General features: G+C 57.9%; 1 protein-coding gene across 2 annotated transcripts; it reads right to left on the bottom strand.

Annotated features, from left to right (window-relative positions):
• Nucleotides 1-1,326: 1,326 nt before the first annotated feature.
• On the bottom strand, nt 1,327-41,320 carry FAM131A (family with sequence similarity 131 member A). 2 transcript variants are annotated; one of them, XM_075938080.2, is made up of 6 exons: nt 41,125-41,320; nt 30,513-30,652; nt 10,048-10,141; nt 9,580-9,762; nt 6,175-6,303; nt 1,327-1,991 (listed from the first exon to the last, which is right to left on the bottom strand). In XM_075938080.2, exons 1-6 carry the CDS (start codon nt 41,153-41,155, stop codon nt 1,474-1,476), a joined length of 1,095 nt encoding a protein of 364 aa, XP_075794195.1. In that variant the 5' UTR covers nt 41,156-41,320; the 3' UTR covers nt 1,327-1,473. The 2 variants fall into 2 exon arrangements, with proteins under 2 accessions (XP_075794195.1, XP_075794199.1); XM_075938084.2 differs by lacking the exons at nt 30,513-30,652; nt 41,125-41,320 and adding an exon at nt 19,321-19,424.
• Between the last annotated feature and the right edge of the window lie 9,261 nt (nt 41,321-50,581).

Here is a 50,581-nt window from a genome sequence, read left to right as displayed (position 1 = left end):
CAGCACATGCAATGGGGCCCCCCAGGCAGGAGAGCATGGGACAGCCTGCAGGGCGGGGCTGAGATCCCCTCCTGGCCCAGCCCCACCGGGCCCCTGCATTTCCACCGGGCTGCACCCCCACAACATGAGAGGGAAAGCTGCAGCCGGGAGCCCCCCCTTTGCCAAAGGGGAGGGGGCTCCTATCTCAGCTTGTGGGACCTGAGGGTTGGTTCCCACTGGCCTGGCGCGGCATGCACACGTGTGCCCAGGTCTGCACAGGCAGGCCTGCAGGGTTGGATCTGGGTGGGGGTGCGGATGAGGTTCGCAGCTCTGCGGGGGGGAGGTGAGGTTCCGCCTGAAATCCCATGAGGTTTCAGCCACGTCTGAACCAGAAAACACCCCATTTGGATCCGGCCCCCAGCTGAATGGGGGTGGAGGGGTTGTGCGCTTGCACACACGAGGGAGGTCTGTGAGCGTCCGTGCGTCTGCGTGTGCAGTGCACGACCATGCCCGTGTCGGCACGTGCACAAAGCATCCAGCACTCCAGCAAGGAGAACGTGGGCCCGCCCCTCTGCCCAGCCCCACACGGCGGCGCTCTGAGATGGGTAACGCACTGGAGCCCTTAAAGCCAAGATGTCCCACCGGTTACGTTAATGCCAGATGGGGGTGGCACCCGCCCCGCCCCGCACCATGCCACCCGGAGTGCCCCCAAGGCTGCTGGCGAGGGCTGCACAGAGACAACATACAAAAATATAGAAAAAATCTGCTCTCATGCTGCCCCCACTTGGATCAGGCCCCCTCGCCTCCCCACGCCGCCTCTGGGGGAAGTTGCAGCAGAAACGGCGATTCCTGTCCGACTCCGGCCGGCCCGACAAACCTGCTCTGCCCTGGCCCGGCTCCCGATACAAAACCCAGGACCAGAAAAGCAAAGGGCTGGTTTGTGCCGACGGCTGGAACAGCAGCATCCCAAGAGGCGTGCAGAACAACCCAGCACAGTCCACGCCGGGGCCGGGGCGCAGGGTTTCATCATCACTGGGAACACACACGTGTTGCTTTCACAGCACTAGCCATGCCACCCGGACAGCAAAAGGCTCCGCAGGGGTTCGGAGGCAGGGTGCAGAACGTGCTCAGAACCGTCCCAGCGGGCGTCAGGTTCAGCCGGCTCTGCATCCGGTGGGGGAGGGTTGTTAGCCCCAAAACAGTCTCATGCAAAAAAACAGACGAGGGGAGAGAGAGAGAGAGAGAGAGAGAGAGAGACGCAGCAAGCAAATCCACCTGGCCGCCAGGCCGGGGGCCTCGGGCGTCAGAGATCTCCGCCAGTGGGGGTGCTGGGTTTTCCTTCCACCATCCTCCCCTGCCCAGCTAAGGCTCACGCCATCCCCAGACAGGACTCGCCCTCCAGGAGAACAGGTGGTTCTGGGAATGGGGCCCAAGGGGGGTGTCACAGAGTGGGACAGAGATGGCAGGTGAAGCATGCCACAGACCAAGACCAGTTCACTGCTCTTCAGCCTCCTCCTCCTCCTCCTCCTCCTCCTCATCCAGCGACACCACCCCCGAGGAGGCCACGTCGGAGACTTTCCGCCGGACCTCGCAGCTGTCCTCGGGCAGCTTGCACGCCGTGTGGTAGTCCTTGCTGGCCAGGCTGTCGTCCTCCGTGGGCGAGAGGCAGGACTCCGTGTAGGACATGGAGTACATGGAGTCCTGGCACTCCAGCTGGCCCAGGCTCCGGAAGGCACTTTCTCCAGTCTGAGGGGGCAGCTTGGAGAGGAGCAACTCGCCCTCGCCGGCCATGGAGCCCAGCAGCTTGGCGGCCAGGTCGCCGGGCGAGCCCAGCTCCTTGAGCAGCAGGCTGTCCTCCAGGCTGCACAAGCTGGAGCACAAGGTCTCCGGGGAGATGGTCTGGGAGGAGTCGCTCTCGGGCTCGCAGGAGCCCTGCCGGCTGCCCAGCTGACCCAGGCGGCTGTGGAGGAGATCCTTCAGGAAGGAGCCGGGCGGCGGCTGGCCGGCAGCATCTGCAACACACAACGGGAGAGCCGGCTTCAGGCCCATGGCTTCCAGCTCCCGGCCTGGCCTCCCTCTCTCCCCAGAGCCCCACGGGCACGGGGGGGGCAGTCTCCTGGCAGCCGGCTAGGCAGGGCCAGACCTCCGGCATGCGCCCACAGGGGTAGAATCCCTGCTGCTGGCCTGAAGTGGGTCTTTCTCCGGGGGGTGGGGAGGAGGGGGAGAGCTGTTGGCAGCTTCCCGGCACCTTGGTGGCTTCCCTTGGCCCTTTTTCTCCTTCTCCCCACATGGCCCCCAAGGAGGGATGCTTCTGTCCCTGGCCCTCCAGTCACCGCTCCTACAACCTTTAGAGATGCCCTGCCCTGCTCCACCCCACGGCCTGTCTCACCTCACCCGCTTCCTGCGGCCCCAAGACAAACAGCTGAGAGGCGGGGCCAGCTGCAGTCCAGGGCTGGGGGAGGGAGGGGGCTGTTGCCAGGACAGGAGCAGCTCATCCCCCCCCCCCTCCCAGGACACTGCCTGGGGCTGCTGGCAGCTGTGTGCACCCAGCCATGCGGCTGTCCCCCTGGGCACACGAAGGGTGGAGGGCCAGGAAGCGACAGCCGGGCTGAGCCACGCCAGGGCCTTGGGCGAGCCCGCAATGGGCTGGAATAACGTTGTGCCCCGCCCCCGGGAAAGCGGGGAATGGAGGAAATGCGACAGAAACAAACACATCCCGGATCCCTGAGCGTGGGCTGGAGGCAGGGCTGGGCCCGAGCACCCTAGGCCAGGCCTTTCCGCCCCAAGCGATGCCATGCCCCCCCGACTGCCCTTCTCTTGTCCCTGTGGCCTCTGTCCGGCTCCCTCCCAGGTCCCCCCACCCCTCCGGATTGTCCCTGCACCCCACTCTGGGCAGCTCGCTGGCCCCTTGAGGGCAGGCCTTGCCCGGAAGCAAGGGGGCAGGTCGCAGCAGTGGGTCCGATGCGTGTCCAGGGGGCTGTTGCCAGGTCACCCCCGCAGCAGCTCTTTCAGGCTGGGGCGCAGCCAGCGGCAGGGAAGGAAGCGAAGCTGCAATGTTCATTTCCACCCACGCAGCTGGGACTAGGACGAGCTCTGGGCCTGCAGCCCAGGACGGGCAAAGAGCCCATCAGGGAAGGGGGCCTGTGGGCTGTGGGATCTCTGAGCTGAATGGTCGGTCGTCTATACAAACCCACCCTCCACGGCCCACACAGCCCCCACAGTCGCTCCCAGCAGCTGATGGAAGTCACACCGGGGGTTGCGTGTACAGGCTGCCTGCCTGTATCAGAACATAAGAACAGCCATATTGGATCAGACCAAAGGTCCATCTAGCCCAGGATCCTGTCTGCTGACAATGGCCAAAGCCAGGTGCCCCAGAGGGAGTGAACAGAACTGGTAATCACCAAGTGCTCCATCCCGTCCTCCATTGCTAGCATCTGGCAATCAGACTAGGGACACGACTCCTGCCCTTCCTAGCTAGTAGCCATTAATGAATCTGTCCTCCATGAATTTATCTCATTCTTTTTTTAACTCTGTTATACAGTCTTGGCCTTCACAATATCCTCTGGCAAGGAGTTCCCCAGGTTAACTGTGTGCTGTGAGAGAACTTCCTTCTATTTCTTTTAAACCTGCTGCCTATTACCTTCATTGGTGGTCCCTAGTTCTTGTGTTACAAGGAATAAATAACACTTCCCTATTCACTGTTTTCACACCAGTCATGATTTTATAGAGCTCAATCATATCCCTCCCTTAGTCGTCTCTTTTCCAAGCTGAAAAGTCCCCGTTTTACTAATCTCTCCTCATATGGAAGCTGTTCCATGCCCCTAATCGTTCTTGTTGCCTTTTTCTGAACCTTTTCCAATGCCAGTGTACTTTTTTGAGAAGGGGTGACCACATCTGCATGCAGTATTTAAGATGTGGGCGTACCATGGATTTATACAGAGGCAATAAGACATTCTCTGTCTTATTCGCTATTCCTTTTCTTCACGATTCCCAACATTCTGTTTGCTGTTGTGACTGCCGCTGCGCACTGAGTGGATGTTTTCAGAGACGTAGCCACAAGGACCCTGAGATTGCTCTCGCGAGTGGTAACAGCCAACTGAGACCCATCATGTTACATGGGAAGTTGGAATTATGATTTCCAATGTGCATTACTTGGCATTGATCATCACTGAATTTCATCTGCCAGTCACCACGCTCAGAGCGATCCCTTTGTAACTCTTTGCTGTCGGCTTCGCACTTAACGATCTTGAATAGTTTTGTACCATCTGCAAACGTGGCCACCTCACTGTTGGCCCATTTATCCAGCTCATGTGTGAATATATTAACCCGGTACGGACCGCTGGGGGACACCAGTAGTTTGCAGGCAGCAGCTCAGGCCTGGCCCGTTGGGGGCTCCACATCAGGACTGAATAGCATCCGCAAAGCTTCAGGGAGGAGCAAGCCCAAGGCTCTGGGGGTTGGGGCTGAGAGGCAGAGCCGCACATAGAGTGGTCCCTTTCTGTGCTGTACCTCACATCCGCTAGCGCTCTCGGGGCCCACGCCCAAGCCATGCTCCCCCCTCCCTGCCCCGCCCTCCCTGCTCCTGAAAATCCAAGCAAGGACTTTGTAAAACACCTTCCCAACGGTCTGATCCTGACACGGGACATTTGCACGGAGTCTGGACCCGAGGGCTGCAGCAGGAGTCCGTGGTCACGCCTCCCCCAAAGCCGCCTTCTGCCAAGGCTCAGAGCCCCTGGGCAAACGGACTCCCCGCCGAGGTCCCTCCCAGGGACGCTGCACATTAGAATTCCCAGGTCGGGGGGCATGTTACGGAGCGGGGGGGTGGCGCCGCAGGATCAGTGCCCACAGTGCCCCCTGCCACACCCACAACGCAATCAGGGCAGGGCTCCTATACGCCAGCTCTTCCACTTTCCCTCTAATTACAGAAGAGCAATTAGGCCCTTCACGGGATGGAGTGTGGGCAGATTTTTGCTGACTGCCTTTGATATGCAAATTGCCCGAGATTAGTGGGCATCTAATTACTGTGAGAAACCACCTCTGTTTGCACAGAAGGACATGGCTTGCACGCCTGGAGAGGACACGTGCACCGGCCTCTCCTGGTTCCTCGTTTGCCAGGGCGGAAGGAGCTGGTGTAGGGGTCACTGGCACGCCCTGCACTGCCCACTGAGACTTGTGCCAGCGCTGGCCCCATGGGCTCACAAAAGGCTGCTCAGGAAACAAAGTCGCAGGGGGAGCGGTGAGGCGCCGTGTGGGTAGATACTGGCAGTGGGGCAGAAGGCAAAGAGGAGTCAGTAGCCAACTTGCAGCATGGCCCAAGGTTTGCAGGGGGCCAGTGGCCCATGGATCAGTCCCAGCGCCAGGCTGGAAGGAATGAGCTGGAAAAGGGGGAAGCAGCGAGGCAGCTAAATGGAGACAAAGCTGCAGAAGGCAGAAGGGAACGTCCCCAGGCCCTGGCGGAGCCCGGCAGCACCCCGGCAGCGGGCACGGAACGCTAACTCTTTGGAAGGGGAACCGCTCGGCACCTCCCAGGGGAGGGGCACGGCCTCACCTGTCCGGCTCAGTGAGCCGCCTGCCTCATACACCGCAGCCGTCCATAGGGCAAGCAAAGTATGGGGCTAGACGGGGCTCCTTTTGCACTCAGCCCCACGGCTGGGCTCCCTGCCCCATGGCCACCAGGCTTTTCTCCTTGCTCCCATGTGCCAAGTACCCAGTCAGCCCAGCTCTCCCTGCTTTACCCAGCCCCCTCTCACAAACACCCGGCCCCCGAGCGCCCCGAGGGAGACTAGCATGGGAATGACCCACGGCGCGCTCCGAGCTGCCCCCTCTGCTCTCCTCTGGCCTGGGCTGTGTGTAGGAAGGGTGTTGGGGGCTGAGGGATGGCCCAGGTGCTGAGGTCTAGCCCAGACTCAGCCTTGGGCACGTGGCGCCAGCTCCCTGCCTCCATTTTCCCATCTCTGCAGACGGGGCATCTGCAGAGGCTGGCCCCCAGCTGCCTGGCATGAACCACACAGATCTCCTCAGTCCAGCTCAGACCCTGTCACCCCTGGAGGGCCTGGGAGCGGACCCTGTTCCTGCACAGGACACCGGTGGGGAAGCCCTGCTCCATTGCCTGGCATGGGTGGGGCTTCCTGCTCCCCCAGGTCAGCAGGTGGGGACCGCCCCCCCGGGTGTGGACAAGACCTCCTGCTCACTCACCAGCTGGCTGGGTGCTGTTGGCGCTGGTCCCAAAGTCCTCCTCGTAGGATTCGTCGTTGGAGTCTTCCCCGTCCACCGAGGACCAGGCCTTCAGCTTGGCTTCGGCGATGGCAAACTGCTCGGCGACCCCTGGGGAGGCAGGGAGGAGACACTGAGCTCTGGGGAGGGGCCCAGTGGGGAGACGCGGCCCCTCACAGGGGCAGGTAACACTGGGCGTCCTGGCCCATGTTCAGGATGGGTCTCTGGGGGTGGGAGAACCAAGGCTGGGCACCACAGGCCATGGCCACCTAGCACAGCAGGGGCTGGACGCCCAGTCATGGGCTCCTCTGTCCAGAGCAGGCGTGCCGGGAGCCCCGGTACCTGCACAGCCTGGAGCGGGGGGACCCCCGCCACTGGCCCCGCTGAACCCTGTGCAGGCGCTGCTCCCACAGGCCACGACGCCGGACCCTCGTGTGTCACGCGGGGCCCAGGCCGGAGCTAAGGGGAGGCACCTGGCAGGCCCGGGGCACTGCACCCACGCTCCCCGCTGCCCCCCCGCAAGGCAGGCTAGGGAGCCGTTGGCCTGATGGAACCGGGGTCTGGGAGCAGGATGGAGCAGCCCCCTGCTCTCGTTGGGAGCCTGACACTGCAGCCCCCATATCGGGGGCTGGGCCCAGGACCAATGGGAGCTGAAGGAGCATGGCCCTGCACCATGACTGGTCTGGTGGAATCAGTGGGGCAGAGAGGGCTCAGCACCATGCACGATCACGGGGAGTTAGGGGGCTTGCACATGCAGGACCGGGCCCTCTGCAGGCAGCGGGGGGCTCAGCACCATGCAGGATTGGGCCCATGAGCGCCACAGGGGGCGGGGCTGGGGCTCAGCACGGGATGGGGCCCATCAGCATCCGTGGGTGCTCAGCTGCATGCAGGATCGGGCCCACTCTTGCTCATTTCGCTCGTCAGCGAACAACAAACCCTGTTGTTAAGAGCCGCTCGTCTGGGTAATTCAGGGCTGCAGCTGCCTCCGTGCGTCACCTTCCCCCAGATGCCAGGGAGGGGGCAGCGCCAACTCCAGCTCTCCCGGGAACCAGCCTTAACGCTCCTGCTCCTGCCAAGCTCCAGGCTCCGCCGCCACCCACTGAACGCAGCCGAAGGGCTGGGCGGCCGAGCGGGCCTCTTGCAAAGCCTGCTCCCCTGCCAGGAGAAAGGCCTAGGTGCAGGGTGGCCGGGGCAGGACAGGCTGTGGGGGCAGGGTGGCAGGTCGGACCCGGGCTCTGGGGCCGGGTAGCGGGTCGGACCCGGGCTCTGGGGCCGGGTGGCGGGTCGGACCCGGGCTCTGGGGCCGGGTGGCGGGTCGGACCTGGGCTCTGGGGCCGGGTGGCGGGTCGGACCCGGGCTCTGGGGCCGGGTGGCGGGTCGGACCCGGGCTCTGGGGCCGGGTGGCGGGTCGGACCCGGGCTCTGGGGCCGGGTAGCGGGTCGGACCCGGGCTCTGGGGCCGGGTGGCGGGTCGGACCCGGGCTCTGGGGCCGGGTGGCGGGTCGGACCCGGGCTCTGGGGCCGGGTGGCGGGTCGGACCCGGGCTCTGGGGCCGGGTGGCGGGTCGGACCCGGGCTCTGGGGCCGGGTGGCGGGTCGGACCCGGGCTCTGGGGCTGGGTGGCGGGTCGGACCCGGGCTCTGGGGCCGGGTGGCGGGTCGGACCCGGGCTCTGGGGCCGGGTGGCGGGTCGGACCCGGGCTCTGGGGCCGGGTGGCGGTTCGGACCCGGGCTCTGGGGCCGGGTGGCGGGTCGGACCCGGGCTCTGGGGCCGGGTGGTGGGTCGGACCCGGGCTCTGGGGCCGGGTGGCAGGTCAGACCCGGGATCTGGGGCCGGGTCGGACCCGGGATCTGGGGCCGGGTGGCGGGTCGGACCCAGGCTCTGGGGTCGGGTGGCGGGTCGGACCCGGGCTCTGGGGCCGGGCGGCGGGTCGGACCCAGGCTCTGGGGCCGGGTGGCGGGTCAGACCTGGGATCTGGGGCCGGGTGGCGGGTCGGACCCAGGCTCTGGGGCCGGGTGGCGGGTCAGACCCGGGATCTGGGGCCGGGTCGGACCCGGGCTCTGGGGCCGGGTGGCGGGTCAGACCCTGGATCTGGGGCCGGGTCGGACCCGGGCTCTGGGGCTGGGTGGAGAGGCTCAGAGAATGAAGTGCCATAGACGCAGGACTCTGCACCCATGTGCTGCCATCCAGGGGAACCATCCACAGAGAGGTTCCCCTCCCTGCGAAGAGATAGGCACTGGCTTCTCCCGCTGCCGGGGACAGGCCTGCCAGACAATGAGCTGATCGGATCTGGCACCTTGCATGTCCTTGCGCCCCCGCCCCTCTGTCTCCCAGTGAATTCTGCAGCCCGGGGGGCTGGCTGGCTGCCTTGGGACAGCCACATGACAGGACTCCGCTGAGCAGGTCCTTGCCTGACCCAGGCAGTGGTCAGGATGGGGCCGCGAGGCTGGGCTGCTTGGCGGGCAGCTGGGTGGCACGGGGAGCTCAGCCCCTGCCCACCTGGGGCGGGGCAGCTTAATGGCTCCCTCTCTGGCTCCGCTCCCTGCTTCCCACTCGCTCAGCGACTCAGCTCCCAGCCTGGTGCTGCAGGGACCTCCAAGGACAGAGCTCAGAAGAGCCCCCCAGGTGGTGAAGAGCGAGAACCAGGCCCAGCCGGGCAGGACACAGGCCCTGCCTTGGGCCGATCCCCTCTGGGCTGCAGCAAAACCAACCCGCCTGCAAACAGCGCTGGGCAAAGAGCTCGCGAGCCAAGCCCCGGAGGGTTCCGGGGGTCAGTGCAGACTCTGGGCTATTGTCTGCGCCCTCTACAGGTCCTGGCGGGGGGCCTGGGCTCCATGTTGCCCTGCATGGCCTGGCTGCTGGCCCATTGAGGGCCCCCCCGTTGCCTGAGGAAACCCCCAGTGCAGGCCAGGAACCAGGGGGGATGGGCCCACGGGGATCGCGGCCAGCGGGCCGTGCATGAGGCGGATCCGGCGGGAAGGGCATGGCTCTCACTACTGCAGCGGGGGAGCAAGCCGTGCTCAGCTGGGGGCCGGGGGGCGCTGTTCAGGGCTCCCCCCAACTGCCTCCAGGCTCTGCAGGGGGAGGGGACCACGGGGGGGGGGGTGTTTCCCAGCTGGTAACACCCCCGTAAGGGGCAGTTCTTCCCATTCCCACAGCATGGAGGGGATGTGACCCCCCCCCTCGCTGCCTGATCTAAGGTGGGGGTTAGTCCTGCTTTCACCTTCCCCCCATTTCTCTGGCTCCAGGCGTCTCAGCTGGGGAGCTCGGTGGGCAGGGCCTCATTTCTGCGAGGTGCCTGGCAGCCTCCATGCCCCCCCCCCCCCGCATCACTCTCCGACGTGAGCCCCTTGGCATCCTGGTGCCCAAGCCCCTCGCGCCGCTCTCACCTGCTGCGAACCTGGCCTCCTGCTCCCCTTCGCTCAGGTCCGAGTAGGAGTTGAAGGCGCTCTCCAGGGCCACCGGGGAGTCCACGGGCTTGCACCAGCCTTTCCACTCGATGAGGTGAGCCACCCTGCCCTGCGCCATGGCCGTGGGCTTGGTGACATGGTCCTTCACCACCTGCGAGATACCTGCACACAGCGGGCAGCATCAGGGACTGCAGCAGGCAGGGCGCCAGGAGGGGGCAGCTATGGAAACCCAGCACCCAATGGGACCCCCCATGTCACCCCCCGTGGAACCCCCACCCCCTTATGGCACCTGCCAGGAGACCCTCTGTCCCCAACAGCGCATCCCACACATGGGACACAAACCCCAGTGAGACATCCCCACCCCCACTCCGAATCCCAAGACACGCCCCTCCCCTAGTAGCATACCCCACTCCTCCCCGAGGGACCCCCCGAGGCCCCTGGTATTACCGTGCAGGGAGGACCGGGCGAGGGCAGCGATCTCCTGGATGGTGAGCGCTCGCCGGGACTTGGGTAACATTTCGACAGTGTCTTCAACATTTACCTTCAGCACAGAGGAGAAAGAGGTAAATTCCCGCCCCAACTCTCGGGGCACCTGCTGGTTGCTACCCCTTGAGAGAGAGGGAGAGAGAGGGAGAGAGCCATCGATCAACACTCCCAGACCCGATGGTCACCCTTCCCTGCAGAGGAACTGGAGTCCAGCTGTCTTGCAGGTTCTACCCTGAGGCCAGGTTGGGGGCCCTGCCCTCTCTGTCTCCTGCCCCACGGCACATTATCAGGGAGAGTTTAAAAGCACTCGAGGGACAATGCCACAGGGGGGCTTGGCGGGAAAGACCCACCCTGCACTTCCAAAATGTGTGGTACAGCCTGAAAGCTCACAGGAGACATTTGCACAGATTGGCTTGGACAGTCCTGCCCATGCAAGCGAGAGCTCACTCAGACCACCCTGATAGGTGCGCCCGTATTTGCAGTGGTAATGGAGGCCAGACAGATGGACAGCCAGGCATCAGTGGCCTGAGACTCATTGACTTTCTATGGGAATTAGGCCCCTGAATGTGATTTTGCCCTTTAAAATCCACACTATATACGGAGGTGAAGCTGGTCGTGGTGCATATAGTTTGTCTGACAGTTATCATTCTAGGGCCCTGTTTTCAGCTGATTATAACTTACCAAACTATAATTGCTTGGCTTGACGCGATCCTGGGCAGGGGACTACCTCAGGCAGAATATATTTATATATTTTAAAGTTTCAGCAAAAACGGGTCAGCTGTTTCCTAGAGCAAGGTTCGGAGTAAATATTTTGTTTTGTATTTGCCACAAAAATTCTTACCGCCGTTTTCTTTGGAAGTTCTAATACACACACACACACACACACACACACACACACACACACACACACACACACACTTTGGAGCAGGGACTTAACATTTGGCACACACACACACACACACACACACACACACACACACACACACTTTGGAGCAGGGACTTAAAATTTGGCAGTGATCACACTAATGTCAGAGAGGGGCTTTTCCTCTTCCCAGGCAAATCCACCCAAATTTCACCACATTATGCATCCCTGAAAAAAATCTGTTTGTACATGTTCAGTCCAGATTTGTTAAGAGTTGGCAACTAAATTCTCTGAAGAGTCTGGCTGCTCTGAGCTTGCTCCATCACCTCCCAGCTTCTACATATGACCAGACCACGTTCCATCTCCACACAGCAACCGAGCATGCTCCAGCCAGGGGCTGCAGGACCTGGGCAAGTCTTTCCCTGCAATTGCTTCTCCTGTCTGCTGGGGACTGCTGTAGTGCCAGGCCCCAGAACTGAGAGCCTGGAGACAGTTGGTCCTGTGCTCTCAGGGCTCCCCTGGCTGGCAGAGTGGAGATGGGGAAAGCCCAGCCATACTGGACTACAGTGGGCTGAGAAACAGATGGGGATGATGGAGGAGACTGCAGGAGCTGGAGGGTTAGATTGGAGCAGAGGGGAAAGGGAGAGGCTGGGGGCATGGGTCAGAAAGGCTTATTAGCACCGGAGAACACTTCTCTGCAGCCTCTGGAATGGAACCTGGAATCCTGAGCTGGTGCCAGAAAATAGCTATGAAACATGTTTCACCCCCCTTAGAGGTATGTCTACACTGCCACCCTAGTTCGAACTAGGGTGGCTAATGTAGGCATTCGAAGTTGCAAATGAAGCCCAGGATTTAAATATCCGACTTCATTTGCATCTTGCCGGACGCCGCCATTTTTAAATCCCCCTTAGTGCGGACTCCGTGCCCGCAGCTACACGCGGCACGGAGTAAGTAGTTCGAATTAGGCTCTCTAATTCAAACTACCGGTACACCTTGTTCCATGAGGAGTAACGGTAGTTCGAATTAGAACTAATTCGAACTACCTACTCCGTGCCGTGTGTAGCCGTGGGCACGGAGTCCGCACTAAGGGGGATTTAAAAATGGCGGTGCCCGGCAAGATGCAAATGAAGCCAGATATTTAAATCCTGGGCTTCATTTGCAACTTCATTTGCAACTTCGAATGCCTACATTAGCCACCCTAGTTCAAACTAGAGTGGCAGTGTAGACATACCCTAATAGACAGGGAATAACAGCCTACTACTGCTATCAGTCAGGCTGTGTCTACACTGGCATGAATTTCTGGAACTGCTTAAAATGGAATACTATTCCGTTTTCAGTTTTTCCGGAAAAGGAGCATCTACATTGGCAGGCTGCTTTTCCGGAAAAGCCCTTTTTCCGGAAAAGCGTCTGTGGCCAATGTAGATGCGCTTTTCCGGAAAAGAGCCCCGATCGCCATTTTCGCGATCGGGGCTTTTTTCTGGAAAAGACTACTGGGATGTCTACACTGGCCCTTTTCCGGAACAGTGTTCCGGAATAAGGACTTATGCCCGAGTGGGAGCAGAATGGTTTTTCCGGAATAGCGGCTGATTTTGTACAGTAGAGCATCGTTGCTTTTCCGGAAATTCAAGGGCCAGTGTAGACAGCTCGCAGCTTATTCCAGAAAAGTGGCTGATTTTCCGGAATAAGTGTCCCAGTGTAGACACAGCCTTACTGTGTATGCCTAAGTCATCATCGTCTGTGCTGTGGAGCTAAGGGTCTGAACCCTGCTGATGTGGCCAGTTGGGGTCAGTAGGTTCCCACATGATGGAATTTCTGTTTTTCCAGATTTGGTGGTGGGCTTTTGTTTGGCTTTTATGTTAGGAAATCACAAATGTTCAAAGAAGGAGGTTGCCAAGGCAAGCCCTCTGAAGCTAGGGATGCCAGACTTAAGGTACCTGTGCTGTTCAACCCCTCTTGTGCGTGTGCATTATTCATAGACTGACAGAGAAGGCGGCCAGAACCGGCCATTGTAACAATCCAGTCTGGCACCCCCTGCAACACACACCACAAGACAGCCCTGAATTGATTCCTGTTTGAATTAGCGTGTGGCTCTGCAAAAAGACCTGTTTAAAATTTGCCAGCAAGACAGGCCCCCATGTCCCGGGGGAATTTGTATCAGGGGTCAATTACCCTCGCTGTTAAAAATGGATGCCTCACTTCCAGTCGGAAATGGCCTCCCGTCCGCCTCCAGCCGTTGGCTCTTCTTATAGATCCATAGGCTGCACGGCCCGAAGAGCCCTTTGCGATCGCCCACGCTGAGCTCCTGTATAACACAGGCCAGACGACGTCCCCCAAATAAGCCCTGGAGCAGAGCTTTTAGCAAGACCTCCAGTTAACCATCGTCAGCGATGGAAAACTCACCATGAGCCTGGGTCCCTTGTTTCAATGGTTAATCCTAGACTCCTAGGGTTGGAAGAGATCTCAGGAGACCATCACCAGCCCCCTGCCCAAAGCGGGACCAGCCTCAACTCAATCATCCCAGCCAGCACTTTAAAACCTCTAGGGCTGAAAATTCCACCCGCTCCCTAGGGAACTCATTCCAATACTTCACCACCTGCCTAGTGAAACAGTTTTTCCAAATATCCCAGCTAGACCTCCCCCACTGTAACTTGAGACCATTGCTCCTTGTTCTGCCATCTGTCACCACTGAGAACAGTCTCTCTCCATCCTCTTTGGAACCTCCCTTCAGGAAGTTGAAGGCTGCTCTCAAATCCCCCCTCACTCTTCGCTTCTGCAGACTAAACAGACCCAAATCCCTCAGTCTCTCCACGTAGGTCATGTGCTCCAGCCCCCTCAACATTTTGGGTGCCCTGTGCTGGACCCTCTCCAATGTGTCTACATCCTTTCTGTAGCTGGGGGCCCAGAACTGGACACAATACTCCAGATGTGGCCTCCCCAGTGCCAAATAAAGGGGGATTACTCTCACTATTAACAAATTATTTATTCTCACTATTAACAAATTGCGGCTTATTTCCAGTCTGAATTTGTCTAGCTGCATCTTCCAGCCACTGGACCATGTGGTACCTTGCTCTGCTAGTTTGAAAAGCCCATTATTAATCGTTGTTCCCCATGTAGATATGTACAGACTGTAACCACATCACCCTTCACCGTCTCTTCGGGGCTATCACGAGCAGGCAGGTTTTGGAAACCTTTCCTCTTTCTCACAACTTTTCTCGGAACCTACCCCACGGTAGCAGCAACTTGAGTGGTGGACAACAGACCTAGACACAGGATCGTGTAGCAGACACAGGGGCCTCTCTTGCTGGCAAATTTTAAACAGGACTTTTTGCAGAGCCACACACTAACTATCATTAATCTGATACTCTCTTTTCCATGTTGACGGCCATTCTTTATGTTATCCTATCAGTCTTCGAATCATCGAACACTAGAACTGGAAGGGCCCTCGAGAGATTATCGAGTCCAGTTCCCTGCCCTCATGGCAGGACCAAGCACGGTCTAGATCATCCCTGACAGGTGTCTGTTTAACCTGCTCTTAAATATCTCCAGAGACGGAGATTCTACAACCCCCCTAGGCAATTTATTCCAGTGTTTAACCACCCTAACAGGCAAGATATTTTGCCTGATGTCCAACCTAAGCTTCCCTTACTGCAATTTAAGCCCGTTGCTTCTTATCCTGTCCTCAGAGGCCAACGAAAACAATTTTTCTCCCTCCTCCTTATAACACCCTTTTAGATACTTGCAAACCGCTATCCTGTCCCCTCTCAGTCTTCTCTTTTCTAAACTAAACAAGCCCAGTTCGTTCAGTCTTCCCTCACAGGTCATGTTTTCTAGACCTTTAATCATTTGTGTTGCTTTTCTCTGGCCCTTCTCCAATTTCTCCACATCTTTCCTGAAATGTGATGCCCAGAACTGGAGACAATACTCCAATTGAGGCCTAATCAGTGCAGAGTACAGCGGAAGAATGACTCGATTCACAGAGTTCTGCATTAGCCACGTCATTGTTTTGTCAAGTCTTCAATTACATGCTTGCCTGCTATTTTTTCCCACTGGATCCCTTCCTCCCTCAGGGCACAGGATGGACCTGCAGTGGGATGAATCTTGGGGGAAGAATGAAGGAGGCTGTTGTCTATAAGGATGGCGAGTTTGCCTGTTGCAGAAGCTGGCAAGTGACAGAGGGAACCAGAGGATGACCCTGCAGGTGAATGTTACCGTGGAGAAGTGGGTTCTATTCCTGCGTGTGTCACACTGCTCCTGTGTCATTCCGGGCAAATCCCATAATCCAGCCTTTCCACTAACTGCAGGAGCTGCTTTTTCATGACTTGAGATGTTGGGGTTTTATCTGCAGAAATGCAGAGTTCTCACAACTGTCACTGAAATCCATCAGCACTCAGCTTTCAATGTAGCAAGTGATACGCGAATGCTAAGTACTCAATCAGGGCCCAGATGGCTCGAGTTGGCCATCCACATGTGGGGTCTGTTGGCCTTAAACGCTGCGCCTCTGCTCCCCGTCTGTAAAATGGGGATTGCAGTATCCCCAATGCAAGGATGTGGTTAAGATCAATTCAATAAGGTTTGTGAAGCATTTGGACAATATAATGGAAGCACCTAGGAAACACCCATGAAACCCCTGCCAAATTTCTGGCCAGGAAAAAAGCCTCATGGACCATGAAACAGCATACCTTATACTATACAGATGTCACAGGGGAGACCAGTTTTTCTCAAATTGGGGGTCCTGACCCAAAGCAGAGTTGCAGGGGGGTTACAAGGTTATTTTAAGGGGGGCCAATCATGGTATTGCCACCCTTACTTCTGTGCTGCCTTCAGAGCTGGGCAGCCAGATAGCAGCAGCTGTTGGCCAAGTAGCCAGTAATGAAGGCAGCACCCCACCAGCAGCAATGCAGAAGAACAGGTGGCAATATACCTATCTTGTAGAACTGGAAGGGGGTCATTAAGTCCAGCCCTCTGCCTTCCTGACAGGACCAAGTACCATCCCTGACAGAATTACCCCAGCTCCCTAAATCATCCCCTGAAGGATTGAACTCACAACCCTGGGTTTAGCAGGCCAATGCTCAAACCACTGAGCTATCCCTCCCCCTGCAATACCATACCATACCATACCATACCATAGCATCCTTTCTTCTGTGCTGCTGCTGGCAGCGGCTCTACCTTCAGAGCTGGGCTCCCTGCCAACAGCCACTGCTCTGCAGCTGCCCAGCACTGAAGGCGGCACCGCCACCAGCAGCAGTGCAAAAGGAAAGGTAGCGGAACTGCAACCCCCCCGCCCACCCTCAACTACTTTTTTGAGTCAGGCCCCCTACAGTTACCATGACATTTCAGATTTCAACTGCTGAAATCATGACATTGACTGATTTGTATGATTGTGGAATTGACCAAAATGGACCATGCATTTGGTAGGGCCCTTCCCATGAGGAAATGCGTAGTTTTGTATTCAGTGCAAGGTTTGGACAGTAGGTGATAAACAAGGCCCAGGGTCAAACAGTGAATGAGGGGATAAAAATAAATATTTAGTGAAACGGGGTCCTTTTGGGAAAAATGTACATAATCGTGTAATTAAAGAGAGTTTCATAACGCGTAGACACATGGGGGCCGAATTAAGTTTGCACTGGCTTTTTGCAACCTTACTATTCTTTTAACATCATTGGCTGTAGTATAGAGAGTGTGTGTGTGGGTGAGCACGCAGGAAGACACCGCAAAGATGCGTGTGAAATTCTGTTGTAGCATCTTCATGAATGATATGCAAGAATGGGGAAAGCGTGTGTAGATTCAGCATGTAAATGACACTCCTCCGGGAGGTGTTGCAAACATCAGATGACTGTGAAATAGTACGGGAGGGGATGGGCAGGAATCAACACCACCAGATAGTCCATTGGGGGAAATACAAGTGGCGTTAGAGACAAACGCCACCCTTAGTACAGTCAGCACACGGTGATATCACACGCAGGCAATTCTTCCCAGGGTGCTTCCCGAACATCATCCTAGTACCCCCGATGGTGAAAACCCCTTTGTTCGAATCAGGTCAATCCAGACTAGACACAGTACTGGAGCAAGAAAAACATGCCTTGGCAACTGGGGAAGAACTACTAGTCCTTGGCCCCCTCTGAGGTCTGTAATTCCACAATGATGCTAGTCTGTTTATAGCCCTGAGGGCATGGAGATATCTGTATATTTTATCCACACGGACATATTATCCCACTACACACGTGTGTGTGTGTGTGATACACTAAATGTACACATACATTTCTCACACGGTACAGTCTGGCTATGCCTACACTGCAGGCTTCTTGCACAAGAACTGTTTTGCACAAGAGTTCTTGTGCAAAAGGTCTTCCACAAGAGCGCGTCCACACTGCTATGTGCTTTTGTGCAAGAGATGTGCTTTTGCGCAAGAGCGTCCATGGCAGTGTGGATGCTCTCTTGCGCAAGAAAGCTCTCATGGCCTTTTTAGCCATAGGGGTTTCTTGCACAAGAAATTCACGTTGCCTGTCTATACTGCCTTCTTGTGGAAGAACTCTTGCACAAGAGGGCTTATTCCTCGTAGGGAGAGGAATAACTCTGCCGGAAGAAGCCCTGATTTCCGACGCTGTACTGTAAATTTACTTGTGCAAGAATGCGCGTGCAGTGTAGACTCTCTGCAAGTTTCTGCCCAAGAACAGTTGTTCTTCCACAAAAAGCCTGCAGTGTAGACGTAGCCACTGTGTGTATCTGCCAATTTCACAAACATGTCCAGATAGAGTATACAAGTCTCCTACTCTACACACATATCTATATATGTGCTCATAGTATATATATATACACACACACACACACACACTCCCACTACACATCCATAGATAGACACTCATACTGCTTCTCCCCCCACCCCGCACATGCACACCCATGTGCACACACATGCCCAGCTGTGTACACCCCCCCATGTACACATGCACAGACACACCTGCTGCTCCCCCCCCCAGCAGGAAGTCGTGCTGGGTGCTGAAGGAGAACATTGATTGCGTTACACTATTTAACTGAGTACAGCTGGCTGCTCCTGTAACCTCATGGTCAGTGTTTCATCATTCAGGATAAATATTTCCTTGGGCTCCTGCTAAGCCCTGGAGTGGATTTGCCCATGGCAGGATTGCAGGGGCTGGGCTGGACATGGAGTCTGAAAACTCACAGCGTGTTAGGAAAGCTGGGCAGGCCGGGAGTCGCGCTGGATGGAGCCGCAGGTGCTGGGGGAAGTACACGAGAGAGGGAGAAGTGAGTGGAGTTTGTGGCAGCCGGGAGAGCTCAGGACGGGGTGTGGGGGGAACTGAGTATAATGCGCAGCACGTTGTCATAATTTTATCAACACCGCTAAGAAAACAAGTAAATCTGCTGCGTGCGGGAGAGCAATCGCGAGTGACAGGAGGGAAAATAAAAGCAAGATAATGGATAATGGTTCCGAATGTTTCAGTCATTAAAGCACCACAGCCGCCCTGGCAATTAGCCACCCGCCGGGCCCGGGGAAGTGTGCTCCGCAGGGCCCTGCTGAACGCACCTGCCATGCCGCAGGCGCGGGGAGGAGAAGCAACGCCGGCAGCCCTGACACCGGATGGAGCTGGGCCTCCTGCGCCCCACCCTATCACAGGGGCTGCCAACGGCAGCAGCTGCTGGACGTGCTAACCCCCCCCGGGGCCTGTTCATTCCGAGGGGGGAGCCCGAGCAGATAATAGGCAACTCTAGAGTGGCAGGAAATGGAGGCACCCTCTTGGAGCAGAGATGGGGGGAGAACAGCACAGGGGAGCTCCAGGGAGTGAAACCCCTGCGCGGGGACCTGCACCCAGCGAGCAGGAATCTAGGGGCGTGCCTGCCAGGCATCCAAGCCTGGGGCTGCCTTCGTCAGCTCCGGGTCCCCGGGCTGCACTAACGTGGCCCTAGTGCGCTACGCACACCTGCCACGCTGCACAGCCAGGCTCAGGCTCTGATCCGCCCCCCAACAGGGCCCTAGGACCCGGCCCGGAAGGCTCGCTGACCTCAGTCAGACTGGCTCGTGCGTGGACAGAAGTGGGAGGTGGACTCAGCGCTGGGCCTAGCGTGCAGACCCTGTGCGGCACGGGGCCGCTGCAAGCCCTCGTGCAACAGGGGCCGGGCTCGGAAGTGGGACTTGGGGCACGCGCCCCGCAGCAGCCGCCCCGGCTGCCGGTCAGATCCCTACGGGGGCAAAGGGGACTAGCAGGAGGAAGAGGAACAGCAGCAGGTGGAGACACGTTTCCCACAGCCAGGGAGAGCGGGAGCCAGTTCAGCTCCTGTCTGCCGAGTCCTGCCCCGTAGGGCCCCTGGACACAGTCCCAGCACCACCCGGGAGAAGCGCAGCCTCAGCGCCGTCTTACCTGGCACTGCCAGCTGCACCTGCTCCCCAGCAGCCCCAGCGGCTCATAGCCAGTGGCTTCCTAGGAAGCGATTCTGGACTTGTAGCTTGCAACAAGGTGTATTTCCATGGCAACCAGTCACCATGGACTGATTTCTCCCAGGATACAGGCCTGGCTTTGCACTGACGTCAGTGCAGGCGGCAGGCAGAGAGCCCCGGGAGCCGGGGCTGCGGCAGGGTGTGGGGAAGGGGGCAGAGCAGCGGGGCCCCGGGGCCCAGCCTGGCACCCAGGCTGCTGCCTGCACAGAACGGGTTTGGCAAAGCTCGTGGGAGCCTGCACCTGCTCAGGCCAGGCTGGGCGTCAGGGCCAGAGGGAGGGGACAGCTCAGGGCTCACTTCACACTCACCCCACACTCAGGGCTCCTGGCAGCCGGGCACGAGGACAGGGCCTTCATAGCACCTCTGCCAGGCACATTCACCATCACGGCGCCAGCCTCGGGGGACGGGGATGTGAGCCACAGCAACAAGGGAAGAGCCATCACTGGGCCAGCGGGGCATGGAGTCTAGATACCCCGGCCGGGCCAGGGGGGACCCCAGGGAATGGCGATGCCCCGGCCGGGCCAGGGGGGACCCCAGGGAATGGCGATGCCCCGGCCGGGCCGGGGGGGACCCCAGGGAATGGCCATGCCCCGGCCGGGCCGGGGGGGACCCCAGGGAATGGCCATGCCCCGGCCGGGCCAGGGAGGACCCCAGGGAATGGCGATGCCCCGGCCGGGCCAGGGGGGACCCCAGGGAATGGCGATGCCCCGGCCGGGCCAGGGGGAACCCCAGGGAATGGCGATGCCCCGGCCGGGCCAGGGGGGACCCCAGGGAATGGCGATGCCCCGGCCGGGCCAGGGAGGACCCCAGGGAATGGCGATGCCCCGGCCGGGCCAGGGAGGACCCCAGGGAATGGCGATGCCCCGGCCGGGCCAGGGGGGACCCCAGGGAATGGCGATGCCCCGGCCGGGCCAGGGGGGACCCCAGGGAATGGCGATGCCCCGGCCGGGCCAGGGAGGACCCCAGGGAATGGCGATGCCCCGGCCGGGCCAGGGAGGACCCCAGGGAATGGCGATGCCCCGGCCGGGCCAGGGGGGACCCCAGGGAATGGCGATGCCCCGGCCGGGCCAGGGGGAACCCCAGGGAATGGCGATGCCCCGGCCGGGCCAGGGAGGACCCCAGGGAATGGCGATGCCCCGGCCGGGCCAGGGGGAACCCCAGGGAATGGCGATGCCCCGGCCGGGCCAGGGGGGACCCCAGGGAATGGCGATGCCCCGGCCGGGCCAGGGGGAACCCCAGGAAATGGCGATGCCCCGGCCGGGCCAGGGGGGACCCCAGGGAATGGCGATGCCCCGGCCGGGCCAGGGGGGATCCAGGCCAGCAGGTGAAGCTGTCAGGGCACTGACACTGCACAGACGCCCGGGGTGTCTCCTATGCAATCCACGCTGCGTCCCTGGGTGCAGGCAGGCCACATGCTCCCTTGCTGGCTGAGCTCCGGGCAGGGGCTGTCATAGGCCAGGCAGGTTACTGAGATACCCCACTTCACTGCGCTTGGCTCTGCCCCAGGGGTCCACCCCACTGAGCCAAGAGCACCCCACAATCCAGTCCCAGGTTCAGGGCACTGACTTCTGCCGCTCCCTGGGACGGGCAACGCATGGGGGTTCTGGCTACTTGTCTCGCTGCCCCATGGGAGGAGCCCAGTGCACCAGGCACTCCACGCACAGGCGTCCAGGAAACAGGCCCTGCCCTAAAGCGCAGTCGTGGCCAAAACTGCGGCTTACGACCGAGGCTGCATCTCAACATGCACAGGAGGGGCAGGGGTGTGGGGGAAAGACTGAGGGGGCAGAAGATGGAGGCTTGGGTCAGAGGCAGCCATAAGGGAGCCAAAAGGAATGCCAGAGAACTCCAGGGCCACGATCCAACTCCCCAGCGACCTGATCCCTGGGGCTCCCCGTGGTTCCTCCCCTTCCCCCCACGGCAAAAGCCCAAGTCTGCTCAGCACAGGCACCACGCCACCTGCCACGGGTAGGGGCTCTGCTTACCCCAGCGCGAGGGTGGCTGACCGAGTGGCGTGGCTTCTACGCTCAGGCATCTCCAGGTGCCGAGACCTTAGTCTCCTCTGGGCTTCAGATCCTGGGGCACCTCCCGCCAGGGAATAACACACGGCCACCCTGTCCGGATCAGCAGCGCCTTGGGACTGGGACCCCCTTCTCCCCATGCTCTGCACCCTGCGAGCCAGATGGGCAATGTGTGCATGGGGCCAGAGCGGGCTGTGCATTAGGGAAATGAGGGGATGGCGAGGACGGAGGGTGTGCATGTGGGGCCAGGGCACCGGGGGTACCGGAGGTTGTGTTCTCAGTCACTGAGGAATACCAATGCCGAAAGCCGCAGGGAGCTCCTCCACACACAAACCATGTGGCAGGGTGTAACCCAAGACCCCCTCCATGCCAATGGAAGTGGCAGGGGCGGATGTGAGTTTTGCAGGGCCCAGGGCAGCACAATTTCACGGGGCCCCCCCTTTGGAGAAAAAAGGCACCTCCTGTGCCCACTCCTGCAGTAGCCCCACTCTGATCACGTGAGTTGCCCCTGCTCATCCCCTCTTCTAACATCTCCCTCTACACACCTGCTCTGCCTCTCTCCTCTGGTGCTGGTCCCTCCTCTGCAGGTGTCTGCCCTTCTGCTTCACCCCCAGAATCTCCTGGCACCTGCACCTTCTCTTACCCCTGCACCCTCTTGGTGCCTCCCCTTCCCTTACTGGCCCTGCCCCTTTGCTCTCTTTTTCCCTGGTGCCCACCCCCTCACCACCCTCTGCCCCCATTCCTCTCATGCCCCTGTGCCCTCACACGCCTTGCTCCATCTGCACCTTCCTCATGCCCACTCCTCCTTTCAAGCCTCCCCTCCCCCCTTTAGCCCCCAATGCCCTTACCCTCTCCTCTCCCAGCATCACCCTGTCCCCCCTCCCACTGACACCTCCCCTCCTGCCCTTTTCCTCATGGTCTCCACTTGGCCCCATGGCATTTGTCTCTCCTCCGCACAACCCCTTGGTGCCTTCCCCTTTCTTCTCCTGACCTGCCCCCCTCCCCTCAGCACAAGCCTCTTCCTTTGCCATTCACCTTCTGCCTTCCAGTTTGCAGGGCAGCCGCGACCCGGGCCCAGGCTCCAGACCATGTGCCGAACTGAGCGGTGCAACACTGGGCCACGCGGTTTTAAAGTCCCGGGACGTGAATTCATGCCATGCCTGAGCATCTCCCCTCTCAGCTGTTGCAAAGCGTTTCAGCACGCCATGCATGCGCTCCCTCAGCCCCACATGGCCCATACTGGCCGGCACCGGGGAATTAAAGTGTGGGGCTGAGGCGCCCCATCACAATCTCCCTCCTCCTCCAGCAGCTGCCAGCCGGCCCTTCGGCGGACAGCACACCGGGAAATTCCTGGTATCCCGCCAGGCCAGTCCGCCCCTGGCGCTGGCGCGGGGCCTATTGAAGCACGGGGCCCGGGGCAGCCACTCCACTCGCCCTGCCCTATCTCCACTGGCAAGTGTGGTTACAGGCATTTCCCGATTCAGGGTTGCCCATTCTGGTTCACCAAAGACTGTTGTGAGAGGGCCTACTTGAAAGCTGGGCTCCCACCGGTCATTAGTACTGGTGTGACCAGTACGCACAGACACCGCACGAGGAGTTATGTGTACAGCCAACGTGGCCTGGCGTCTGTCTACCTGTGACGGCGTGTCGGGACCCTCCGATCCTGCACCCCGTCTACAGCAAGATGAGACTCTGCTGGCTGGTAGAATAGACAGGGCTTATTGCTTCTGCGAGGTACAGCACAGCCCGGTTCTATGTGGGCATCGAAGTGAGGGGTCAGGGAGCCTCAGACCCCTTGGGGAGTTTGGGGGCCTGTGGACCCCTACCCAGTACTCAGCTTAGTCTCTTCTCTCCACTTCTTCCCAGCCAAGACTAACTCTTCCCCAAACCACCCCCTTCCTTTGTTCAAACTCCTTCCCTCTCAGGTGAGGGCCATGGTCTACACCTCAGGGCAACCCCCCGCTGGGCAGTGCTTACAGAGAGAGGCCAGCAGGGGGCACCCACCGCCCAAGCATAGCGCCCGGCGAGTGGACCGAACCCTCACTACATCACACTATCACAGCCGAGATGACAAGGGATGTTTATTCACCTGTCTCTCTGCTGAGCTGTAAAGGAAACACCGTGCCTAAGTGAGCAGCAAGTGACCAGTCAGGAAAATGGGACCAGGTCAGGCCTTGGCTAAAATACTGACAGGGACTTGGGCCATGAGGGAAAAGGCTTTGGCCAGGTCAGCCTGCTCCTCCAGAAAGCATGTTATAAGTTTATTTCCTGTGTAACCTCTTGGTTCCAGTACCCTTGCTCCCTCGCACTTGAATCTTTGATATTCAGTATCTCCTTGGTTCACTCCGACTGTATCTCCGGTGCCACAGTGCTAAGCACAGAGCTGAATCCCACACACTGGGGTGTGCACTGGCCCCATGGGGACAGCAGACCTGGGATTCCTGGGGGTGGTCAGTGGACAAGGGGCTGTACTCTACAGGGGAACCCTTCAGAGGGCTTCAGGGAGGGAGCTATTCCTATCGTTAGCCTGCAAGACAAAGGAAGGGCTGGCGTTGCCTGGAGGAGGGGATTGAGGGGCTACCAGGCTGGAGGTGACAGGCAGCTGACCCTGCTAAGCACAACCCGCTCTGCCTCACTCTGAGGGGGTTTGTTTTCTCATGCAGCTCCCTCCCCCCCAATGGCAAGCTTGGGTGAGCTCTAAAGCTACATTTCGGCTCTCTCATCAAAGGGGGTGGAGATGCAGGGGCCAAGCATCGTTTTTTCAGGCCCAGTATAAATTTCTAACACGGGCCGCCTCCCATGCACATCCCAAAATTTGCAGCCTGGGCCAGGCCCTGGGAAAGGGCACCCTCCTCCCACACGTGGGAGCCCTGGGGAGGTGGTGAATGCTGCTGAGTTTCCCCACAAGCACCTCTGAAGATCGGGGGGCTGCAAGGGCTCTGACCTACAGGGAGAGATGCAGACTTCAGCCTCCACCATTCTCCCCAGGCCTCTCTGCCTCATGTCCCTGCAGCCTTCACAGGGTGCGCCAGGAGTAGGGATGTAAGCGACTATCAACTAATCAACACACTAGTCGACTAGTTGCTTCCCCCCCACCCCCTTGCTGCCTCTATCAAAAAGAGGCAGCGGGGGGGGGGGAGAGAAAGACGTCCTGGGGGGAGCAGGTTTAAAAGCCAGTTCCCCCCAGCTCCAGCTCCATGGGAGGGGGTGGGGTGCAGCGGCAGCGTTCCACCCTTGAAACGTTCCCACTGGGGCTCTTGTACATTTCAAAGCAAAAGTGCCACCTGGCGCCTGGGGACAGCTGGGTGGCTCTTACTACATTTCAAAGCGGAAGCACCCTTATCAACTAATCGAATAGTCGCTGGAATTTCCATCCACTAGTTGATTAATCTAATGTTAATCTAATAATGTTGATTAATCTAATGTTTAACATCCCTAGCCAGGAGAGCAGAAGGAAATCAAGGTGGGTTTCCCCGGGGCTGACCTGGGGGTTGCTGAGTTCGGGGCTTCATGCTAGACCCATGTTCAGAGCTCAGCAGGGTCTCTCCCCTGCTCAAAGGGAGGCTGGCAGGAACAAGGTGAGCATGGGCCCCCTGGACCCCCTCACTGCATGGTGGGCTCTGGGAAGAATCCTAGCCTATACTGGCAATCACTTTACTATCATCTCTACCAGCTTGGTCAGTCCCAGGGGACAAAGCCACCTACAAGCCAGACCAGTGAGGGGAAGAGGCTGAGCTATTGAAGTTCAGCGTCCACCCTAGGCACCCCATGTTTCCACCCATCCTCCTCCTCCTCTCCCTTTCCTACGCCACGTCAGAAGAAATTATCTGGAAGGCGGAGGGTTCATGTTCTAACAGATAAAGCACCAGACAGTAGCTGGTGTCTGCTACAGACCATCAAATCACATGGAAACAAGGTGACCACCTCCTTACGCACCTATCTGTACACATGTAAGCTAAAAATAGGATGATCACGGTGGACTTCAATGTCAGTGATATATGCTATAGATCTCATGCTGCCAGCACTAAAACATCCTTGGAAGTTTGAATCATTATAGTTGATAAGATCCTAACTCAGAATGTGATAGGAATTCTACATTTAACTTTTATTATCCTAACAGTTAAAGAGCATCTTGCCACAGAACTAAAAATGAATGGTCACTTAGCTACAAATGATCGTGATTTGATCACATTTATAATTTGCAAGTGAAATAAAGTCCAGATCAGCACAATTATATATAGACACACACACCCTTCAGTGCTTTAACAGAGCCAATGTGACAAAGCTGAAAATAATTAGGAGCCAAATCAGCTGGGAGGAAGACTCTAATCAAAATTTGAATGATAATTAGGAATGATTTAAGAACACGGTAGTCGATGGCCAAAAAGCCACAATGCTTCAACGGAGGAAGGCGGCCATGCAGGTTTAAAAAAAGACCTGATTTAGTGGAAAGTGAAGGCAGCTATAAAAATTTGGAAGAAGACTAAAAGGATGAAAGGGGAAGCTGATAATAATGAATATAAATCAGAACTTCGAATTTGTAGCAAATTGCTAAGGGAAGAGAAATGTGAGGCCAGTGAAGTTATGGACAATAAGAGTTTTTTAAAATATATATTAGGAACAAAAAGAACCCTGACACTGATAATAGACCATAAGTAGATGGAAACAGTAGAATTCATAGAATCCTAGGGCTGGACGAGACCTCGGGAAGTCATCGAGTCCAGCTCCCTGCCCAAAGCAGGACCAACCCCAACTAAATCATCTCAGCTGGGACTTAAAAACCTCTAGGGATGGAGATTTCATCCCCTCCTTAGGTAACCCATTCCAGTGCTTCATCACCCTCCTAGGGAAATAGTTTTTCCTAATATCCAACCTAGACCTCCCCCACTGTAACTTGAAACCACTGCTCCTCATTCTGTCACCACTGAGAACAACCTTTCTCCATGCTCTTTATCAATAATAATGCAGAAAAGGCAAAATTGTTCAATAAATATTTCTCTTCTGTATTTGGGGGAAACACCTTCCCTTTCTGTAGCTGTGGATGATGTGAAAAAGAAGCCACTGAACTTAGACATTTTAAAATCAGCAGGTCCAAACAATGCATCCAAGAGTTTTAAAAGAGCTGCCTGTTAAACTCACTGGCATATTAATGTTGCCTTTCAATAAATCTTGGCACACTGGGAAGTTCCAGAAGACTGGAGGGAAGCCAGTGTTATGCCAATATTTCAGAAGGATGAATAGGGCGGCCCAGGTGATTATTAGCCTGTCAGGCTGACAACAATCCCAGGAAAGAGAACAGAGCAGCGGAGATGGGACTAGATTAATAAAGAATTAAAAATGGAGGCAATGCAATTGATGCAAAGCAACATGGGCTTATGGAAAACAGATCTTGTCAAGCTAACCTGATTTTTTAATGAGATTACAAGTTTGGTTGACGAACGTAATAATAGTGTTGATGTAATAGACTTAGGCTATGTCTAGACTGCAAGCCTCTTTCAAAAAAGACGTCTAGACTACAACCAGTACTTTTGAAAAAGCACCCAGGCAGTCTGGATGCTCTCTTTCGAAAAAGCACAGTTTGCAGTACATAGTGCCTTTTTTCAAAAGAGCGCTTTCGAAAAAAGGCGTTCTTCCTCATAAAATGAGGTTTTCCGTGGTCAGAAAAACTGCCGCTTCCTTTTGATTTACTTTCGAAAGAACGCAGCAGCCGTCTAGACGCAGGGGAAGTTGTTTGGAAAAAAGGCCACTTTAAAAAAAAAAAAAAAACAACCTGTAGTCCAGACACACCCTTAGACTTCACAATATGTTGATTAAAAAAACAGAATGATATACAAAGAACACGTCACAAATTACTGGGATTAAAAACTGGCTAACTGCGGGGTCTCAAAATGTCAGTGTAAACGGGGAATCGCCATGGAGCGGGGGTGTTTCCAGTGGGGTCCTGCAGGGATTGGTTCTTGGCCCTATGCTATTTAACGCTTTCCTTGGCAACCGAAAAGAAAACACAACATCACCCCGACCAAGACGACACACGCATTTTGGGGAGGGGTAAAGGAGGAGGAGGACTGGATGCGGATGCCGAGAGACTGGTAAACGAGACACAAGCAAACAAGATGTGTTGTAATACAGCTACATGTCGATCTCTCGCTCTGGGAACAAGCGTAGGGAGGGTGGGGACTCGCTCCTGGGAAGCGGTGACTCTGACAAAGCTTTGGGGGGTTATAGCAGTGAATCAGCAGCGCACAGCTCCCAGTGTGACCCTGTAGCCGAATGAGCTAATGAGATCCCAGGCTGTGTAAACAGGATAATCGGGAGGAGCAGCGAGAGGCTGTGTAGCCTCTCTCTATGCGGCCCTGGACACGGATGGCTCACTGTGCCCAGTTCTGGTGCCCAGTTCTGGTGCCCACCGGGCAAGAAGGTGGCTGATCCCTTGGGAGTCAGAAGAGAGCCATGGGGATGATGCAAGGAGGAGAGAAGCCACCTGACAGTGACACAATTACAAAGCTCAGCGTAGTTAGCGTCACAACGGGAAGGTTAAGGGGTGGCAAGTGCTGTCTAGCAGTGTCTACATGGGGAGCAAACACTGAACAACAGGCTCGTCAGGCTAGCAGAGAAAGGTCCCCCCTTGGGGACAGAAAATAAGATGCCAATTTAACAGTGAGGCTAATGAACTGTTGGAAAAACTGGCCCGGGGTCAGGGGGAGTTCTTCCCTGCGGACAATTGTTAAACGGCTAGGGCAGGGGTGGGCAATAAGTTTTGGCCGGGGCCACTTCAGAAGGGGCGGGCCAGAATACTTCCCTGCTTCCTCACCCACAGACCATGATTGGTCTGGGGGTGGGGCAGGGTGTGAAGTCTTTGCCCCCCCCCCCCAGAGGTTCTCCCTAGGCACCCACGCCCCTGGTGGTGGGAGGAGACTTTGCGTGCTCCCCCATCTGCTCCCAGGCCAATCAGGGCTTGGGGGCGGAGCACGCAAAGTCTCCTCCCACCCTGCCAGGAGCGCGCGGTGCTTCTGAGTGTCGCGTGCAGGGCGGAGGAAACTTCGTGCGCGTCCCCCCCCATCCCCAAGCCCCAATTGGCCTGGGTGTGGGGGAGCGGATCCAGCCCACCGAGGCCCTTTTGCCCACCCCTGCACTAGGGGCTGCTTCTCTAGCAGCTCTGCTCTAGGAATCACGGGGGGAAGCGTGACCCGGGAGGCCAGACTGGAAGATCACGGTGGTTCCTTCTGGCCTGGGACGCTAGGAATCCTTCCAAGGCAAAGGGCCGGAGTTAGGGACGACTCAGGAGAGAGTGCTGAACTGGGAGGCAGGTGGGTCTGACTGGTGCGGGGGCGGGGAGCTGCCTGGAGGCAGGAGCAGACACCAGGCCCACCCACGTTTTGCGAGCACTGGTCCCGGCCCAGCCCATGCAGCACTGCAGCACAGCCCCCCTGCACCCCAGGAGCATGGCACTGACCCCGCAGTGCTCAGCACCCTGGGTACAGCGCTAGATGCACTTGCTGATGGCTTCGGCTGGGGCGGGAGGGAGGACATTCCACCCCCTTGCCCCAACCTAGGGCAGTTCGACTTGGGGGCTATATAGTTGCTCAGGGTGATGGGGCGGATGAATGGACATTGGAGCAGCATGGGGGGGGGTTACATGGGGATTGGGGCTCCCTTCCCTGGTCTCACCTTTTCAGGCCTCAGTAGCTAGGAGGCACACAGGAGTGAATGTGAGCAGCCCTGGCAACACAAGGACATTGAGGGTGTGAGCAAGCGGGGCACACATGTCACTGAGCATGCACAGAGCTGCCTCCAAACTTGACCCAGACACCCCTGATTTTGGGCACCTGGGGGAGCTGTAATCCTCCAACACCGTAACCGCCGAGATGCTGCTGTGGCCCTCAGGTGCCAGACGCCCCAAGGGCAGAACAGGGGGTCCGAACCCCAAAGAGCAAGCGACTGAATCAATGGGCTTGATACGACAGGGATCCAGACTGCGGCCACCGATCTGTGTATGTAAAAGACTAAGCTCTTGACTTGGTCTACAATTTCAAACACAGAACGGGGAGGGGGGCTTCTCCCAAGCCTGATGTTTCCAAAAAACTGACTCCAAGGAACAGCCAGGGACAGACAATGGGGGACCGCTAAAGTGAATGGAACGACATTGAAACTGGCAAAAAAAACCCAAAAAACCCCACCCTGTCTTGGAAACTGAAGGGAGGAGGGAGTTTACACTGAATATGACCATGCCAGGAGAAAGAAGGCGGGAGTGCAGGGGGGGGAGGAAGGGGGGCTTAGAACTTTTTAAAAGCAAGCTTGCATCTGGGTTTTTTTTAATCAAGAAACGGGTGGGGCTGGGGAAATGCTGGATCCCTTGTATGAAGTGGGCGTGCTAGGAAAATATGCCGATTCAGGAGGTAACTTGTATTAGAAAAGGGATTTTAACTAACACAGAAGTGTGAAGGCTGGGGGGGGGGCGTGTCTGTGAAGGTGCTGAATAGCTTCCCTGGGTTTGCTTTTCCTCACTGGTTCCTCTTTGAACCTGTGATTTTTCTATTGGGCAAACCTTTTATTTTTACACCAACCAGGTCTCTGTCATGCAAACCGTGCAAAATAAGTGTCCTGCAAGCACACTGATCACCGGGGCTGGTGAGCCAGAGGGGAAATCCAAGTGTCTGGTAGTTAAGGACTCAGGTTCAAAGGATCTGAAGAGACTTGGGACTGGAAGGACTGTTGGGGGTGGGGGGTGTCACCCAGTAACATCCCCCTGTCCCACCACAGCCAGCGGCTCCCTGCCTAAAGGTTCCAGCCTTGCCTCACATGCCCATGACGGGAGGGCAGCCCAGGCGCCGTTCTCATCCTACAAGGCCGACGTGTCACTGAGTCGGGCTGGAGGAAGACTTGTGTGATAGATACGCCTGACTCTAGCTGCTGAGGCCTTAAGAGAAGCGGTAGGTGACTGATCCCTGGCTTCAAATGGAACTGGCAAGGCAGAGAAGCTACGTGCACGGCCCTCCCTCCACTTGCCCCGGCCCCAAACCGCTGCACCAGTTCCCACCCGCTCTCCTTTCACCTAAGGAGCACCCTCCCCCAGTCAGAGGGACGAGACGTGCAGCACCTCGAGAGAGTCCTGGCTGTCCACTGAGCTCTGCCGGACCAGCCTGTGGACCAGCGACGTCCTGGTGCTCCCCAGGGGCGAGAGGGCAGGCAGGGTCTTCACCTCGTTCCACTCCACGTGCAAAGTCGTGTCCACGGCCACTGCGGGGAGAGCAGAGAAACATCAGCCTCCGGGAGCCGAACCCTGCTGCAGGGGGGGCTCCGCTGTCCCGCTCCAGCTGCATCCCCTCTGCTCTGCACCACCGACTCCTGCTCTGCCCGGGGCAGGGGGGAGGGAGCTCTGCTGGGACCAGATCTCCCAGTCTGGGCAATGGCAGGGGTTGAGTCGTCCCTTTCAGGGACCCCAGACTTCTAAGGTCTCCAAGTGCCAGCAGGAGGCGGCAGGCAGTGGCGACGAGGGGTTAATGTTAGCATGCCTGCGGGACCCTAAAGGAGCAGAGCATTTTTGTACCATTGAGCAGGAGCAACGAGAAAGGAGAGAAGAGGCTGGTTCAATGGTTTAGTCCAAGTATTAACGGGCACTAAACGTGTCTTGCCCACAGCCAGCATGGAGGCCCAGCTGTGTTTGCACCGGAGACTATCCCATCGTGGGTGGGCCGGCCTAGCCTTGCAATGCAGACAATGCCGGAGGTGGGGCTGGGGTTCTTCGGTCAGCATAGGAACCTCATATCCTTGAAGGACCCAGCCAGGGGCTGGTATACCCTGCAGTTCGGTCAGCTTCAGTGCCTCACTCAGCTGAAAAAAATGTCACGCCCTGAGGGATGGAATTAAGATGAACTAGACCTGGTGTGGACACCTGGAGGACAAGACCAAAAAAAAAAAAAAATCTTCCACCTCTAGGAAGGGTGAATTTACAGCCGAGACCTAAGCACCCCTTCCAGGGCTGTACTGCTCCGCTGCAGTGTTTCTAGTGTAGACAGAACTTGAGGCTTTCCATCAACAAAGCTGCATCTACACCTGGCCATAGGGCAGTACAAGTGCATTGGCCAACACTGGGGCTACGTCTGTATTGGCAAGATTTTGTGCAAATACTTTTAACGCAAGAGTTTTTGCGTTAAAGTATTTGCGCAAGAGACCGTCTACACTGGCATGTGCCTTTGCGCAAGAGATGTGCTTTTGCGCAAAAGCATCCATGCCAGTGTAGACGCTCACTTGCACAAGAAAGCTCCGATGGCCATTTTAGCCATTGGGCTTTCTTGAGCAAGAAATTCATGTTGCCTGTCTCCACTGGCCTCTTGCGCAAGAACAGTTACGCAAGAGGGCTTATTCCTGAGCGGGAGCATCATAGTTCTTGCGCAAGAAGCCCTGATTTCATACATTAGAACATCAGTGTCCTTGCGCAAGAACTCCCCGCCAGTGTAGACAGGCAGCATGTTTTTGCGCAAAATCATGCCAATGTAGACACAGCCTGGGTTTTTTCCACAGACCTCCCCACCGATGTAACTATCTTGGCGCAACCTCTAAGTGTCCCTCAGAGAGGGACCTCTGGGCACAGACCACCTTGTGGGTTTCAGCCCGCGTGCTGAAAGAGGGTAGGGTGCCGCACTAGTATTTGCGGCACGAAATCCAAGGCAGCTCTTCTGCATTTCCCAAGGGTGCCCCCGCCTGGATTTTCTGAGTCCACCTGATGAAGTTCTGCCCAGCACAGTGCCATGTAAACCGCAGGCAAACCCTAATGCGGCAGGAGGCGTACGTGTGTGGAACAAACCTGCCACTCGCATACGGGGGTGGTTTGCACTCTTCTAGCAAACGAAAGCAGCAGAAATGCACACGTGCAAATGAACACACACACACACACACACACACACACACACCCACACACACAGCCGTGCCCAGACACCCCTGAGCAGGGCCGCTGGATTCCCTAGCAGACATACTGTCGGCGCTAATTGTACTGTTCTCTCTTGTATCAACCGGATGGAACATAAATGATCAGGCAGCTGGTGCGCGCCGCTGATCCCAACCATCGCATTGTTACCCTGCCCGCCTGTCTTTTGTATCCACCTGTTGTCTCGCTGGCTTAGATCAGCAGGCTTTCTGGGGCAGGGCCCCTCCCTTAGTTACCTGCTTGCACAACACCTAGCAGGATCGGGGCCCTTCTGCCCTTCCAAAACACCAGAGGCTGAACTGGGACCTCCAAAGCTACACACAACTGGAGTCCAGGGTCCCCAGCAGGGGCCGGAACAGGCACGAAAGGGGCCAGAACACACTGCCCGGGGGCAAGTCTGCACTCAGCCCTACGCGGCCACAGGGCATAAGCGATGCACAGGCCGTGCAGCCTCAGGCTGAATGCCAGGCGCTTCTCGGGGCTTGGCTTGAGGGTTCTGTCTCCGCCCAGCCCCCAGCTCAAGGGGTGACCAGGCACCACCCGGCTCAAGCGCCCTGCTCCGCACGCTATGAAATCGCCCTGGCCAGGCCAGTCGGGGGAGCCAGGATTCTGCGTCTGAGACTGTCCAAAACTCGCTGCAGGGGTGAAATGACAAGGGCCTGATTCTCAAGGCATCTCTTCAGGGCTGGAAAGCCCATGTCCTCTCCACATACCTGACAAGAGGGGCTCGGGCTTCCCTTGCAAGAGCGGACGTCACCCAGACCCCTCAGATGAACCATGGAAAACCTCCACTTCCGGCAGGGGGGGCATCACAGGGATACCCAGGGGCTCCGAACATTGGACTTGGCAGGTAAGTAGACAGCTGGGTGTTGTGCTCCCCTGGCTTAGTTGCACGGACCCAGCCCTGTGCAGGCCGGGAGCAGAGCAGATTCTCAGCATGAGGCTCTCAGGCAGCACCGGGATCAGCCCTTTGCCTCAGCCTGCTGCATCCCAGCATCATGTGGATTCGGCCCGTGAGGGGAGACCCGGGGACAAGGTTGTGGGTTCGTTTACGCAGCTGCCCGGGTCACGAGGGAAGGCCCAGAGCCCCCAACACACAAGCAGCATCTCCCTCCCCAGAGACGAGCAGGGAAAATGGAAGCGGACGCCTAGGAAACGTCGGCTGCAAATCAGGCCGGGTTCCTGAAGGGAGCGATTCCGCTGGTGCAGAGGGGCCAGCCCAGGCCTGGTAACTAAGCTCCGCACCTGGGCTGCATTTCAGCCTGCAGGTGCAAAAGAGCCCTACACCTGCAAAAGGCATCCAAGCAACCGGCCTGAGCCTGTTACCCTGCCCCACGCCCTGTTAATTCAGCCCCCGTTCACGCTGCTCGGGGACATCACCGCCCCCTGCTGGAGTTACTCTGCTGCCCTCTGAAAGCCAGGCAGCCTTGCTAGGCGAGAGGCGGCCAGGCCAGTGTCCGTAGGATTCCGGGCCTGCCCATGGAGCCGCCTGACCATCTCACCCTCCTCTTGCCTCTGGGTTGTAAATTCTTCAGCACCGCTGGGCCCTGGAGGAAGCCTTCGGAGGCTCCCCGCCAGCCAGCCAGTGTCAGGGACATCCCTGGAGGGGTGCTGTAGTGCAGAGTTGAGGGCTACCCCAGCGGCGTGCAGTATCTCCCCCCGCCCAGGGCAAAGGCCTGGCTTTATACGCAGCACTGCCAGTGGCAGGCACGAGGCACACGCTGAGTAAGGGGAATAGAGCTATTCCCCCTCCAGAGCTCTGCCCGCTCTGGGTCCATCCTGCTTAGAGGCCCAGAACCCGGCACCTGGACAGCACCCGGGCGGGGGCGGGGCAGGGGCTGGGAGTCACTCCCCCCGCCCAGCTTCTACACACAACCAGAGGCTCCCAGGCGATCGGTGTGGGGAGCCTCTGGTCGCATGCAAAAGCCAGGCGGGGGGAGTGGCTGGGAGTCCCGGCCTCCGGCCCCCACCCTCCTCCGCCCGGCTTTTGTGAGAGACCACAGGGCTCCCAGGCCAATCACGGCCCCGCCTCCCAGTCGCTCCCCCGCCCCCACCAGGCTTCCGTCCAGCACCCAGTCGGGAATTCAGAAAATACCGGACATTGCACATGTCTGGTATTGTCTGAATTTTTCTACCAGACAGAGGGCGCAAATACCAGACTGCCCGATAGAAAACCGGACACTTGGCAACCCTAGCTGCAGCCAGGGACTGCGTTTCCCAGCATGCAATGCTTTCTCTTTGTCTGCGCGGCTCAGGTGCACCCCTTGCTGCTAGGGTTAGACCCCCAGGCCAGGCACAGCAAGAGGGAGCATCTCATCCCAGGTCCTCTGCACTGACCCCTCGCATTTCACCAGCAACGCCACCTTCACACCCCGATTTGCCCACTTCTCCCACAAGCATCAACACGCGTCTGCCGGGTTATTAATGTCTCTTCTTTCCCCGGGCTTGGCTCCTCAACCGGAACCGGCAGCATCATTCCCCAGTTACCCAGGTGAAAGCAGGCGCCAATGCCAGTCCTGTGCTCAGACCAATAGACAGCGCTGCCTCTTAGAGCACCGGTTCCTGCGCTTTTTATTAAGGTCACCCACCCGCTGCATTGTCTCTTTTGGGGGATCCACCATGACACATGCAGAGAGAGAGAGAGAACAACACGGGCTTGCTAGGAGCTGTGACACAGGGCTGGAGAGCACCATTTTAGGTGGGGGCCCGGCCCTCCAGCCCCCTGCTCTACTCCCCCACTCTCCAATCGCTCCGTGATCCTGGAGCAGCGCCAGGGACCCTGGGCGGGTGCCGTGGCAGCTGGCAGTGCACCGGGCTCGCCGCCCAAGAGAAAGGAAGGAAGGCATAGAGCCAAGCCACCAGCAGCCCATCTGCGCTGAGCCGGGGCAGGGCCTGTCCAAGTTTGGATGGGAGACCTCCCAGGACCAGCCAGTTGCAGAAACAGGGAGGGCTGGCTCAGCAAAAGGCCCCGGTGGCATTCAGTCAGCATCCCAGCACGGCACAAGGAGACTCAGGTTTGCTGAACAAGAGGCCTCGAGAGATCTAAACACACAGGTCCACGGTTGTGGTTACACAGAATCCACGCAGACCTGGCCAGCTCCCGAATCGCGTAAGGATATCCTGGCTGCCTCAGGTTGTTCCTGCCACAGGATCCCTCTTCACGTCCCACGTTCCACCCCAGCAGTGGTTGCATTGCCCAAGTGACTGGATGTGCATGCAGGCGGGGAGGCCAGAAATGGGGTTGCCATGGCAAGGAGGGGAGCAGGGCACAGACCAGGGCTGGGGGCCAGGAGCAGAGTGGGGAGGGGTGGGGGTGCTTTGGGCATAAGTCCCGGGGACAGGGCCTGATTTGTCATGTGCTTGACCACAGACAATCCTACGCCCCGATCCTCCTGTTCATCCCCTCTGGGGGGCGGGGGAGCAAATCCTGTAGGCCAAGGGGGAAGGGGGATCAAACACTATGGGCATCTGAAAAGGGGAGAGAGAGGCCCTTGCCTTGCAGGATAGGGATGGGAGGGTGCACTGGTCCCTTGGGCAGGGCAGGGCAGGGCAGGGCAGGGCAGATCGGGTACTAGAAGAGGGAAGGAGGCAGGGAAGAGGCACTGAGGCCTGCAGGCCATGGGGGAAGTGGAAGAGGGAAGATGCCCCCTTTTGGGGAGGGGGCAGGACTGAGCCCTGGGGAGTGGAGGGAGGGAGGGGGAAGGCAGTGGGGCACGGAGGAGGCACTGAACTCTGCAAGTGGGGTGGACGGAGCACTAGGACTGTAGGGTGGGGGAGGGGAAAGACCCTGTGAGAAGGGTGGGGCACAGTGGGGGAGGAGGCACTGAGCCGTGCATGGTGGGGCGGGAGGAGGGTGGGGCGTGGTGGGGGAGGAAGCGGCTGTGGGCCCCACAGATTGAGGCGAGGGCCAGCCCCGCTGCATAGATGCCACACGGCAGGGCGGGGGAAGGGAAAGTGCCTTCCAGCCAGGAGTCCTTCCAAGGAGCTGGCATTCTGCTACAGCCTGTTCCATAGAGGGACACAATGTTCCCACCCGGCAGCCATTAATATTCCAGGAGCCGAGGGTACCTCCAGAGCAGCGGGTTTGGCTGATGAGCACATGTCGGGGCTGTGACAGGAGACAGGCGCTGGGTGCCAGTTCCCACACGCCTCCTCCCGGGGCAGCCTCCCCCCTGGCACAGCACAGACAGCCCCGCCATCCGGGATTCTGGACACGCACGGCCAGCTGGAGCGGGGTCAGGGAGCGGCGATGTGCGTCAGCCAGCGCTGGAATCACACCAGCGTGGCGAGCAGCGAGGGCCTGGGCCGACCCCCAGCACTCTGCAAAGGTGACCTCCCGCTGCTAACACGGGAAGGGGCACAGAATGGACTTAGGCCGGGAAAGGTCTCATTTGTGCCTCCCCCTTTCCCAGCTGGTAGCTGGCCCAGACCATCAGGGAGTGGGGTGGGCTGTAGGACAGGGCACAAAGAGGCCCTGCCCCAAGCCCACGGAACATGACACATTTATCTGCGAGGCACAGACGGGGCAATGGGGCACCAGCCTCAGGTCCAGGAGTGGGCAATAATTTTTAATGGGGGGGGCCACTCCAAGATTCTGGCAAGTGGTCACGTGCCACATTTCTACCAAGAGGGTGTGGGGGCTGGGACGGAGGTTGGGTGCAGAAGGGAGCTTGGGGTAGGGGACCGAAGGGCAGGAGGGGGTGTGGAGCCTGAGAGGGAGTTTGGGTGAAAGAGGGGGTTGTGATCTGGGGAAGAGGCATGGGGTACAGAGTCCAGAAGGGGGTATGGGTGCAGGGGAGGATTCTGGCCTGGGGGAGGAGCTCTAGGAGGGGGGTCCAGAGTCTGGGAGGGAGCTGTGACAGAGGGTTTGGGTGATGGCCTGGGGCAGATAGCTGGCGGGGCAGGGAAGAGAGGGTGGGTGCCAGAGGCAGGCTCTGGCTGGGAGGCATTTACCTAGATGGCTCCCAGCCAGCAGCCCTGCAGGAACCTGAAGGCTTCAGTCGCAAGCTGCTCCACATGGCTCTGCTCAGGGTGGGAGGGGGAGGGAAGGAGAAGGCTTTATTGGCTGCCCCTGCTGCCAGCAAAATCTCTCAACTCAACTGGCCAATGGGAGCTGAGAGATTTTGCTGGGGGGGCAGGACAGAGCACAAAGCCTCCCTCCCCATGGCCAGCATAGAGCAGCCACTTTTAAAGTAGTGGCAGCTGCACCATGCTAGGGGCAGATCCCAAACCTAATGAAGTGGGATCCTTTCCTGACTCGGACCTGGCATTACGATGCCAGTCCAACAGCTGTCCAGGAGGGGCCCACGTTATGACTAAATGCTGCCAAGACACGGCCGCCCATCCATGACCTCAGGCAGGGACCCAGGCTGCTGCGACGTTAGCGGAGGTACGGTGTATGTAGCGAGCATGGCATGCATGCGCACCCTCCATACAGACGTTGTGGTGTCTACAGGGTGGGGCCAGTTGGGGGGGTTCAGCGTTTCTTTGTTAGCAGCTGGAGGACGAGAAAGGAGCAGCCTCCAGCTCTCGGAACAGCCTGTCCACGGTTCATGCTCCAGCCGGAGTATCCTGACTAACGGCCTCTAGCCATAGGAGGAAGCTCCAGAGGAGGTGTCCAGCTCCAACATCAGCCTGGATCCTGCTCTCCACCCAAAGCTCCTGGGAGTTTTACCCTTGGCTTCAGCGACAGCAGAATCAGGCCCCTGCCCTTCGGACTCCACCCGGCCAGCCGTGTGTCGCTCCCAGGGTGCGCTGTCTCGGGTGGGAAAGCAGGACATGTCCCGTGGCCAGGCTAAGAGCACACGGGGAGTCACGGCCCTGTGCCAAGCAAAAGCCGGCTGTCAGCTAAATGGAGCTCGTCACAAGGAGAGTGACAACCGGCCCAGTGCTACAGCTAGAACAGACGCTTAAGGCCAAAAAAGGGCTTTGCCGGAATCCTTGCCAGGAGAGCCAAGTGCATCGCTCATGCCTGCACCGCGGGGTGGGATGATGACAGTCAATTGGACACGGTGGAAGGAAGGAAGGAAGGAAGGTTGGTTGGTTATATCAGCAGGGGGGAGGGAGGCAGGGTAACCACTGGCTACCTACCGGGGACCCCAAAGAGTATCCCATGGTGGGGACAGCTGCGTGGTCCACGCCACAGTGCTCGGTGCTGTAGGCACGGAGTGGACGACAGTCCCTGCCCGGGAGGAGTTGCCCACTTCGGTTTCAGACCCAAAGCAACAAGTGAAACAAACAAATGGGGAGAGGAGCTACCGGCAAGCCAAGCGTACCCAAGCGGACACAGTTTAGTTATAAGTTGCTAGGTAACGAGAACCCTCCCAATCCGGTCCGAGTCAAGCCCCCAGACTCAGAGCCGAGGAGCATGTAAGCAGCAAAAGCCACGGGTACCGTCATGCTAACAGGCGGTTTTAATGGCCCTACTATTACCCGGCTGAATGGCACAACAGAGAAAATGATTGGAGTCCTAAATGATGGCTTGTCAGAGCAGCTTTTGTTTCAGAGCCGACAAGGGAGAAGGCAAGCAGTCTTTGGAAGAGGCAGGCGCTATGGCAAGATGGGAGTGTAGGAGACCCACTGGGCGCCAGCGATATAATTAGAGCCCCATCCTGCAGGATGCTGCACACCCACAAGCACCACTGAAGTCCACAGAAGCTGAGGGAGCGCAGGTTCTTGCAGGATCAGGCCCAGGGGTCTGGTGTAATAACACCTTTACAGAGGTGGGTGTTTAAACAGTTGATTTAAGGGGGCAGCTTTTAAAGCAAGTGAAGGAGCCGGCTGCTGGGCTGAGCTCCCAGCACAGAATCAGGCTGGAGGCTACATCAAACACTGCATGAAAGGCACAGCTGGTGCATAGACCTTGGAGCAAAGCAAACAGCGAGGCAGAGTTAACCTGGGAGACGCAGGAATGTGCTAGGCTTTTCCAAAGCAGGGAGCCTTCCTCCCAGCCCGAGCCAGAGCAGGCTGGGTGAGCACCAGAAAGACAGGCCTGATCCTGCTCCCATTGACGTCCCTGGACAAAAACCCACTTTAACTTACGGTGGGACCAAAACAAAGGGCCAGAAAAGGCAGAGAGACACTAAGGACAGTGAGCTAGCTAGGACCAAAAGGGAGTAGATGCGTTCGGCATGAAGCCAGTTGCAAGGTGTATTGTGGGGCCCAGGAATGTAGGGCATGGGGGAGACTAAAGGGGAGGGTGAAAGTGGGGAGCACGGACACTGCGCCTAAGGCTGAGTGATGGGGAGACTGGTGGGCCAGAGATGCATGGGCTGGCAAAGCGGTCAGGCCTCCACAGAGAATGAGAGAAACTCAGGCCTGGTCTCCACGTAGGAAATACGATTGGCTTAGTGGGGCCATTCAGGACTGTGAAGCTTTCCACACCCCGGGCGCCAGAATTAAGCCAAGCTAAGTCCTGGTGGACATGCAGCCAGGGCAACAGAAGCCTCCTCCCATCCATCTAGCTACCGACTCTCGGAGAGGTGCGTTAACTCCACCGGCAGGACCCCCCTCTGCCAGTGCAGGAAGTGTCCACAGGACGGTGCCACAGGCCATAGACACGCTCCCGAAGCAGGAAGTTGAAAGGAGCCGGGGAAGCGGGAGCACAGGGAGGCCCAGGGTAGGGCTCTGCAGGGGACAAAGCAGGGCACCGGGTATGCTTTGAACCCCCTCCCCCTTGCAAGGCCCAGGCAACACTTAACCCCACTCAGGCCCTTACGGGCTGGCGTCTGAATCTAGAGCTTTATCCACCACAAGAGCATCCTTCCTCTCGAAAACAGCGGGAGTCCCTGAGGCTGTAACGGCACCCGAGCAGCCCACAGCAGCCACGAACCCTTCGATAACAGGGGTCCCTAGCGCTCCTGGGACAGGGTCTCGGACAGCAGCGAGTCTGGGGGAGGATTATGCAGCACCAAGGATGCAGACACTGTGAGAGACCCTGGGGCTAGGGGTCCCTTCCCTCTGGGGCAGTACACCCCAGCCAGGCAGGGGACAAAGGATCTGGGCACAGCTGGCCTGGACCCTGGGAGCTACTGGGATTGAACCAGGATTCCCAGGCCTCAGAGGCGGGGGAGTTTTGAAGGGGCTGCTGGAGAGGGTGCCCATCCTCAGACAGGCCTAGCCACCTGCTGGCTGGGGCTGGCCTTCGCTAACAGCCCTTGCGCTTTGTGGGCTCAGTGGCTTTGCCCCAGACCCTGAAGGAATCTCTATCCGAGGGAGGGGCCGCAGTCCAGGGCTCAGGAAATTCACCCCCGCTGCAGGGGGCGCCGCTAGGGACGGGAAGCGCTGGGAGCTGCTGGGAGCCGGAGCCCGCAAGAGGCTCATGCAGCAGGGAGCGAGAGCCGGCTCCGGGGCTGCGGCTGGGCTCACCCAACCAGCCTTTCTCCCGGGGGGGCGATTCCCCGCTCCGGGGCCGGGGTCGCCTCCCTCCTAGCAACTTCCCGCAACTTGGCGCCGGTGCAAGCGAGTGGGGCCCGGGCCGCACAGACCCCCCCGCCCCCCAGGCACCGGGGCGCCCTGCCCCGCACGCCAGCTGCTGCCAGCAGGGCACAGCGATCCCGCCCCGCGGCCACCGGCCGAGCCGGGCCAGGGAAGCGGCGGCCCCGCTGCGCCGAGCGGGAGGAGCGCGTCGCCCGCGGGCGCGGATCGGGGCAGCTGAAGGTCTCCTAAGGAGACGGGTGCCTGGCCACGGCCTCCCCGCCGCAGCCGGATCGCGCCCGGCTAGCGACCCCCCCCCCCCCCCGGCCGGGCTGCGGCGGCCTCCCCCGCTGCACCCCGCGGGCCTTACCGAGGGTGCCTTTGGAGCCGATGCAGCCCATGCTCGGCCGGGGCGGCTAGGCGGGGAGCGAAGCCCGGCGCAGCCCGCTCGCATCGCCGCAGACCCGCATGGGCGCCGCCGGCCACACGCCGCCTCTGCCGGCCCCGGAGCGCGGCGAGCTCGGCTGCACGCCCGGCGACGTCAGCGCTGCGGGGCGGGGCCAGGCCCGGGGACCGGCGCCGGGTTCAGCACCGGGGCCAGCGGCCTGCCCGGGGCCCGGCCGCGGGGCTCAGCACACTGGGCAGCGCCTCCGGGGCGCGGGCTGCAGGGCGCGCGGCTCCCGGGGAGCTACCCCCAGCCCCGCCCCCCCACGTCAGCCCCTGTGTCCGGCGGGGGGAGGGCTGCAGCCGGCCCCATAGGGAGCCACCCCGCGGCCCCCAGCCGGCCTTGAGGAGGGGGAGGCTGGGACCCGGCCGGGGGAGGGCTGCAGCCGGCTTGTCGGAAACTATCCTGAACCCCCACTCAGTGCTGGGGAAGGGGGTGCCCGTGGGGAAGAGATCTGTAGGGGGCCCCTCAGGGAGCTCCCTTCAGCCCTCCTCCCAAGCCAGCCCCAAGGGAGGGAGAAGCTGGCGCCCAGGGGGGAGGTCTGCAGCCAGAAATGGGACTTGCCCCACAACCACTAGTCTTAAAGCCACCAGCAGCCCCCAAGCAAAGCCCCCCTCCCTCCTTCACCCCTCCAGCAGCACTGCCACCCCTAGCAGCTCAGAAACCCCGCCAGGCACTTGGGGATCACACAGGCCCCTGCTCCCCGCCGAGCCACCCTGGGATAACTGGGCATTTCAGTGGGCCCAGGTGGAGTTAAAATCACCCAGGTTCCTACTTCGTGCTCCAGGGAGTTGGCTTCTGCTAAAGGGGTTCAGGCCAGTTTGAACCTGCAATGGTCCTAGGCTGCGGGGCCCTCACTACAGGCCGAGCAGCGGCTTTGTCGCCTTGGCCTGCCTGGGGGATTCACGACCTGTGCCATTATGCCGAAGGAGAGGCTGGTGCCCCGAAAGAGCCCTGAGCCCAGCTGGGTCGGGGGATGCTGGGCCATCATGGGGACCTATCATTACTCGAGTACCTCCCTCTAGTGCACAGATCACAGATCCACCCCTGCACCAGCAAACACAGCCTGGCTAGAGGTTTCCTCCTGCTCTTGGCTGGGTCAGGCCACCTGGCTGGGGTAGTGGCATTAGGGCTTCCAGGGCCCTAGGTGCAGCATTGCCACATCCTGCTTGCATGGCCATCTCTGGCTTTCAGCCCCCCATTTGCAGAGAGAAAACTCTTTCCCCACCTTCCGGCAGCCTCTTGCAAGCTCCTTGGGGCAGGGATTGCCCGTGTGCAGCACTCAGCCCTACAGGGCCTCCAGCGAGACATTTCCCATGGACACAAAATAAAACCTGCTTGGTGGGGCTGACCCTCGCCACTGCTTCCTCGCCAGCAAGCCCCAGGCCACCCTCCGTTCTGCGCTCTCCCTTCCTCCCTAGGTAGATGGGCTGGGCTCACAGCTGTGCGGAGAGTAGCTAGGCCCTTCCTTGCGACAGCTGGGCACACCGGTCCCTGGGTAGCCATACTTACCCAGAAATGTCAGCAGAACCCCTCTCCCTCCGCAATGGCACCGAACACGGCACCTGTCACCCGCCTGGGCTTGTGCTGCTTTTCCATTTCGTGGCTTGTCATTTCCTTCCCGCAAAGTCTGGGCACAGCCAGAGCTGGCTGCAGAGCATTCAGCAGCATCGATCACACCCCACTCCAATGGCTCATCATGTGGACGTTGTCCCTGGTATTAGCTGTGAGTCATAAATCCCAGCTGGCTCCGGGTGTGATCAATAATGGGTTATGGAGTCTTTCAATTCTCGGCTGCCAGATCCCAGCCAGCTGAACTCACTAGTCACTGGGAGTTTTTGCCATGTAAACGTGGTGCAGGGGAGGGGACATTGGGCCCAGTTTAGCAAGCCAAGTGTGCCCATCACGGAGCCCAGGGTCATGGGCACTCACCAGGCATCCCAGCTGGCAGGCTCAGCAGGGGCCAAGGAGTAAAACATGAAGGCTGAACTCTCCCCTCACCCCTCAAATGGGCCCCGTAAGATTGAGGCACATTAAGGGACTGTTCAGGGCCCTGGTGCCCACACTGTGCCTATTCTGTGGACAAACAGCTGGTTGCAGCCCTCTTTGCTCTACATTTTCCACCCAGCCATCACATCCACAGGGGCGCTCAGCCCACCTGCGTATTTTGACAGAGGTATCACACCGGTGACCGAGTGTCACATGATGCAATGTACTGATAAATTCAGGCAGCAAAAGGCTGGGGAGAGAACCAGGGCAGAGAGCGGAAATGAAACGCTGCAGGACAAAAGGGCCCAGGAGAGGGACCCCGGCCTGCCTGTACTTGGGCCGCCGGACACAATGTGCAGGAAATTGCTGCTGGGGTGAGCAACGTGTCTGTTTCTAAGCCGGTCCACTGAACTGCGTGAGGCTGATCTTTATGGATGAGGTACCTTGACATTCCAAGAGCTTCAATGTTAACTTCATGTGATGAACTCCTCTGCCATTTGAGCAAAGCTATGGGGAGATTATTTGTTTCATCTTGTAAATGCTACACGGTATGAGCCTTACAAAAATCACGACTGGTGTTGAGAAAGTAAATAAGGAAAAGTTATTGACTGGTACCCAAAACACAAAAGCTAGAGGGTCACAATGAAATTAAGAGGTAGCAAGTTTAAAACAAGCAAAAGGAAATATTTCTTCTCACAGTCAACCTGCGGAACTTTGTGCCAGAGGATTTTGTGAAGACCAGGACTTTTACAGGGCTCAAAAGCTAGATACATGGAGGATAGGTCCCTGGATGGCTATTAGCCAGAACGGGCAGGAATGGTGTCCCTAGCCTGTTTGCCAGACTTGAAGATTCCCTGGTCTGTTCATGACTGAGGCATCTAGTATTGGCCACTGTCAGAAGAGAAGACTGTGGCTAGATGGACCTTTGGTCTGACCCAGCAGGACCATTCTTATGTTCTTTCCCAAAGCCCACTGAAGTCAATGGGAGCTTTTTTGTGGCTTTTCAATAGCTTTCTTGGATCTAATAGGAGCAGAGTTGTCACAGCCAATTAGATGGTGCAAAGCGCCTGCCGGAGAAGAGGCTAGAGCATTGGGAACTAGACTGGAAAGAACACACGATGTGGGGCCCTGCATTGTACCAGATGGAATCACACACACACACAGCCCTGCATTGTACCAGATGGAATTTTTGCTGGACTTGTTCTGACTGAGCTAGGGCTCGGTGCCTCAGCAAAGTCGGGGTGCAGCACAAGGCGTTCAACTCCCCACCCCAACATGTCAAATGAGGGCAGAACAGCTTTGAAAAAAAAATCTCATGGGCCTGATCCTGACTGGATCTAGGCTGTCAGTTTTGGGGCAGCGCCAGTCGTTAGCTTAGAGCGAAGCAGGTGGGTGGTATTTAAGAATTGGGAAAGGAGGCCTCCGGGTTGCTCTTGGAAAGGGGTTCCAATACATGCAAGGGGTGAATGTCCTCTCTCCTACCATGCCTGTCTTGTCTCTTGACTGTCCGTTCAAGGGAGGGGCTGCCTCTTACCAGGTGAAAACAGCAAGGAGCCCTGTGGCACCTTGAGGACTAAGATTTATTTGGGCATAAGCTCTGATGGGCAAAACCCGCTTCGCCAGACTAAGGTGCCACAGGACTCCTTGTGAATTTCCCAACCCTGCCACTTCTACCCAAGGCTCTGCTTCCCACAGGAGCCACGGCCCTCCCCCTGCCCCAGGGTCAAGCCTCCAGACCCTCCATGGCCCCTGAGCAGCATGGGGAGAGCACAGCCCTTGGGGAAGGCCTTGCCTTACCCCGCCTGTTATGCCCACATCCCATGCTTCTGAGCCTTCTTACCAGGTGTCCATACAGCATGGAGCATGGGGAGGGGAAGGGGCTGGCTCACCTGAGGCCAGGAACAGCCTGTTAGGGACTCCAAGGGGACATTTCTCACGCACAATTGCTGCTGCTCCAAACAGGAAGGAGCGAGCGGATGGGGATGCTGGAAATTTCTGCTACTGGAAAGTCTGCAGCAGGAAGAAAGGCCCTTGCAAAGGCTTCTTTTGGAAGCTGGTGCCTAGGCTCAGGTTGTGCCCCATGAATTCATTCATTACTCGCCCACGTGATGTACTTTTGGAAGGTAGCCTCCACTGGGGTGGGGGCTGCTGTAGGTGAGTGGTCTTTATATGGCCTAGGAGTATTGCACTGGTACTCAGCATGGGCTCACTGCGAGCTAGCTGGAGGCTAGATTAGCTCTGCTTAGGTTGGGGCAGGCTGCCAGGGAATTTGGCTTAGCGTGAATACAGTCCCTGCTGGTTTAGGGTCAGTCCAATTGCCTTCTAAGTCCAGTCTCAGAGCACTGACTGGAGAAGCAAGGGGGCGGGGGATTTCTGAGCCTACAGATGCTGCTATTAATTCACTTGGTGTTCACTCCCTGCTGCTCTTGGGTGGAACACATAGGAGGCAGGTAATTGGGCACTGCAGGCATTCACAGCAAAACTGCCCCCTCCAACACACCTGCCTCCAGGCAGACAAGGGCTCAACCCAGGCAGGATTCATTTGAGGGATGCCCTGGGAGAAAATGCCCATAAACACCCATTTACTTCTCCCCTCCCCCTCAAAGTGACTGGACCCAGTGATGAATTCCTTTGGAAGAGGATCACCTTCAAATATGTGCCTCTCTGCCTGGCTGGAGGGCAGCCCTTGGATCTGCAGCCAGCTAATGCAGCTGAGTGGGTAAGTGAATCACTCAAGAGCCACCGCCCCAGGGGGGGAAACATGTAGAGATGCTCTCAGAGGCCTAAAAAATCCCAGGGTCGTTTACTACACCCAGCCCCTGCTGCCCATGCCAGCAGACACCCCCTTGGGTCCTGCCAGGCAACAAAAGGGAAAGAATAGGAATGTCAGAGCTCAGGAGTGCTCCCATCTCCCCCCTCTTGGCTCCAAGTGGTTCCTGCCTTTGGGGAGAGGAGTTACGGGGTTCACTGCCCAGGGAGGAGATGGCTGCCCAGGTACCATGGTGGGGAGCTCCTTAGAGGCACCGAGATGATAGAAAGTGGCCCTTCCACTGTCATTATCCAGCATGTGGAGGGAGGGGAGGGTCTTTGAGCTGGAAACGTGCTGAGCCTGATGCCACCTGCACACCCCTGAACATCAGACCCCATTGATGAGATGTTGCAGATAAAGTAGATTAGCGTCCCCTATACCTAGCTGCCAGGACCTGAGGTGTTTTTCATTGCAGCAGCAACACAGAATCCTGCACTCAGGTGGGTCCTGGCAGGTGACCCTTTAAGTTCCCTATTAATGGAACCCACAGGCAGCAGTGCTGTTCCCCACAGCCACAGACGGCACCAGAGTTCCCTCTGTAACCCTTCTGCCAGGTGGAGCCAGGGCCGGGTTCAATATCTAGGGGTTCCTCTCCATCCCTTCAACACAGAACTGGCTTGAGCCCCACCCAGTGGCCTGGGACAGCCACACTCCCCCTGGGCACTGCAGAGAGGCAACGCATCCCCCTCGCAAGCACAGAGTCTGAGCGAGGAAAAAAAGCTTTCAATAAAAGGGAGGGAAATAATGTTACATTGGGAACCATCACAGACCGAGTCCATAACCAAAACCTTGAGCAACAGTCTCACCCCACATGGACTGGGCCACGTCCTTTCCCTCTCATGAGGCTGTGTCTAGACTACACTTCTGTCGACAGATGTAGATTAGCAATTTCGACGTGCCTAATGAAGCCCTGCACTTCATTAGCATAAACATGGCCACCGCTTTCTCAAAACGGAGCTTTTTAGAAAAAAAACGGCAGTCTAGATGCGGATCTGTCGAAAAATAAACTCTTTTCCGACAGAGCCTGTAAGCCTCAAAACATGAGATTGACAGGATCTGTCGAAAAAGGGTTTATTTGACAGATCCGCATCTAGACTGCCGTTTTTTCCAAAAAAGCTCCGTTTCAAAAAAAGCAGTAGCCATGTTTATGCTAATGAAGCACGGGATATTTAAATCCCTGCTTCATTAGCAATTTTGACATGACTAATCTACATCTCTCTGTGGACAGAGAGGTGTAGTCTAGACACAGCCTCTGGTTTTTAAGTCCAGCAATCTAGATGTGCCCTTTGCATGCCCAGCCCTTCCTTGCACTCCATGCACAGTTGCTGCCCTTGGTCAGGGCAGACCATTCATCTCCTCTCTCTGCCACTACCCTGCTGGCTGCTCATTTCCACCACCACCCTGCCGGCTCTCAGTCACCATCTGCTGCCATCCACTAATTGGCTGTGACTTCTGCCCATCAGTCTCAAATGACTTCGGCTGCCAGTGATTTCGATTCTTAGCAAGCAGGAGAGAAGAAACAACTCCGACACTGTTAACACAGGGAAAGAGCTTCTCCAGGCCAGGCAAGGACAACTATGCAGTTTCTTGAGCAAGCTAACCTTTCCTTACCTCATAGGGCTCTGAAAGTTGAGTCCCTGCATTAGCAAGGTTCTTTCTGCTAACTGTGAGCCCTTTCCTTAAGGGCAATTTAGCACAGTCCTATTTTTCCATATTCCTACAAAATTACAGACATTGTGCCATGCATTTAAGACAAACATAGCTCATGCTGGGTCACACATTAAGTGGATTACAATGAGCAAAATACCAACCCATCTGCTGAATAGCTAACACATCTAAGCAAAGCAAGAGCAAACTATTTCCAGAGACGCACCCTGGGTCTCTCCCCATGTCCAGCTACCTATAAGGGAATGTTCCTTCAGATCCCCTGGTGCCAACTGCTTCTCCCCTGCAGGCTGGCTGGGCGAGGGTCCCTGCGTGCCCCTTTTTGGGCCATGTGGCCAGTGTGATGCTGACCACCAGATCCTTTGAAACAACGTGTTTTTATTTATCAGGGGGGTGAAAGCATTAGAGAAACAGGACTGCAAACCATAAGCAGCCTCCATGCGTAGCCGGGCTCTGCTAGTCATCCAAGCAGCGTGAGATCGACTTTCCTCTTTACAGCTGCAGAATGGAATCAGCTGACATTTGCCTTCCAGCTCAGATGCTCCTAGGCGCCTGCCTGGGGCCCTCAGTTTTGATTTGGAGTCTGCCCCACCCTGTTCCACTTGGGTTAATGCTCTGCCAAAAGACTGGGCTAGAGCCATCAGGTCAACCTGCACTGGCATTGCAGGTTAGCTGGGAAATCAAGCCTGTAAATCCCATGCTGGAATGAAGTGGGAGCCGTGCACTTCATGCCGGTATTTGTGATCCCACCTCAGCACAGAGCCAATCAGCATGAAGGGGGATGCACAGGCAGAGATTAATCCCACACCCCAGCCTTGGTGTGGGCCGGGCTGCCCTCGCCTGCAGGACTCACTCCCCATCAGTCTGCAGAGCTGCTGACAGCCAATGACAAACCCTCCGACCTCAGGGGTTTCGGTGCCAATGGCCAGAGTGGAGCCTTCTCTGCACAGCCAGGTGTGCGGTGACTGCCCGAGTTAAATCCCTGCCACCTAGCTCCACGGGAATGCCTCACAGCACCCACTCACCTAGGGCCCCATACCTGTGCCGATTAGGCAGGCAGTGGAGCTGGGATTCCTTACGCCACTTGGAAAGTCTCAGCCCAGTTCCCCTTCCAGGTTGCCCTGATGCTTGGGGCAATACCAGCCCCTCCCCCCAAAAAAGCTCCTCACCCTTCTCTTTCAAGCCACTGCTGCAGATTCCCAGCAGCCCACAGAGCTTCCCGCAAGGCCATCCTATCAGAAGAGTGAAATCAAACTCAGGTGCCCTTCTCGGGTTCTCCTAGGGCATCGTGCCTCCTGCTCTACGAACTCCTGTGGGCAGAGGGCGGGTAAGCCAAGCACAGACACGGGCAGGGCCTAAGTCACAGGACTGCTCTCTTCTGGGCTGATCAGCAATATCTGGAGGGGGCATCACCCTGGCCTGGCAACATCTCAGAGCTGGATTTGACAAATTAGCCCTTGTGGGAGCCGATACCTTCATCCTGCTGCATGAGGCCAGTGAGCACCATGGGGCACCACCCACTGTGGCCCGCATGGGAAGGAGAAGGGGGCATGGTGCCTCACCTGCTGAAGTCCAGAAAAAGCCAGGAAGGAGTTATCCTTGGATGAAAGTGCTGGTGGGATTTCAGGGGGGCGGGGCGGTTAACCAGCCCAGGAAGTTCTCCCCTACCCGGATCTATTTCTGAACTAGACAGCAGAGAAGCGCTGGTGAAAGGCAGCCAGAGAGCCCACACAAACAACAGCTGCGTTCCACTCCCAATCCTACCACCTGTGTCCCGGGAGCTGTTCTGGGCAGCCTACGTTGGTTTCATTTTTTAAAATGGCTTTGTGCTAATAGCTGGCAGGCAGGGGCACGGTGAGTCACACTTTCCCTGTTGGGCCCCAGCTGTCTGGGGGCCTTGCCTAAACCCTCCCAGCTCATAAGCACTGATTGATCGTTAGCTTTTCACCTCGCTTTGGGAACCAGAGAGAGACAAGCAGAGGGAGATAAATGTTTTCACTGGGGGCTTAGAAGCTGGGGGAATGGCAGCACAGGAAACTTCCCCCACTGCTCCCATTGGCCAAAATCAGAGCCAATGGGAGCAGCGGCAGGGTGGTTCCTGGGATCAGGGGGAGGCACAGAGCATATCCATCCTCCTCATGCCCAGACCCCATAACCCCATCCCCCCCTCACATAGCTTCCTCCTGCCAAGATCCCACATCCCCACCCCATTCCTGCACCCTCTTCCCACCCAGACTCCCCCCCCCTTCAGCCTGCTCCTGCATCCTCCTTCCCTCTCTCATCCCACTCCTGCCTCCTCCCTCTTTCCTGGATCCCCCCCCCCCCCAGCCACAGCCCGCTCCTGTACCCAACCAGGAGCGCACCCCCATCCTGCACCCTACCTCCCAGCTAAACCCTGCAGCCCCACCCCCTCTTGAACCCATTTTGTTATCAAGGCTGATTGGCTAGTGGTCTGCTAAAGATCTGTGTTGAGCTGGTTGGGCCATGGGCTAACGAGTTTGAGAACCACTGATTTAGAGGGATCCTAGCCATCCTCTTGGACCTTTAACCACAGGGCAAACAGGGCAGCTCAGGTCACCAGGTGCTGGATAGCTAACACCCCCCTGTTCCCCCAGGACTGCACATTGCTTAAAAGCAGAGAGCTACGCTGACTGCAGGGATGAGAGAAAGAACAACAACAATAGGCAGTTCATAGCTAAGTCAGCTCAGTACGCTGTAAGCAGCCTGGCAGGACAGGGCGCCTTTCAGAGGGACTTAAGTCTGCTCTCTACCCCCAGACAAAAGCTCCATTAAAGGGAGTTACAATGGAGAGACTAGAGCAGTGATGTGGGTAATGTACATAAAAAAGAGACCTTGTTATCCCCCCCCCCCCAAAACAAGCATTACAAACCCAGGAATTCAGCATTTAGGTTTCAATCC

This window comes from Pelodiscus sinensis, chromosome 10, assembly GCF_052426305.1.
Source record: "Pelodiscus sinensis isolate ZL-2025 chromosome 10, ASM5242630v1, whole genome shotgun sequence".
Taxonomy (NCBI): domain Eukaryota; kingdom Metazoa; phylum Chordata; order Testudines; family Trionychidae; genus Pelodiscus; species Pelodiscus sinensis.
The sequence above is the reverse complement of the archived record's forward strand: the minus strand, read 5'-3'. Positions and strand labels throughout refer to the sequence as shown.

Excerpts from the sequence above, each read along its gene's own strand:
- FAM131A (XM_075938080.2), bottom strand. The coding sequence starts at position 41,155 with ATGGGCTGCATCGGCTCCAAAGGCACCCTCG. Across the intron at positions 10,142-30,512 it reads ACAGCCAGGACTCTCTCGAG|GTAAATGTTGAAGACACTGT; the intron begins GTGCTGCACGTC and ends TCTGTGCTGAAG. Across the intron at positions 9,763-10,047 it reads CGCCCGGTCCTCCCTGCACG|GTATCTCGCAGGTGGTGAAG; the intron begins GTAATACCAGGG and ends CGCTGTGTGCAG.